A 72,089-nucleotide genomic window follows, 5' to 3' on the forward strand; every position below is an offset into this window, starting at 1 on the left:
TCTCTTTTTAATTTTGGCATAATTTCTATTTCACAATCATCCATGGGCCAAAGGGTTCGCCCATCTCCACAGAGCAAACTCCTCGATGATCGGAATAGGGGCTTGCTCCTTGCTACCAATAGAGTTTGGATCTAGGACAATGGAAGGGCAAAAGTCCTTTAGGTGACCATAATAACCACAGGAGAAGCAAACTGCTGGTAGAGATTCAAACTCAACCCTTTGGACCTTTCCATTGACAATGATTTGCAAGACAAACGACTTCTCCAAATCAACGAAAACAACCATCCTCGCAAACCGTCCCCTTATGCCACTGTCGATTTTAATGTGCAACCGGGCCACTTTACTTATCAAGCTACCAATCTCTTCCAAAACTTGTCGCTTGTAGAGGAAGCCTGTCATACCCAAAAAGCAAATCCATGCCAAAACCATACTTGGAAACAACTTCAACGGGTTAAAATCAACCGTCCCTGGTTGAACAGTAAGGTAATGACCACAAGTAACCCATGACCTTGAGCCAACACCATATCATAATCATCCTTGTTTTAGAACCTAACCAGATAATACCTGTTTTTGACATCCATAAGGTGAAATGGTTGAAAGGGTCTCCATGAATTGGAAATTCGGTTATGTAATACCCCATAACTCATGTTTCGTCCCAACAGCTTCACGACAATGTTGGTCTCCATGTCTTTAACAAGCCAATCCTTGATTTGGTCAGAAAAATTGATGGCTGGAATCCCATTTACAGTGGATCTCAAAATATCTCCCTCAACAAAGACCAAATCCTCTTCGTTGATGATACCAAAATTTAACGATGGCCCATCCGCTTTCCCTCTCAGGAGCTTATCCTTCTAAGAGACCCCAACCTTCGGGCTCAGATCTACCACCATGTTCTCAATAGTATCCTTGATTGTCTTTTTGAAACGAACTTTATTTGTGATACGATCTTAATTAGTGTCCCCTCCACTATCTCTTCGATTGCTGGACGAGATCAAATTTTTTGATGACATTTCCGATCAACAAGAACGAACTCTTTCGTTAATAAACTTATTTATTACATAAAGAAGTTATTTCTTTAACAGTGGTATAAGACCCCAACAACAATTCATATTTAAAAAATTAATTTAATGTTCCATTTTTTAAAAAACAGATTCAATATTTAACTAAAAGTTCAATTAATCATTGAATTAATACATAATACTATTAAAATCAATATAGAAATTTGGAACTAAAAAAAAACTATAATATTAAATTGAAATAATACAAAATAGGCATAATATTATATTACCTCATCATCATTTAAAACTTTGGAAAGAAATGGAGTGCAAGTTGTGATTGAAGGTTGATCTTCTCTAAAAATAATTAGAGTTTGAATCATTATTGCCCAAAAAGAACCCTCAGTTAGCAGCGGATTAGAGGTTTTCGCCCAATGGATGCTTCATTTAACTGCCGAGTAAGATTTTAGAAATAAAAGTATTTTTATTATTTTGAAATCGCCGTGTAGGGGAAATTTTTAGAAACAAATATTATAGATGTTGAAACCTCAATATAATGGGACTTTTTTATAAATGAAAAGTGAAAAAAACAAAGGTATAATTTCTTCAAGAAAGTATATCTAAATTTGAGATTGAGAAGATGGAATGCCACATTGAGATTTGATTGAGCTAATTAATTGAGAAGGCCCATGTCTTTATTTGGCCTTAAATAACACAACATCTCTGATGCTCCTTTTCTAAGCCAATTCAATCTATGAATTTTGATTCCTCATACAAATTATAATTTGATTCACTCCAAAATAAAAATAATTTTTTTGATTATTTTAACACATCGTAATTAAATATTAAATTTTAAGTTTTTAAATTTCGGAGTTTTTGACAAAAAGTAATTAACAAAGTACTGATTTTTGGGAATCATAGAGATGCTATAATCTTTCTTATGCCACTTCCGAATTCTTAGAAATCCTGACAAGAAATTAGAAAAGTGGAGGATGAAAATAAAAAGTTAAACAAAGTTGAATATTTCAACATAAAGGAAATATGCCCTAGGTAGCAATTTTATTAATCAAATACAAATGGCGGTCGGCTTTGGTATTTCAAAACCAACGAATTTCCAAGTCTTTACCTAATTAAACTACCTAAGGACGGATCGAATTTTAGTTATATGGGAATTTTGTGTTTGGTTCGAGTTGATGAAACTGTCTATTAATAGTGTATGCGTAATTAATGTTTTTTTAAAATAATTTTGAAATTGAAGATAATGTGCTTCAGCACACTCAAACCCATATCCTTCTATATTTGTAACAATGTTCATACCAATCAAACTAAAACTCAACCAGAGGTTATAAACAATTAGATAAATGTGTTAGAAATGAAACAAAAAAAGAAAAAAGAAAAGTGAACTTGGTGTATCATACACATTGCCATGCAGAAGCTGTTAGCAAGCACCTATCTTGCCACCCTAATGAAAGAGCCTTCCCTTCATCCCTTTGAAATACTCTAAACCCACCATTAGTATTCTCTCCTTCACATGGAAGGGGGCAGTAATTATGGGTCCTAACTTTCAACAAAAGTTTTGCTTGTATCAAACACTTTGAGCTCAGTTTCATCCCTCCAAATCCATGCCTTTCCATCATGTTTTTCCATGTTCCTTTATTTTCTTCATCTAAGTTCTCACTGTTAATCATGGCTTTGATCTCTTTCCCCAGATGGTTTCTCTCAATACTTAGCCTCTCAGTGCTCTCTTGTGGGAGGCAATCATCCAACGAATCAAACATGGCAGCAAAGTAATGCAAAGATTCCATGAATCTGGATAAGAAATTTCTTACTCTTGGATTACCTTCTTGCTCCACTAGGATAACAATGGAAGGTTTAAGTGAATGAACTGATTTTAATGTCTGGGACATTTCCATAAAGTTGCTCAAATGAAAAACTAAATTCACAGCAACTGTTTCATTCTTCTTTTCCCTTTGGTTGATGATCAGCTTGGATGATGATCTCAACAGGCCTTGGAATTCAAAGACCAGGTTGCAAAACCCTTTGGCGAAGCTCACTAATCGAGCCTCAGTTTCTTGCAGTTCTTCTAAGCTTCTGCCATAGCCTGTAAGTCGAAGGGATACCCTTTTGCCACTTTGTGAAAGGGATTGGATGAGAGAAGGCCATTGAAAGCCATAAGAGACGTTAAAATCAATAACATGCAAGGCTCTATTGTTGTTTGTCTCTTGGTCTTTCTCAAAAGCTTCGATGATGGCTTGGTTAGCAGTGAAATGAGCGAATTGGTAATAAGGGGAGACCCTATAAAGACTGGTGAAAGCTAGAAACTGTTGTTCAGTAGTAGGTTCCTTCATGACCATGTCGTAAAAAGGGGATTTTGGGGTTAAAATCCTAGCAAATAAACCATCAGCAAAGTGAGCAACAACTCGTTGAACCGAGTCTCCCATTAATGTCACGGTTGGATAGAGTTGGATGAGATTCTCCAAGGCTGAGTTCATATTGTTTTTATCAACTGAAGTAGCAATGATGAGCAAGGAATGGATTAAGTGAAGACCTTTCCCGTTTTCAGCCAAGCCTTTTGATCTCTTGTGGTCAAGCTTTAACATCTCTTCCCTCACTTGAAGAAGCTTAAATATCTTCCCTTCAAAATACCCTTCATGTGATGGGTTCAGAGGGTTGCAAATATTAAGTAACTTTCTCTTCCTTTTTCTACTGTTTTCCCCATTAGGATCTGTCACAATGGCCAGGCTGAGATTCAAATGCTCCTCCTCTTCATCTCTATCTTCCATCACCATTTCAAGGGAGAAATTGAGATTAAGAAACAAAGCTCAAAGAGATGAAGAATATAAGATTTTATGACATGAGGAAGCTAGGCTTTTATGGGGGCAAAGAATATGTATATTATGGGAATAGCTTATGAAAATTCCCTTCTGTCGTTACATGTGAAAGGAACAAAAGTGTAATATAACAAGAGAGAGAGATTTTTTCGGAGTTGGAAAATCGAGTTGAATTAGATTTTTAAAAGCATATTTTTTATCTGATTTTAAATAATGGTCAAATTTTTTAATTAAATTTATTTAGAATTGGATTGGAGATCCCATTGTATTTCTCAAGAACTAATGTGTTGAATCCAGAAAACATTTTGATTTTCTTAAGAAAAACAAAAAGAGAGAATATTTGAGATATTTATGCTTTAGAAAAACTATGACATGTTTCTTGCTTGGAGTCATTGGGTAGTTCGGAGGTGCTTGAAAGATGCCATGAAAGTTGACAAAAAACGAGGAAATAAAAAAGGGGAAATCTAAACCTACTACCCTCAACGGACTTTGTTCCCATCTTTTCTTTCTATATACGGTAAAATTATTATGGGGATACTTAATTATATTTTGTTTTTTTTTTTACTTAAAAAGTGGGTAAATTAATTTTTGTATTTTAGGTTAAAGAGTAAACCTATCCCTTCTGGTAAAACTTTTATCTATTTCTACGGTTAAAAACAGTCGTAACTGATGGAATAATCGGATAATTACATGTGGCCTACTACATATATATACCTCGTACTGATGTACAGAGATTAGTTTTTAACAATAGAAATTGATCAAATTTTTAACAGAATGACCCATTTATTCTTTGATTTTATGTACAGAAACTAAAATGTCCATTTTTAGTAGAAAAGTAAAATATAATTTGACTTTAGTCATTTTAACCTATATTATGTTCCCCAAGTAAATTTTGTAATTTTGAAAATATTGTGTTTCAAAACTCAAAGTTTAGCTTAATTAATTTATACAAATAATTTTATGAAGTGATGACGAATTTAAGAAATGCATTTTCATAGTTACGACTTTATTATTTGTTTTCGAGATTTTGTTTATACTAAAATAATTTTCAAAGAAAATATCTACAAATTGAAATGGATATTTCCCTGAGGTATCATAGATTCTAAGCAAATTATGAAACTAACAAGACATTTCGAATTAAATGTTTGTCTTTGTGCATGTTCCATTGGATTCACACAGTCTCCTTTGCCAGCAATGGTACACTATGACTATGTTGATCTCTTGTCTAAAAACTTAGGTTGAACTCATTATGTGGGAGTATATTCAGTTTTTCTAACTTATTTTAAACATTTGGCTCCAAGCACAGCTGTTTACGCATGTATATATATATAGAAAAAGCATGAAAGCAACATAGATCGCAGTTGCTCAATTGGACGGGGTGGGAATAGGTCAGCTTAGCACGTGAATTGCGAAGTCTAAGCTGCTGTATATAATTATATTGCTAGAAAGCGATTAGTTCCACCTAAATCTTGAGATAAAATTCTTGAACTGGCCAATTCTTTTTTTTATGAATTATCAGAGAGCTGCCATCCTTGATTAGGTTGGAGAAAGGGATGTATAATTATAAGTTATGATACTTGATTACATTACAACGAGAAAGAAAACAAAACGGCTTTTGTCAGTGGGATTTCACGAGGGATTGCCAAACCCAAAAAATAAAGTAAATTTAATTAATGTAGAATTCATTTATTATATCATTTGAAAAGAAAATAAATATGTTATTAACTTCATTGAAGTAGTTGTTATGTGTTAATGGACCACGACAACAGATTGTTATTGGTCATATTTGAAGTTGGCAATTTATTAAAACAAAATATTTGAGATATGTTGATATTATGGAATTATTCAAGCACATCAGTGAAGATCAATTTATTTGGAGGAATATATCTTAAGGATCAGATTAGATCGATCGTACCAAATCCCTTGGATCAAGGATGTTGGATCGGAACTAAACTTGAAGACTTATCTTTCAACAATCCACTCTACTTTGGTCGTTATGATTATATTGTTTTTAGCTGTTTTAGTTAATGTTTTATAAAGGATTGTAATTGATCTTTTGTATATGAACAAGTCTCGAAATCTTGTATGTATGTGAGAGACTTGTGCAGGTTTACATATTGGGTTTTGAGGGCACTTATTAGTTCATTAAGTTGGCGGTTTTACAAAGTAAGTTCTTAGGGGTAAGAGATATAGGTTTTTTAGTATAAAGATGAGATATTTAAATCCGCAATTGAAATTGTCATCTCTATCAATAACTTCATTTAAGTATTATAAAAATTCCATCAATGGAGAGTAGATAATTTATCTAAAATTATTGTAACCAAAAATAGTATTTTAATTCCCCCACTTGTTTCCAAGTAGTTTTTATACAATACACTTTGAAGGAATAAATTGATACACATTGTGAGTACCGTTTGCAATTTTGAATGTGTCTTGAGGAGCACACATTAAATGTTGGACCCAAAACAAATTCACACCAAACATCTGAATTCAACTTTGTTTCATGCTTAACAATTCTGGCTTAAATATTAATTTCTCCTTCCAACTTAACACTTCTCTTAAATTAGTGCTTGCGGTTTCTTTTTTATCTCAATTTGGTATATAATTTTTTTTCCAGTCTTGAGAGAATGTGCTAAGCTTGAAGGTCAAATACATATTTAAGCCGATAATATTTGATGTACCATGCACTGTAATAAATAAATACTAATTTTTTATTTAAATATTAATTATAATCTTTACAATTTTTATTGGGTTTGAGGTTTAGAGTTTATGATTTATGATTTAGGGTTTAAGATTTATATCAAGTTTAGGTTTCATATTCATCGAGGCAAATCTAAACCCTCCTCCCCCCGTCAATTGTAAAATTATCTTTTAATCCCCTTATAAATGATAGCATTAGAAGTTGATATATGTTAAAGCTGTACTTTGGCCCCCAAAATGGAAAATATTATTTAGTCCCTTCAAACATGATGAAATCATAAGTGAAGACAATATAAAATTACTCTTTGACTTCATAAAAAAATTATACTTCAATTTTTGTCCCCCTAAATAATTTTTTAGCTTTGACATGAGGGTTTCACATTTAAGGTTTAGGGTTTCAATTTTAGGTACAATGATAAATTTAGCCCTCATCATTTATATCTTTTGTCATTTTGGCCCATATTCTTTTTTTAAGCTAAATTTGGCCCTTGGACTTTTAAAAAGAATCAAATTTGGCTACCAATAACATTTCAAAAAGAGTTGAATTGCCAATTTTTTAACAAAAATCTTGACTAAAACGTTAAATTTTTAATCATAGCAGCTCACATGACAATCCACGTGTATAGGGGAGAATCAAAAAAAAAAAATTAGGGGGAAAAATTGAATTATAAATTTTTGAGAGGTCAAAATATAATTTTATCATGTATTAATTTATGATTTCATTATTTTCTGAAGGGACTTAAGAGAATTTTATTTTTATTTTTGGGGGCCAAGTCAATTTGATCATATATTAATTTATAATTTAAACACTTCTTAAGGGCCTTACATAACAATTTTCCATTTTGAGGGGGCCAAGGCCTTCATCTCTCACATATACTTCATGCTTTTTAAAAAAATTATGAACTTTTTTTGTGTTTTGATTTTTTAATTTTGAATATTTTATAATTTTAAATTATTTGTTGATATGGCATATAAGATTAATAGTGTCATGTTAGCATAGAGTACACATGGATTATTATCTTGGTTGCAACACCAAAATCATTAAAATTAAATGTTTTAGTCAACATTTTCGTTAAAAATCATTTAACTCATTTTGAAAGGTTAATGATCAAATTTAACTAAAACAATAAAAACAAAATTAACAAATAGATAAACGTTAAAAACTAAATTTATCATTTTGCCTATTTAACAGCTATTATTATTATTATTATTTATTTGTAGTCCTCAATTTATTACTTCACCAATGATGAACTGTCTTATTACTACTCACTAACAATGCATGAAGTTCATGCATTTATTATATAAATTATTATATAATTGTAAATATTCAATACTATTTCTAAAATTACTATATAATCCAAGAATTAAACCGATTTAATTTGGCTATTTTTATGAAGAACACAAAGCTACAATTTAATTACTAAAATTAATAAATGATGGCCAAATATATTATTAAAAAAATGGCTGTTAGAACAATGAAAAAAGCATTTGATGATGTAAGTTATACTGAGAGTTCAACATATGGCAACTTCACAGCAGGCCAAACATAATGGAATTGGTTTTTTTCTTTCTTTTTTCCTTTTAATAAATTAAGATAAAATTAAATATTTCATTCATATAAATTTTATATTTATTAATTAAAATTTATAAGATTTCAATAATTGATAAAGTAAAATAATTAATATAAATGTTTAGTTTTTGAATTAAGATAATTTATATTTTGATAAATATAAATTAAGAACCAAATAAGTTGAATGTTAAAATAAACTTCAACTATATTTATTAAAATGATTGAAATTTTAGAATTAAAAAAAATTTATGATGTTAATGTTTCATATATTCAATAGCTACTCTAAAATAGTTGATTCAAAGCATTGGTAATTACACATTTTGTATAATAAGACTAATATTTTTTATACACTTTATTTTCATAAAGTAGTCAATACTGAAACAGTTGTAATACGTATGGTAATAAGAATTGTTACTATGAGAAAGAAAATTGTTGTAATTTGTATGGTAATGGATTTTTTTATTTATTAAGAAAATGTAGTATAAGAATTAAATAGAATTTTGTGTAGTTGTTAATGTTATTAAAATTATCGTTTCCATAATTAAGAACATTTTTGGTACTTTCTATGTTTGTTTTACGGTCTATGTTTAGGGTTCATGACTATATCTTTCAACAAAGTTGTCTTTAAAGTTCGAGTTTCGTTCTCTCTTTAAGTGTGCAATGTGTATATGTATAAATATTATGAAATCAAATGTAAATATAAACAAGAATTATATAACATTAGTTACCATAAAGAACATAAATAAAACTGTTTAATATAATTAAATACAATATCAAAATAATTAATATAGCTAAAATAGTAATAATTTGACATTCAAACTTAAAATTTTATGTTTTATACTCCCTGATTATTTGGGTTCCATTAAATGTAAATACATGTAATTTTGACTAAACAAGAAAGCAATCAGCCTAAGTGGAAAGCAAATTTCCACAAATTCCATAAGAGAAATTATGACATTAAAATGTAAATAGCAAAAATATGATTAAAAAGTATTAATTTTAACAAAAATTCCTATTAGTCTCTGGCCAAAATTTAAAAGAATTGTAGTTGGCAATTTCTTTTTTCTTTTTAAATCTATATTAGTAAATTTTAAAATAAATTTACGACGATCCTAAAATTCCATATTAATAACTGGATAAAAAATATCAATTTACAATAAAAGCGGGTGCAAATAGTTAAAGAATAAAATATTTCTGCAATTATTAGACATTAAATTGACATTTACCCAATTAATGCATATTTATCTATTCAATGCATAAATAATTTAAATATTAAAACGTTATGCTGGTTGACATAATAATAGCTTAGGTATTTTGTACCAAAATAAAATGACTAAAGTTTTTTAGGGTAATAATAATTAAAGTATAATTGAAAAGAAAAGTTACACATTTGACTTTTACATCATTAACATTCACATTCATCCAACTATAAATACAATTTTCAAAGTGATTATTTATGCATCGAAGTTGTAGTAGTTTAGTTGGGATGTTTTTGAACTTCGCTACTAATTATGAAATGTGTTTCATTTTCATGGTTAAGGAATGAGGTGAGTAACTACTATACATCTTATAATTTTATTATTTATACATATTACAAAACTAGTAGGAAATGTGATTTAGGGAACCAAAATTAACTAAAAAAAATTGGATTATCATGTACAAATATGGGTAGCATAATAAAATCATAATATTTTGTGTTATTTTAAATAAAGTTTTCACACAATATTAATTGTCAATTTTTAAATAACATTTAATTCTGTTGATATAATGAATCAACAAAGAGGAGGCAAGGAAGAGAAGGTGGTAGTTACAAGGAGCCTGATTCACTTATGACAAGTGGAGAGACGAATGTGAGGGCTAAGGGAGGAAAGAGCTAAGGGAAAGAAGAGGAAGAGAAAGCTAGAGAACGTTAAGTCACTAAAGAGAGTGCTTAGGTGAAACACCCCTTACCCGATACCGTTGCCGGAGTCGAGCATGAGGTGTTACTTGACTTAACTTAAAAGTTCGGGGCATAAAAATTAACTTTTTTATGCCCCGAAATTTTAAGTTAAGTCAAGTAACACCTCATGCTCGACTCCGGCAACAGTCTCGGGTAAGGGGTGTTTGATTTTATTGGTATCAAAGCAGGTTTAGCCGGTTCTCGAAATATTTAGTATGAATAAGAGTCTAGCTATACATGCCATACTTGTATTTTGATAGTGTGACGACTCCTGACGATTTTAAAATGTTTTCTTTTATAGTTATGGATCCCGAACGAGCTGGTGCAGATGATGTAGAGAGTAATACGCCCGCTCTCACAGAAGGGACGGTGCCACAAGATGTTAGTGAAAGGCCCGCTACAGTTAGTCAGGGAGGAGGGGCTCGAGAAGCCTTCTTCCAAGCTATGAATGATTGGTTTACCGAGTTAGTTCGTACGAATTCGGCTATTAGACCTCCACCCCCTCATGATTCACAGATTCCCCATGTAGCTTCTCCAGCCGCATGTATAGTTATCAGAGAAAAGCCACTAGTTGATAAGATCAGAAAATAAGGGGCTGAAGAGTTTCGGGCTACTAAAGATGATGATGTAGAGAGAGCAGGACTTTGGATCGAGAATACTATTAGAGTCTTTGATGAGTTATCCTGTACACCTGAGGAATGCATGAAGTGTGTTGTTTCACTTCTCAGAGATTCAGCCTATCATTGGTGGAAGACTCTTGTATCAATTGTACCGAGTGAGAGAGTTACTTGGGATTTCTTTCAGGAGGAGTTCCGTAAAAAGTATATCAGTCAGAGGTTTATTGACCAAAAAAGAAAAGAATTCTTTGAGTTAAAGCAGGGTAAGATGATTGTTACTGAGTATGAAAGTGAATTTGCCAGACTCAGCAAGTATGCTCGAGAATGTGTATCTACAGAAGCTATTATGTGCAAAAGATTTGAGGATGGACTTAATGATGAAATTCGACTGTCAGTTGGTGTTCTAGAGATAAAAGAGTTTGTTGTTCTGGTTGAGAGAGCCTGTAAAGCAGAGGATGTGTTAAAAGAAAAAGAAAAGGGCAAAGTTGAAATTGAAGCGCAAGACACGGAGAAAATACAGATGAGCAGATCATTTCAATCTACTTCCAAGAGGCCTAGAGAGTTCCCTAGTGGATCAAATTTCTCAGCCAGATATTATAGTCGAAACAGAGGCAGAAGATTTGAGGGTTCTAGAGCTTAAAATACTACAATTGCAATTACAGGTAGTACTCGACCTACTAGGCCAGAATGCGCCCAATGCGGTAGACGTCATCCTAGAAAGTGTAGAGCAAATGAAAATGCTTGTTTCAGATGTGGTGCACCAGATCACTTTATTCGGGATTATCTCGAAACAACTAAAAGAGAAGTAATACTGAGTGCTATTCACGCAGATGAAAATGCTTGTTTCAGATGTGGTGCACCAGATGTTACAGCACCTGCAAGAACATATGCTATTCACGCTAGGGAAGAGGTATCCTCCCCTGATGTGATTACAGGTACATTTTCTCTCTATGATACTCGTGTTATTTCTTTGATTGATCCGGGTTCGACCTATTCTTATGTTTGCATGAAATTGATGCCTAGTATGAACATGCCCATAGAATCTACCGAATTTGTGATTAAAGTATCAAATCCATTAGGCCAGTATGTGTTAGTAGACAAAGTATGTAAAAATTGCCCTTTGATGATTAGAGGTCACTGTTTTTCGGCCGATCTCATGCTATTGCCATTTGATGAGTTTGATGTGATTCTTGGTATGGATTGGTTGAATGCCCATGATGTGATAGTGAATTGCGGAAAGAAATACATTGAGTTGAAATGTGAAAATGGTGATATTATCCGGGTTGATTCAGATGAGTCAGATGGTTCTCTCTCTATGATTTCTGTTATGTCTGCTCAGAAATGTTTGAGAAAAGGGTGTGAAGCTTATCTTACTTTTGTATTGAACACTAAAGATCCAGAATTGAAAATTGAATCAGTGCCAGTGGTACGTGAGTATTTAAATGTGTTTCTGAAAGAATTGCCAGGTTTGCCTCCTGTTAGAGAAGTTGAATTTGGTATTGAGTTGATTCCAGGTACAACTCCTATTTCTATTGCTCCTTATAGAATGACCCCGTTGGAATTGAAAGAATTGAAAGCTCAGTTGTAGGAATTAACTAATAAAGGTTTTGTAAGGCCTAGTTGTTCTCCGTGGGGTGCACCAGTGTTTTTTGTGAAAAAGAAAGACGGTTCGATGAGGTTGTGTATAGATTATCGGAAGCTTAACAAAGTAACAATAAAGAATAAATATCCACTGCTTAGAATTGATGATCTGTTTGACCAGTTGAAAGTTGCTACTTTGTTTTCCAAGATAGACTTGAGATCCGGTTATTATCAGTTGAGAGTTAAAGAGTCAAATGTTTCGAAGACTGCTTTCCGAACTAGGTATGGTCACTATGAGTTTCTTATGATGCCATTTGGATTGACTAATGCTCCTGCTGTTTTTATGGACTTAATGAATCGAATTTTCAGACCTTACTTAGATAAATTTGTAGTTGTGTTCATTGATGATATTCTGATTTATTCTCGTGATGAGATTGAACATGCCGATCATTTGAGAACCGTTTTACAGATTTTTAGAGATAATAAGCTTTATGCCAAGTTTAGTAAAAGTGAGTTCTGGCTTCGGGAAGTTGGATTCCTTGGACACATTGTCTCAGGCTATGGTATTAAAATTGATCCGAGTAAAATTTCAGTAATTGTTAATTGGAAGCCTCCTAGAAATGTATCAGAGGTTAAAAGCTTTCTTGGATTAGCCGGTTATTACCGATGATTTGTAAAGGGATTTTCCATGATAGCTACCCCTTTAACAAGGTTATTGCAGAAAGATGTCAAGTTTGAATGGATAGAAAAGTGTCAGCAGAGTTTTGACAAGTTAAAGGCATTGTTGACTGAAGCTCTTGTTTTAGTACAGCCAGGACCGGGTAAAGAATTTGTGATTTACAGTGATGCATCCTTGAACGGATTGGGTTGTGTACTTATGCAGGAAGATAAAGTAATCGCATATGCTTCTAGACAGTTAAAGCCACATGAGAAAAACTATCCGACGCACGACTTAGAGCTGGCCGCCATTGTATTTGTGTTGAAAATCTGGAGACATCATTTGTACGGTGAGAAGTGCCGAATATTTACTGACCATAAAAGTTTGAAGTACTTGATGACTCAGAAAGATTTGAACTTTAGGTAAAGAAGATGGTTAGAATTGATTAAAGATTATGAGTTAGTGATTGACTACTACCCGAGTAAGGCAAATGTTGTTGCTGATGCATTGAGTAGAAAATCTTTATTTGCATTGAGAGCTTTGAGTGCCAGTTTGGCTTTATCAAATGACGGTTCCATTTTAGCTGAGTTGAGGGCTAAACCGATATTTCTTAAAGAAATTTATGAAGTTCAAAAAATGACAGTGAGTTGCAAGCTAAAAGGCTCAATGCGAGCTGGGTGTAGAGTCAGATTTTCAGATTGGTTCTAACGGTTGTTTGATGTTTAGAGATAGAGTATGTGTGCCAAAGAATGATGAGCTTATTCTAAAGATATTACATGAAGCACATAGCAGTTCTCTGTCTACTCATCTAAGTAGTACAAAGATGTATAATGATTTAAAGAAAATGTACTGGTGGGCAAGAATGAAAAGAGATATTTCAGAATTTGTTTCTAGATGCTTAATTTGTCAGCAGGTAAAGGCTGAACATCAGGTACCTTCAGGTTTATTACAGCCTGTGTTAGTTCCTAAGTGGAAATGGGATTGAGTTACCATTGATTTTGTAGCAGGATTACGTTGACACCGAAAAAGAAAGATGCAATACGGGTTGTAATTGATAAGCTAACGAAGTCAGCTCATTTTATTTCGGTTCATATGGATTATTCACTTGACAAGTTGGCTGAATTGTATGTTTCAGTGATAGTTAGACTACATGGGGTACCGTTATCGATTATCTCAAACAGAGATCCGAGATTTACTTCGCGATTTTGGAGAAAATTATAGGAAGCTTTGGGTACAAAATTGAGTTTTAGCACGACTTTCCATCCTCAGACTGATGGTCAGTCGGAAAGAGTTATTCAGCTACTTGAAGATATGCTCAGATGTTGTGTTTTATAATTTCAAGGTAGTTGGGAGAAATATTTGTCGTTGGTAGAGTTTGCCTATAATAATAGTTATCAGTCGAGTTTGAAGATGGCACCTTATGAAGCTTTGTATGGACGTAAATGTTGTACACCTTTGTATTGGACAAAGCTTAAGGAAAATCAGATTTACGGGGTTGATTTAGTCAAAGAAACAGAAGAGAAAGTAAAAGTTATCAAAGATTGTTTAAAAATAGCTTCAGACAGACAAAAGTCTTATGCAGATTTAAAAAGAAAAGAGATCAAGTATCAAGTTGGTGACAAAGTGTTTTTGAAAGTATCCCCGTGGAAGAAAATTTTTAGATTTGGCAAGAAAGACAAACTAAGTCCACGTTTCATTGGACCGTTCGATGTGACTAAAAAAATTGGGCCCCTAGCATATCGGTTAGCTTTGCCAACTGAGTTAGAGAAGATTCATAATGTATTCCATGTGTCTATGTTACGTCGTTACCGTTCCGATCCGTCACATGTGATCTCACTGACAGAGGTTAAGATTCAGCCAGACATGACTTATGTTGAAGAACCGGTAAAGATTCTTGATCGAGAGATTAAGCAATTAAGGAATAAGAGTATTGCACTTGTGAAGGTGTTATGGAATAGACATGGGGTTGATGAGGCTACATGGGAGCCCGAAGAGGCTATGTGAAAATAGTACCCAAATCTCTTCACAGGTAAGATTTTTGGGGATGAAAATCCTTGAAGGGGGGAGAAATGTAACATCCTGATTTTGGGTCTAGTCGGAACTATGGTTTCGGGACCACAAATTTGATGAGGAAAAAATTTTATTTTATTATATTTTATGGTCTACGATTTCACAAAATTATTTCATGAAAATTTCGTTCAAAAATTTCAACGTTTGGGCACTCAATTTAGTCAAAAGGACTAAATTGTAAAAAGTGTAAAAGTTGAGTTCTACATGTTAGTGCTGTCCAATTGTTATGAAATTTTAAATTGGAGGTCCTTATATGGTAATTAGACCATTGGTTAATTTGGTAGACAAAAATGGACATGGTTAGACATGTTTCCAAAGTTTTTCATTAAGGGAATTTTGGTCATTTAGTTATTGAAATGAATTAAAAACAAAATTAAAAGCCAATTTTTGTCCATCTTCAACCCCATGGCCGAATTTCACAAGGGGAAACCATGGCTAGGGTTTTTCAAGCTTCCAAGCTCAATTGTAAGTCTGTTCTAACCCTGTTTTTAATGTTCTTTACGTTTTTAGAATTCTTGTAGCTTAATGTAGCTTATTCTAGCAATAATTTAACCTAGGGTTCATATTTGGAAAAATACCCATAGGTGAAATATGTTTATTTTGATGTTTTATGGTAGAATATGAAGCTAGAAATTATGTTAAACAACTTTTGCTAGTCTATTTTAAGTGAAAACGAGTATATTGACATAATCGGCAAAAATACCTAATGTTCATAAGTAAGTGTTAGAGTAAGAATTTGATGTTTTCATAGAAGGTAAAAATGTTCAGCATGTTATAAAACATAAGAATAAGAGATGAAATTTAATTTTTGAGTTTTGGGGCAAAAGTGTAATTATGTAAAAGTTTAGGGGCAAAATCGCAATTTTGTAAAAGTTAGAGTCGAGGACTGTTTTGATGAATGTGGGTATTAAATAAGCTAAATTTTCAATTATAGATCACGAAGAACGAAATCCGGAGCTAGACTGGGGAAAGAAAAAGATTGAAGACTAAAGTGTTAGATTTGATCACATTTTTGTACTAAGGTAAGTTTACGGTAAATAAATGCAATATTTTGATAATTATTATTAATGCTGTTATTTTTCAGCAATTATGTATTTATTTCATGAAAATATCTAATGTTAACTCAAGTTTGAGATGACAGAGAATCAGTGTTAAAAGTCCCCGTTGAAACATGAGGAATGTATCAGATACAAATGTCATGACATTAAGAGGATGAGATCCCATGTAAGACCATGTCTGTGACATGGCATTGGCATCATTGAGATTATGAGAGGTCCCACGTAAGACCATGTCTGGGACATGACGTTGGCACCGAGATGAGAGGTCCCATGTAAGACCATGTCTGGGACATGGCGTTGGCACCGAGATGAGAGGTCCCCCGTAAGACCATGTCTGGGACATGACATAGGCACCTATATGAGAACTCTGATGTAATACCATCTCTGGGATATGACATTGGCAGTACAAGAAACATCTCATGTAAGACTATGTCTGGGACATAGCTATGGCATGTTATATTCAGACAGGAGACCCGAGTATCCTTAGTATTCCAAGTGATTCAACAGGCTAGTAAATAGACGATGTTACATGAAAGTTCAGGTAAAAGCCTAATAGACAAGTTCAGGTGAGTTAATAAGATTAAGAGTATCTCAGTTATCAGTTGAGAAAAGAAATTTTAGCAACGAATGAGTAAGTTAAGCAAGCAAGTAAACGAGTAAGAGAGTAAGTAAAGAAGAAAGTAAAGATCTTAATGCTTAATGAAAATTTATGAATATAATTGTTTATGATAAATGTTGTTATTTATTTACTTGTAAATATACTAAGCTTTATGCTTACTTCTTTTATTTCTTTTTCTTTCATATAGTATTATCAAGCATAGTCGGGATCTTGAAGACGTCGGAGAGCGTTCACACTATCAACCACCACAACTCGATATTTTAAGATGATAAATGTTTTGAGCTATGACGTGTATAGGGACTTGGTCATTTTGATTGTATATTCTTAAGATATGACCAAAAGATGATATGTAAATATTTGATGATGAATAGTTATTAAAATGGCTAAGTATGAAGGTGTTTGTTGTTATAAATGTCTAGGTGCTAAATTATGCATAGAAATCATGAAAAAGTAAAAATTGGTAGTAAATCAATTTTGAGACAGCAGTAGTGACGTGATTTTGAAAAATCACCAAGGATAGTAGAAAATGAATTAGAGGGTGGATGAGATATAGAATTAAATATTATTGAGTCTATTTTCATAGAAAAATAACGGTGTATACAAAGGAATTATGTATTCTGAGATATTTTCATTTTAGTTAGACAAGGTCAAAGTGGTTTTCGGAATCCCCTATTCTGACTTTGTAAAATCACTAAAAATTTTACAAAAATAGTTATGAGTTGTAATTTATATGTATAGATTCCTTATTAAGTCTATTTTCTTTAGAAACAAGTGAGAACACTATATGAAGCCTGTACAATTAGATAATTGAATTTTAGTGACAAGAGGTCAGGACAGTCAATCAGTGAAACAGGGGAGATTTTAACTAATAAATTGTACTAATTGTCTCAACCAAAAATTCTGAAAAATTTATGGTAAAAAGATATATGAGTCTAGTTTCAGGAAAAATTTACGGATCTAAATTTCGAGTTCGTAGCTCGAGTTATAATTAATTTAGTAACTACTGCGCAAGTGGACAGCCTTATTATGAACAGTGAAATAACTTTTAAAAGTAAATTTTTATGCCCCGAACTTTTAAGTTAAGTCAAGTAACGCCTCATGCTCGACTCTGGCAACGGTATCGGGTAAGGGGTGTTTCATTAGGGTTGAATTAGGAATCTTTGGTTCTTTCCTTGTTTGGTAATGCCACACCACCAACAATATGGATGGTAAACTGCTTGTGTGGTCAATAATCTGTTTCATGTCAGACATTCTCATTGTACGAGGTTGTTATATCTTGGTGACCTCTTAATGGTCCTTCTAGAGGCCAAAAGCGGGTGGTCTATTAAGGAAAAAAGTTCTACCCATAACCTTTCTCTAAGTCGTAAATCGGAGAAAAAACGTGTTTAAATACATTCAAGCTCACATACCCTTAATTATTATAGTAACAACAATATCAATTAAATTAATTATGAATTATATGCATTGTCAAAGCTTTTTTGTGCTCTTGGATTAGATCCTAGTTTAAAGCAAGCAGTTGTTGCATCTTACAACTGAGAGTTTCCCTTCCTTATATAGAGAAGGAATTTTGGATAAGATGGAATTTGATTCATGACTCGTACAGACAATAATGCATAAGAGGACTATGACTCATCAAACTTTATCAAAAGTAAAGTTTAATAATTTACAAGAGGACGATGATTCACTCATACTTTAGTAAAGTAAAGCATAATAATTTATAAGAGGACAAAAGACTTTTTAATCAGCCTCTCTCAATCAGTGTCATAATCTGTGATGCAATTCAACAAAGAAGAAATAGAGTTCCTTGGCATGATTATCAGAGACGGCAAGTATCAGCCCAATGCAAGCATTGCTGAAGAATTGAAAAAATTTCCAGCTGAAAATCTTTCCAAAAAATAAGTTCAACAATTTTTGGGAATTGTAAATTATCTTAGAGATTTTGTTCTATATTTCTCTTCTTTTCTTCTTTAGCCCTGTAATATTTTAGTTCCAGCTGTTCAATTCTTTCTTCCAAGTAGAATCAGATTATCATTATAATAAAGTCAAATGCAATTAACAAGTCCAGGGTATGTAAATGAATCTATAATAATTGCTGAAATTTCAAAGGGATGACTACTAGGATTTGATGTTGTCTCGCACTCCCTATGGCTTGAATATTTTTTGTATCTCGAACCAAAAGAATATTATTTGTATCACAATATAAAAGTATTCAAAGATAAGAAAAGAAAAAGGGCCAATAAGTTTGACTTTCTTAGGTTTGATTCCTAGCAATGAAAAAGGTCACTTTCTTACCAAATTCATGTCCTTTCAAATATGAGTATTTTTCTTAAAATTTGAAATTTAATTTCTCTATTTTCTAATTATTTTTGTTAAGTTTATTGATTTGACATTTGAAATTTAAAAAAATTCACTTGATAATCATGTTATTAAGAAAGAACTTTAATTTAACAAAAGAAAATAACTTTAAAATTTAAAAATAAATGAAGTAAATTTTAAAATGAAAAGATAAGAGATTAAATCCTATTTTGGGTTGATGGGTTTGAAATTTGGTTTGATTATGTTGGATTTTGTGAATGATAAAGATTGGGAGAGTGAATAATAAGAATTTCATTATGTGAGTAAACGCAGTATCCATGTTGTTGCTTATGGATATTATGATATATGTGGACTTAAAATCTTTAAAAATGATAACTAATTACGATCAAATTAATAGAGAGATTATTAGTTCACAATTAGTACAAGCAAAAGCCCTGTTTTGAGGAATAATGACACATAAAACATGTAGAAAATACATCTTTTACCTACCTTCTATGAGAAGTTGCAGCCGAAAAATTTCTGAGCTTCTTCTTCCTGGAAAAAATGCGAAGAGCTGAACCTAGTATTGGCCAACTTGTAATTATGGCAATGTAAACTAGTAACCACACCGATTTTCCGTTTTTTCGGAATAGAAGATGATTCAACCATCTTTTTGATGCAGCAATCACATCAAAACACTTGATCCGTTGCAGGCTTGAACATTCACCTGATACTTCACCACCACTGCCTGCAACATCTGACTTTGCTTCCGTCTGCTGCTGTGTTTGTTCCGTTCCTAAAACAGTTTTATCTTGAATACTCCCCAACCCCGTAAAGTGTTCGACTGATTTATTTCCTGCATGCGCGCTACCAACTGCAGCCACCATTCCATCTTCTCCAACGTTTACATAAGGACCCTGATCAATCGATGATTCGATTGATGCCTTCTGCTCTGTAATCTCAGTCTGCAAATGCAGCAGCTACTTCATAACCCTAGCAATGCACATTTAAATGAAATGAATATAAAATAAAAGCAAACCTTCTTTTTGTGCATATGTGAACTAGAGTGTAGGACACCAAGAAATTCGTCAGTGGCCCTCACCCACCTGCATGATTAAAAGAAAGAAAGTATGTGTCAGAACAGGTCTGCCTTTCGATGTCTTAAAAGAATTACATATCAACATCCATGACACCTCAAAGAAACATTGAAGCCCATGGTTGGAGTTCCCTCTCAATTTCAGTTAAGGGGTTTCATAAATGACGGCAGTAATCAAATAATAACATTAAAAAAACAGCCACCAGGACTACTTGGATTGAACTAAATAAATTTCTTGAAATTCTTTTATCAAGGGAAGGCTGATTTATAGCATCAATAGATTTGACATATTATACTGGTTAGTTATGTACTAATGTGAAGCTATAAATTACCATAGTCTAGATCCAGTTATTCCCTCAAAAAATGCGAGATGTCCTCCATGTTTTATGGTGGCCAACACAATATTTTTATTTGCCCTGTTAAAGACAGAGTTGAAAGGTCAGTTGCCCAAAATAACACAAGAAACTCAAAGATAACATTCAGTAGCCTGGTTACAGGAGCTCCACCTGCATTCATCCCAAGGAATAGCTTCTCTCGTACAGACCGGATCATCTAGAGCACTGATACAGAGCAATGGCACTGACACATTTAACACATAAGGAGTGCTGGTAGAACGCCTATAGTATGTATCCACAGTCTGAGAAAACAGTATGATACTTTTGGTAACTCATAATATGCCGGCAAAGAAGAAACAATGGATAAAGTTCCAGATGGTACCTCAAATTTTCCAACCAAGCAAGTAGCGAAGTTGTCAAAATCTCGAATTGAACGTGACTATTGAAAGCCAAGAGGATAACCATTAAAGTGTAAGATTTAAGCAAGAGAAGCAGAACAAAGCAATTTGAATGAAAATTAATAACATCATGAACATGCTGTACTAGCAATAAACTTAATAGTGCGGGTTGTAAAAAGGAAAGCAAAGGTGATTCGAAGGCATCCAAACTTAATAGTCCAAACTTCCCTTGAGGTAAGAAACAAATCATTCAAGTATGCTTAATTCTACAAGTAATCATGCTCAATGTTTTCATGTGGAAACTATCCAGGACTGGCCTGGCAGAAGGAAGGATAAGAAACATAACATATATCAATCTCTAGATTAGATATTTTAGTGTTAATTTTTGCAAGATGAAAGCAAAATGAGGTAATTTTTATCTCCTTACAGCTGTATGAGAAACAACAGAACAGCATTTCATCTTCAGATCTATTATAACTATAGTAGTGACGCATCCCAAACAAAAGGTGGTCCTCATATAAAAAAAAAACTAACCTTTCTTATTCCTTCCCAATTAGCCAACAGAGAATAGCGAGGCTCATGCCTACAATAAACATGTGGGGTCATATCAACTCTAGGAAACTAAAATATAAAATCTATTACTACATCAATTGAGACATATCCAAGAACCCCATTCTCCCCACAAAGAAAACAGAAACAGGTATTATAGGTAATGTAAAGCTCCAAAGGGTAAAAGAATTGGAACAGAAACCAGTTAATAGGTACACTATTCCTGAGGCCTCACTCTGTATGCCTCCTCTGAAAAGAACAAAAAGGTTCCAACAGTTTTGAGTTTCAGACAGCAAAGACCTGCATTTAGGCCTAAAATCTGACGAGTTATTTGAGGAAAGCAAAACAGACATACAATTTTGCATAACCTTGAAGGCCAATTGTAAGGGCTCTATCATATAACTTCTGAAGTAGCCTGCGGCATATAAACCTATCACCAATCTGCAGAAGATGTAAAATTAAATGAAAGAAAATAACCAAATGATGAAGAAGAATTGCAGATTCATATGGATGATCACATATCCTGCTACGATGTCAAAGAACTAGTAACTTAATATGGCTAAAGCAGGTATACTATCATAACTAATTTAACTTCCAACACCAGCTCCTGAATAAGGAATACTTATCAACATAAATCTATATATTCACACCACAATAAGTCAAAAACTTCTAAGAATTAGCAAGTGAATGGAAAACGTAGGATGTCATGGAAGATGGGTAAGAGTTCATTTGAGAGCTAATGTATTAGTTGGAAGTTTTTGCTGCTAGAATTGAGCACGGAATTGATTGAAACAAATAGATTTAGGTTCTGTTAAGTTTCTTTGCCAAGGCTAGAAAGTTAGTTTTATCTTCGAGAGCTTAGCATGTGTCATTTCAACTCCAACTGAACCAAAATGAGTGTTTTTTTCTTCTTCTTTTTGTGGTTCCAAGTTAATTTCTTGCTGTATCTTAGCATCATTTGATAATTGGTTCTATTTATAACCTTGGGGGTCAAGAATTAATACTCAATCAATAGCATGTGCATAAAAGGGAGGTCCTAGTGAGGGAATCATTAACACTATTAACCAATCAAATTATTATCAATATAAACCAAAACAAAGAATGCATGAAAACGCATTTCACTTCATCTCAATTTCAACAAATTACAAAGACATAAGCCTAAAAGATTAAGAACAAAGATAATTAAAAATTAGCAGTTAAGGAATAATGGAGATATGAGAAATTTATTTATTGGAAGAGAAAAAATATGAAGAATAATATAATGGCATACTCTGAAGATTCAAACTAGCAACTAACAAAATAATGAAACTTTGAAAATTTTCTTCCATAAAACATAGGCCACTTGAAACCTGAAACTAATAGCTAGATTTTGGTATAGATAAAGCACTAACCAAAAGGTCCCATGGGGAGCAAATAGCCACTGCTCCAGCTACTGGTACTTTCTCTCTATCCTCTCCAAGATATTTCACCTGTTGGAAATGATTGATACTAAGATGTCAAAGGTAAATATGATGTTGGTATAAGTTATAATTCAAGGTAACAAAATGTAACATAAAATGGCATGGTTAAGCAAACTGCCTATTGGCTAATCAAAAGAAAAAAAAGAAGAAGTAAATACACGAGAGTGTATGCACACACAGAAACAGAAACATATATGTATATATCCAAATTGCCTAAAAAACACTACTTTTATGTGGACAGCGGAAGGCCTAGGACCATTTATAGGACCAATAACATGGACTTAAGCCAACTTATTCTAATCTAAATAAGCTGAAACGTGGAGATTTACAAGAATCCAAAATGCATCTATTTGATTCTTGTAAAAGGAGAAGGAAATATCCAATACATCACTGGTGAAGAACTGGCATCTAACATAGACAAGACCAGTTGGTAGATGCATGGGAGAGGTAGATAATGCAATAAATTTCGTAATAAAACTTTTGTACCAAACAAATAAGAAATACAATGTCAAAGAAATTCAGACCAAGTAACATACCAGAATGTTGGCACCAATGCTAGTTCCAATAGCAAATAAAGGAGCCTTCGGATACTGATGATGAAGATAATCAATGACGACTCGGGCATCCTCTGTCCAACCAGCATTATAAAAGCAATCAGACTGCAAAAGTGTTATTACAAAATACAACATTAAAAGAAATAGATCTATTTCACATTAACAATGTTAAATTTTATAAAAAATTATGAAGAAATTATTAATAAGAACAGAATGGTTAAGCGATGACTAATCTTTATTTAACTACAAGATAGCTCTTAACATCTGAAAATTGCCAGAGGAAGTACAAGAAGCCCTCAGCTTTTAACCAATACACTATAGTTTTCATCCATGCATACTTGTTCCTTGGAGCATGGCATACAGACAGCCAAATACATCTCACCAATAAACTACCAGTCAAAGATCTAGGTCACTGTATTAGTTCTTAATAGAGGAACTAAATGAATTTTTAAAAATAAAACAAAATAACTAAAAATAAATCACCACAATGAAATGTGCCACAAATAAAAAATGCAACTAGTTTTATTTTACTCGGACTCGGAGTTCAGTGTTATATACAGGTATGGTCAACTTTTTCTAATTATTTCCAAATATTTGGAAGGTTATACCTCCATACCTACATTTATTGAATATCATCAGATATAGGTATTTTAAGGAACATGAAAAGTCTGCACAACATAGGCCTAATTGATCTATCATTATCAGGTTAAATACCCAATGCTCTGTCCTTTTTAATTAAATTATTACTACCTTTATATCAACCTCCAGAAACTTAATTGTTTAAAAAGCTCATCAGTTAAACAAAAAAATCAAAGTATTTTTCGATGTCGATTGATTTCACAGACCAATAGAATATAATTATAGGAAGTTCAATGTCCATCATGCAAGATAGATTACTTAGGCAAAATTCTAACTCAAACAGACCAATAAAAAAAGAACACATAAAATACAATTTTAGTGAGCTAAATGTAGGAGGGAAATAAAAGAAAAAGAACAGCTCACAGTAATTGAAACACCACCCAGTCCTCGGTGGTTGCTAACTACAACATTCCATCCATGTTTTGCCAATCCAAATGCAAGGTGCTTAATGTACTGCAACAAGAATTATATCAAGAAAATTGTAATTTAGTAAACTATATTCCACAACAATCTCTTTCCCATATTTAACCTATGTGTCATTAATTAGTATATGCAATTCTTTAAGTGATTAGTAAGTGGAACAGGGAAGAATTAAATTGGCATCAATAGCAACAATTTTTTCTTAACCAGCCACTACATATAGGCAGTAAACTTGCAAAAGAAAGAAAAAAGAAGCAGCAGCACTAAATATACCTAACAACAAGAACCATGCGCAAAATCGATATATACAGTCATTAAAGCATATTCCATAAGCAGTAAGTAAGAAACCAGCAAAGCCTAAAACAAAATCGATTTTTTAGGCCTATCTATTACTAGGCAACTGAATTTGGAGACAGGATAGACATTTGCAAGTTCTAAATTGAGATCCTCATAAGCCCGTCAGCTATCTACTACCTATCCTTCACCTCTAACTACTCATTGTACTCTTGATGTTTCTATGCATAACTATCCAACTATCCTAGTTGGATTTTTCATTTGTCCAAGTTCAGCAAAAGTTGATACAAAGAGCATCTAGAAACAAGAAAAGAAGAGTAGTAAACATTTAACTTACTGAAGAAGTAGAATCACTTGTTAAGCCAGGAATGACAACCACCAAAGGTGTAGTGTCTTCCTTGGAGATAGTATGATTCACTTCAAAGGCACCTCTTGAAACTGTACAATTGTCAAACACATCAAAAGTAAGAGCTTTTTATAACCCAAAGTATGAATTTTTCTAGTAGTTATTATGTCTATCATAATATCATCAAAAGTTTTGCACTTACTATCAGAACTTGTAAGCCAATCTAGAGCTATGGTTCCACCATCAGAAGCATGAAAAAGTTGTCTGAGGAAACAGAGGTCTTTGTGAGATAAAAAGCACATGGGCCAACATATATATATTCTAAATCCAACATTATAAAGATAAGAAAAATTTTAGGACCTGCGGTAGCTGAAAGCAGGAGGGTTCCCGAAGAAATTGAGAAAAGTAGTCTGAAAATGAGGACTTGATAACCACGGTGTTGCTAAATACCTGCAATAATTTACCAAATCACCCGCCCCCCCCAAAAAAAAAAACTCATGATTGAAAGTGAAAGAAAACAAATTTGTGGGTAAACTAGAAAAAGGACGAAAAACGGTACCTGCCATGAAGGATCTTGCACTTGGAAACCACGCCATGGTAGATATGGGAAGTGGGGTGAAAGGTCAAAGCAACGGGAGCACCTCGGAATCCACTGAAAAAGTCTTGGAAGAAATGAAATTCCAGGAAATTGTAAAGGAAAACTACCCAAATCACCATAAACGCAATTACATAATGCAAAATAGGAATCAAACAAAGGGCACGGAATACTTCTTTATATGCATTGAGGTATGATTCATCCCATGAAATCGACCAATCCATTTGACTAAAATTTGGAGAAAACATGAATGGTTAAATCAAAAAGAAACTTGAAATTGGGGAAGAAGCAGTACATTCAGAAATTGGAAAAAAAAAAAAGTTGCCTTTCTTTTTTAATGGTTTTCCAGAATTAATGGAGAGAGGGAAAGTAGGAGAAAATTATGGTGAAAATTTCTTTGGGGGTTTGGTTTTCTGTTTGGGTGAAGAAAAAAAAATGATGACAGTTGAGAGTTTGGTGAGTGAATTTATGTCAAAAAAAAAAAAAAAACAACTATGGCTCTATCATCAATCATATCGCAACTAATGAACATCTGACAAATGTTTCACCTTTTGTATCAGAGAAACAAGGTAAAAATGGTTCAACACAATGCTTGGTATAAATAAAATATAATGAGTAGAACTATATCAACAATGCTGATATAGCAGCCAACCTCAAATTATAATAGAATAAGTTGCTTACCAGGTTCTGAGTGAGTTTTTCGTTCGGCTATAAGTAACAGCCGGGCCTTTCTACCATAGTTGCTTAGGGAGACCATCAAGATGTCCCCATGGAACTAACTTTGATGGTCATAGTTGGCAGCCATTTTTTTTTTTGTGAAAAACAAACAAACAAAGATTAAGTTAAATTGATCAAAATCACCACTAGTTTCATCTTGACTTAGAACTTTTAAGATATTATCGGGACTTCATCATAAACTTGTAGGCATGTCCTCTCATCTAAGCTCAATTTAGTCAAATAGTCGGCAACTCTATTATCTACTTTGGGAACATGTCAAATCAGCCAACGCCCTTCTATTCTTATGATTCATTAGACCCTCTTGAGTACTTTAATGCCCGATTCCCCTAAAAAATTATCCTATAAGGCTTGAGCTATCTTTAAACTGTCAGTATGAATCACAACTCTATTAAATCCATTACTAAGTGGAGTAAGCATGCCATCCAAAATACTCTAAAGTTCAGCCTCAAAGACCATGCATTTCTTGAGATATCAGTTATATCCCAAGATCAAATATTTATTCTAATCTTGCAACACTTCACCAACAGACGCTGCTCTAGACCCTCTATCCATCGCACCATTAATGAACAAGTGCAACCAATTCCCTGATATGGAAGTTCGAGTATTAAAGTCATGAACATTTAACTTTACCTCATTATGGTTCAACTCATACTGTTGTGCCCAAGTATAAGAAACTTTAACAATCTCAAGGGCATTGCAAGTTATGCCTTGAAAAATAAAAAGATTCCTATTCTTCCAGATGCACCAAGCAATTATCCCAAAAAGACAAGACCAAGTTGTCCCTCCTTTAGGCAGTCTCGTGGAATAACAAAGATTGGAAGTTAACCAATTTTGTAAGTCCTCAAAAAATAACCTATTATGTTGGTCAAGTGGGACGACTTGCATCCAAAACTCCTTTATTGTCGAGCAATCTCATAGCACATGAAAAATATCCTCTGTTCCATGACTGCAAAGTGAGTAAGAACTGTTATGCCCAACTCCCTGCCGAACACGCTCCATGTTAGTAACCAACCTTTGCTTGAAAACAATCCAAAGAAAAATTAATTCCGAAATAGTATTATGATTATGGCGTAAAGAAAAACAAAGCATGAGTGAGGCTGATACTGTTTGGAAACAAGAAATGATCTACTTCAAAAGGCAAGAATCAGAATTGTTATGTGCATGATTCGTGCATTATTTTTCATGCATTATGAAGCAACGGCAGCTACGACTCTCACTGTACTTACACGTTTTTTCCTTTCATATTTCAATTAATGATTTTTTTTTGGTTTGTTTTCTTCTATTACACATACGTACACACTCACACCTTTTCTTTTTGCCGCAAACATGTAAAAGTGTAAAACCCCCTTATGGCTCCCACGCAGGCGCGTATACTCTGCCTTACTTACACTTCCCTCTACCCTCTTTATTTTTCATTATGGTTCAGTTTTATTCTACGAACAAAAATTAATTTCCAAATAATATTATGATTATGGTGTAAAGAAAAACAAAACATGGGTGAGATTGATACTATTTGGAAACGATAAGAAATGATCTACTACAAAAGGCAAGAATAAGAACTATTATGTGCATGAACCGTGCATTATTTATGCATTATGTTTCGTGCATTATAAAGCAATGACAGTTACGACTCTCACTGTACTTACACGTTTTTTTCATTCCGTGTTTCAACTAATGGTTTTGTCGTTTATTTTCTTCTATTACACATACGTACACACGCGCAATTACATTTTTTTTGTACTGCAAATATGCAAAACTGTAAAAAATCGATAATGATAATGATCATGAAGCATCGGTAGCTACGACTCTCATTGTACTTACACTTACACGTTTTTTTGCCTTCCACATTTCAATTAATGATTTTTTTGTTTGTTTTCTTTTGTTACACAAATGTACACACTCGCACTTACTTTTTCTTTTAGTCACAAACATTTAAAGTGTAAAACCCTCTAATGGCTCCCACGTGTGCACGTATACTCTGCCTTACTTACCCTTCCCCCACCCTCTTTATTTTTTGTTATGGTCCAATTTTATTCTACAAACAAAAATTAATTCCCAAATAGTATTATGATAATGGTGTAAAGAAAAACAAAGCATTGGTGAGGCTGATACTATTTGGAAACGGCAAGAAATGATTTGATTCAAAAAGAAATAATTAGAACTGTTATGTGCATTATTCATGAATGATTCGTGTACTATTAAGTAACGACAACTACGACTCTCACTGTAATTACACGCTTTTCTTTCCTTCCGTATATTAATTAATGGTTTTGTCATTTTTTTCTTCTGTTACACATACGCACACACTTGCACTTACTTTTTCTTTTTGCTGCGAACATGTAAAAGTGTAAAATCCCCTTATGGCTCCCACGTACGCACATATATTCTGCCTTACTTGCACTTCCCCCTGTCCCCTTTATTTTTTGTTACGGTTCAGTTTTATTCTACGAACAAAAATTAATTTCCAAATAGTATTATGATTATGGTGTAAAGAAACCCAAAGCATGGGTGGGGTTGATATTATTTGGAAACAACAAGAAATAATCTACTTCAAAAGGCAAGAATCAGAATTGTTATGTGCATAATTCGTACATGATTCATGCATTTTGTTTCGTGCATTATGAAGCAATGACAGCTATGACTCTAACTGTAGTTACACTTACACGCTTTTTTTTCCTTTTGTATTTCAATGAATGATTTTGTCATTTGTTTTCTTTTGTTACACATACGTACACGCTCGCACGTATACTCTGCCTCACTTACCCTTCCCCTCACCCCCTTTATTTTTCCTTATGGTCCAGTTTTATTCTACGATAAAAAAATTAATTTCCAAATAGTTGTATGATTATGGCATAAAGAAAAAAAAGCATGGGTAAGGCTGACACTGTTTAGAAACAGCAAGAAATGATCTACTTCAAAATGCAAGAATCAAAATTTTTATGTATTTATAATCCCTAATCCGAAACCCGAATGTGGTACGGATCACCCACTCTCGACCCAGCCAGGCCCTACAAATGGTATTTGAACCTGACACTTATAGCCTCTCTCTTTCTCTTTCTCTTTCTCTCTCTCTCTTTGTGTGTGTGTGCGTGCATGATTTGTACATTATGTTTTGTGCCTTAATGATTCATGTTTTAATGATTTCTGCATTATGTTTCGTGCATTATGAAGCAGCGACAATTACAACTCTAACTGTACTTAAACTTACATTTTTTTCCTTCCCTATTTCAATTAATGGTTTTGTTGTTTGTTTTCTTTTGTTACACATACATACACACGTGCACTTACTTTTTCTTTTTGCCACAAACATGTAAAACTGTAAAAACTCAATGATTATGATGATGATGATGATGATCATGAAGCAGCGGCAACTACGACTCTCACTGTACTTACACGCTTTTTTTTCTTTCCTTATTTCAATTAATGGTTTTGTCATTTTTTCTGTTACACATATGTACATATTCGCATTTACTTTTTCATTTTGCCGTGAACATGTAAAAGTGTGGAAACTCGATGATGATGATTATGAAGCAGCAACAGCTACGACTTTCACTTTACTTACACTTACACACTTTTTTTCCTTTTGTATTTCAATTAATGGTATTGTCATTTGTTTTCTTCTGTTACACTTACATAAACACTCGCACTTACTTCTTTTTTCCGCAAACATGTCAAAGTATAAAAACCCCCTTATGGCTCCCATGTGCACGCGTATACTTTGCCTTACTTACCTTTCCCCCTACCCCATTTATTTTTCGTTATTATTCAGTTTTATTTTACAAACAAAAATTAATTTCCAAATAGTATTATGATTATGGAGTAAAGAAAAAAAAAGCATTGGTGAGGTTGATATTATTTGGAAGTGGCAGGAAATGATCTACTTCAAAAGGTAAGCATTATAACTATTATGTGCATGATTCATGAATGATTCATATATTATGAAGCATCAATAACTACGACTCTCACTTTAGTTACACTTACACACATTTTTTCCGTACGTATTTAAATTAGTGGTTTTTCGTTTGTTTTCTTCTGTTACACATACATATACACTTGCACTTACTTTTTCTTTTTACCGTGAACATGTAAAACTGTAAAACCCCCTTATGGCTCCCACCGACAACTACAATTTCTAACCCATCACTATCCCTCAAAGTAATTCTATCGTTTCAAAATCTACCTTTTCCTTATGTTCAGTTAACCAGTCCATACCAAGAATTACACTCGATTTACCATGACACTATGGCCGAAAGAGCTAATAACAGTCATACCCAAACCATTACTCTCTACAAGAATCTCTAACTTACAAGCCAATTCACTCAAAATCTATGAATGCGTAGAACCAAAATCAACCAAAATGAATAACGAAATAGACTGCAAAGTGAAAGTACCTGCGATAACGTTAGTCGAATCCTGATCATGCGGCTCCCTAACAGCATAAACCCAAGTTGGACCTCCAGACTCAACCAGAGTGGCAAAAATATGAGCAATGGCTCGTGGCCCAACTAGTTTCCCATTACCTCTACTGCGGCATCTAGCAGTGGAGATACATGTGCAAAACTATGGATCTGTGAAACCTCAACTCTGTTTGGACAATCTCTTAGTAAATGTTCCTTAGAGCCATACTTAAAACATCCACTCATCAGTTTACTGCCCTCTTCAGGATGCCTACACTCATAATGTGTACAAAGCAGCCATAAAAAACCACTCGTTGATCCACCAGTACTAACCACCACACTGCTCTACTGCTTAGACTGACTTGATCGAAACCTGCGTCTAGCACTTCTACTAGAACTCTGAGTGTCATGACCCCTCTTAGGTAGTCTCCTAGATGCACCATCAGAAACTCTCTTTCCCAATTTAGTCACTATAAAACGTGGTGGCTCAGCCAAAGTTTCCTCAACAGCTTTGGATTTCTCAACCAACTCATCAAAAAGCTCGAGACTCTAAGCCACTAGATAAACCAGAATCTTTCAATTAAGTCCAAATCGAAACCTCTTGCATCGGTCCTTCTCAGTAAGAACCATTTTAGGAGCATATTGACTAAGTCGTACAAACTCCGAATCATAATCAACCACAGACAAATCACCTTAAACCAGGTCTAAAAACTCTTATTTACGGGCTTCCATGTACTGTTCACCTAAAAACTTCCGTTTAAAAACCTCAAGAAAGTAATCCCAAGTCAATCGGTCTGTAATAGTACCTCTCTTTATCGTGTTCCACTAACAATGAGCTTCACCATTGAGTAGGGACACAGTACAACCCAATTTCTCCTTTTCAAAATAGGACATCTACTTGAGGATCCTTTCAACACCTTCAAGCCAGTATTTCACTACAGTTGGATTAGCTCCTTTCACTCTAGCAAACTCTTTACCACCCAAATCCTGCAGACATTCAAGTGACAACCCTCGATTAGCAGGTGCAAGAGTAGGGTTAGCACCAGCAATCCTCTGAAATGCCCTAATCATGGCTTCCATAAGATGGCCAATACCTTCTTTAGGTATATTCACTCTACACGACGACACAAGACGTGCAGAGGATGTACCATCCTCTTGAGTATTCACATTCACATTCATACATCTATAAGGCATTGCATATCTAATCTAACATACACAAACAAACCAAAGGTGTGAGTGACAGGAAAGTGATCCAAGGCTTGTTCCTGCAAGAAAACATTTAAATAAAGGCAATGTGTTCCCAGTCCTACCTCAACATCAAGTAAATTCATACAATTTTAAGTAGAGATAACTAAACTAGACAGTTCAAATATTAAGGAAAATTTACACACATGGGTTCCTAGATGCATGGGTTGCGTAACCTAGTCCGGATCTCTATAACCTAGGTTCGAGTATTATAAAACCTAGGCTTTGATACCACCAAATGTAACACCCTATACTTGGCCCGATCGTCGAGCCCGAGTAACAGTACGCTACATCAAACATCGCAACTGCTCACATTTCACACGGTCTCGTCTACATACAATCATTGTCACAATTATACATATTTAGAAGTTTAAGTCTAAAATACTCTAGGCAACATTAGCATTGATTAAACACTCAATGAACAATCTTGCAACAAGTTAAAAACATGCTTAGGGACCTCTTACGAAAATTTCCAAAGAAGTCACGTAGGTATCGATACACATTCACTGGTATCGATATTCTCAAAATAGGTATCAACATCGTAAAAAAATCAATACCTTTTTAGTATTCTATTTTTTTACAAAATTTAAAACTAAGCAGATTATCGATACAAAGCAAGAGTATCTATACTTTTACCCCGAGTATCAATACTCGTGAACTGGTATCGATACCAAATTGAGCTACTGTTTTCTTGCACATTCCTTTCAACTTAGAAGTATCGATACATATGGCTCGATTATCGATACCTCTATATAATTTAATAAAAATTACAGTAAAATAGGGTATTTCATAAACTCAGTCACATACCACTTCAACATGCATCCATAATTTCAATATTCAACATCAAAATGTCCATATTTTCAATTCATAGCAACATCAATAATTTCAACCAAGCAAACCAATAAACTACTAACAACGTCCATAAATCCTAAGAGTATTAAAATCAAAACAATCATTTAAAACATCATGATAATAATCAACCAACAATTCTACCACATTGCCTTAGTCCCTTAGTTAGAAAAATGATAGCAATAATATCACCTACTCAAACACTAAGCCTAACTTAGACCGCTTCTTTGGAATTCTGCACTGCCCACACCAGAAACACTAACTATCTGCAATGGTTTAGAAAACAGTGTGTGGGCTTAAACAAACTCAGTGAATGATCGAAAAAACTACCAATAAACATAATACCATACATTAAATGAGAACATCTAAGGCACAACTTCATACATATTTAACTAGAGTGACATACCAAAATATTCATGCATCAACTATCAACTCATCTAACTTTGTAATCACATAATCAGATATACATCACATTTCATAATATTTCATTTATTGATAAATTTGCACTTGAGGTTATGAAACATAAAAATGGGCTCTATCACCACATATTGGATATATGGATCTCCAACACACCATTGACTCGAAGAGTTGAACATATCCTAAAAGTGTAGCAACAAGCTAACACTTTCCAACACACCAATATATCCTGATGAATGGAGCTAAGCTCACATTCCCTTATCTCTCTACAACTGTCTCGAGCCTTAATGCCCTAAATCACAACACAAGAGTGAGTACTCACAAATCCTATGGTATGCCAACTATATCCAACGGTCTCAAAAGGTCACAAGGCCAAAATATCCACAATAAAACACATATATACTTACCATTTTCTGTACACTTTCACTTCACATTTACATCACTAGCACAACATCATCATTATCATTCAACATGTTTAACATGCCCACAATTAACACATTTCACAATAGCTATCACAAACATATATCTCATATCACATCATAATACTCAATCCACATCACATAATCACATATATCGCAAAATTAACAAGGGAAATAAGAAAGCTTACACACGGAACTTCATCTTCCGTGAATCACATTATTATTTACATCTTTTTTCACATAACTTTAGCTTGTTTAATAGTTAAATCAAAGTATGTTAGTATATATTTAGGTTTTTATGCTTAAAATAGTAATTTATGTTTTTTAGTAGATTTTATTACATTTATATATATCTAAATAAGATTACATAGTCTTGTAGGACAAATCAGGAGCTAAAGGTGCATATTCGGGCCGAAACTAATGCCTATATCGCGACACCAAGACAATGATGTCTCAGTATTGAAGAAAAAAAAGACAAAAATGAGTCCTAGATCGCAACTGCGTTCGATGTCGCGATACGCTTCCTACTGTGTCGTGACATACCCCTTGTGTTGCAACATCGCAGGCCTGTGTTACAAAAAAGCACCTGTGCAGCCCAAAAAAGTCCTGCAAGTGATAATGATGTTTTGGAAGGAAATTAGGTGTATGTGTCCTAGTCAAAATCTAAGGACTTCAAGGACAATTTAGCCACTTTAATATTTCGAGTTTAGCCTATATAAAGGCCATCATAATCAGTTTAAGGATACAATTTTAGGGAGACAAAATTATTCATAGGTTTTTATTTCATTCTTAGCTTTCACTTAGGGTATTTTATGTTTTTGTAATAGGAAGATCCTATTCCAAAGTGAGACTTTAGTGATTGGAGATTGTTCCAGAGCCACACTTTCATCGATAAATCCATGAATATCTCTTTCCTTTATTCTATTCTTTATATATCTTTCTTAACACTGTTAATTGAATGTTTGTGTAAAGATTAAAATCAGTTTATACTTTATCTATATTTTGCATGTTTCAATTGTATTAATCTTATTAATTGATTGAAAGGTAGAGTTTTCTTATCGGATCAACTATTTGGGAGAGGAAGAACTTAACCCTAGGCTTGACAACCCTAAAAAGTCATTTAGGTAGGAATTAAACCAAAATTGGTACGGCCTATCTGTGAACACCTTAGCCCCAAATCGGTCTGAACTGTGAGGTCGAGAGATAAGTAGTTATTGTCGACTCATTAGGTTAGTTAAACACCGAGAGATGTAACTTGGTTGATGACTAGTTGGTTGAATAGAGCCCTACATCAACAATTAGTTAGGTAAAACAATTGGATCTAAGCTAATGGAACTTACATAGTTAAAACAAGGGATAGGAGAAATTGATACCATATTAACACTACTAATTCATGACTCAAGTATATTAGTAATTATTTCTATTAATTAGCTTGATAGTAGCTTTCGCCAAATTGCAATCCCTTGGGCATGATCATCGGAGTACTTATCTATTTTGTTGTAACTATATTACAACCTGACCCGTATTCTTGCGGACAACGCCTCAATTCTATAAATTTTGTAAAAGTATTCACATTTTAGACGTTAGTACATCCAGAGGCGGTCAAGTTGTTGGCGCCGTTGCCTGGGATTGCAACAGTGATAATTTTTATTGAATCGATTACTTGTAAAAAAAATTAGTCTAAAGACGAACGAGCTAAATAGCGTACTAATTTTTATATTCATTAATTGTGTTGTTTTTATTCTCAATTCTTTTCCACTTTTTATTCTCAATTTTTTTCCACCTTGTTGACTAGAAGATTTAATTATGGAAATTTTTTATTATAAGTGGTTTAATGATGGAGTGACTTCTTGGGACGTCGAACGGAACTACATAACAGGTTGGTCGAACAGAGTTGTGACAAACCAATGGAGCGATGATAATGAGTGTAAAGACAATGAGTACTCGTACAAACCTCTTTATGAGTTAAACAACAAAGAAAATGATATGCCCAAACACTCAGATAAACACTCAGATGAGGCTCATTGTGATTTGCATAAGATGCCCTCATGTGAAACTATCGAGCCATCCAACACCGAAAGATTATCAAACATGTTAGACATGATGGAAAAAATGAGGAAAATGCTGCAAGAAATATCTGAGGCGCTACCTAAAAGGGAAGAGATCATGCATGATGTTCCCAACCTTGATCCTAAGGATCCCTGTATTATCATTGATCAGAGGGATAGATTGAATATGAATGAAGCGGTCTTCGATCCAATTGACAAAGAATTAGACATAACAGTAGATGTAGCCGATGAAGTAAAAGTAGAAGTAACCACTAGCATGAAGCTTAAACCAATTCTAATGGTAGGTGTAGAAAAGCCAACACACCTTCTGACCATAGCAGAAAAGGTATCAGCCGAAGAGATCGATGAGTTTGACTCATTCTCATCTGATAAAGGCAACAAAGCTCGAGTGACCAAACTTCACGTAACATGGAGAGAAGGAAGCTCGAGGTAATAATACCTTGAAAAATGATTTAGGGTTGGCTTGAATTTGGTACCAAATGGCTCGTAATGTGGATGTTGCGTTGGTCAAAAATAAGGCAACATCATTGGAAGCAACAAAAGGGGCTGGTTAATATATATCGACAGCGGAACAAATGTTGAATCAAAGTGTCAAGAACCAGCTGGAAGTTCTTCAATGGTGGCGAGACGAATCAACCTGGTTTTTAAAAGAACTTCTATTTCCTATTCTAAATTTTGTTTCATTTTTTTCTTTTCTATTTTCTTTTTATTAATTTTAGCTGTGTTTAGTTTTCCTACAATAGGTGTAAATACCATGGAGTGATAGAACATGAAAAAAAAATCAAAGAAGGTAGAAACTGGGCACGATGTCGCGACATCGTACCCTAATGTCGTGACATCCTAGACAAAATGCACCTTGCAACATTGGAGGCCCAAGTTCATCAAAATATTTTTAGATGTTCTGTCATCCATAATTGACACTTCTTCTTTTTAATTTTATTTTATTTACATTATATTTCATATTTCTTTTCGTAGAATTTTTTAGGTACTCTTTCATCCGCTTGGAGCACACAAATCCCAAGATTATCATAACAATAAAAACTTGACCCACTAAGAGAAGTTTTCTTGTTTGCACTTTAATTATATTATATTAAGGCAATGTATGTTCTAAAGTGTGGGAGGAATAACATAGGATTAGTTTGTGTGTTTTACTTTGTTTTAGTTAATTATTTATTTACTTTTCAAAAAGAAAAAATATTAGTGTTGCATGGTGCTTGGATTATATTAATACTATGAATAGCGATTGAAAATAATAAAAATGTAATGGCTCTTGTCAAGCATGAAATTTTTATTGATATAAGATAATTTGATAATTTTAAGGAGATTGATTATTTTACCTAGTTAAATTACATAATAGATTAGAATTACCTAAGTAAGAATGTTTGATGATGCCATATGAGATATAAGTTTTATAGATAGTCATAGAAACATTAATGCTTGGATTTATTATTATTCATTCAGTTTAATTTGAAGCATGAAAGAAATTGTGTATGATGGGATGCTTAGGGATGACCTAAGGCATTGTTTGAATAGCCAGTTCTCAAATGACCATACCTTAATGATATGAATCCCTAGTCTTCTTATTTGATCCCAATAACTCCTTTTTGATGAACCAAAAAAATTGAAACCCAAAGACTACACATAAAACTTGAACTCTTCCCTATCCTTGGTCCTTTAATACATTACGAAATAGATGTCAGTCCATAGATAATGAGGGTTTAAGTAGATACATCATGGTGGTTTTAAAAAATAGCGAAAAAGGAAAAAACAATGTGATATAGTGACTATAGTTGGGCAAAAATTGTGTGAAAAAGAAAATTACAGAAAAATTCAAAATTAAAAACAAAAAGAAAAAGTGTAGAATAGAAACAAAAGCATTATGACTAAGAAAAAAAATTAAAAAAGTTAAAGTGGAAAAACAAAAAGTCACAAAAGTGAAAGAAAACTCAGTCATCAATGCACCAAAACTCGTTAAGTCGACCATAGTTGCTAGTATTATATTGTATCTTCCTACATGGAGAGATAAGGTAGGTGAGAGATGGAGATAAAAGACGTTGCGTTTGGATGTGACATTTAGGGGGGAAGAGAGGGAACAATATCATGTGTCTAACTATTTCTAGTGTTTGATTCATTTTGAGCCATATCTTTCTTTAAATTCATACTGTCCTAACCCTTAGAACGTTACAAGCTTAGAAGACCAATGTGACTTAGTGTTCTCTGTACATAATCTTCAAAATTTGCTAACAATTACATTCAATGAATATTTTTGATTCACATGATTGTGTCTGTTACATATCTGTTTGATTCATATTAAGGGTGATATTATTAAATATTTGGTCATGGGAAATACTTCTAATTTGTTAGTAATGTAACTTTGTAAACTAATCCTAATTTACTTTAAAAAGTTTCAAAGTATCGAACTATCAAGATTAAGTTACATGTGCGATAAGAATTGTTATACTTTTAATATTTGACAACCATGTTCATAGTAGTAATAAAATCCAAGGGACGTCTTCTTATTGTATGCTATGTGTCTAGACTTGGTTTGCTTGAGGACAAGCAAAAAGTCAAGTGTCGGGGAATTTAGGTGTGAGGTTCTTATTTACATCCATCTTCACTAACTCTAGCTTATTTAAAGAAAGAAATTAAGTCATTTTCATGTTAAATTTTTTTATTTGCTCTTTTTCCAATATATGTGTTTTGGTTGCTTGAGGACAAGTAACAAGTTAAGTTTAGGGTAGTGATGTAACAGTCCGATTCTGGGCCTAGTCGGAACAGTGGTTTCGGGAACACAAATCCGACGAGGGAAAATATTATTGTCATTATATTTTTATTGTCTACAATTTCACGAAAGATTTTCGTGAAAATTTCGTTCGAAAATTTCGACGTTTGGGCACTCAATTTAGTCAAAAGGACTAAATTGTAAAAAGTGCAAAAGTTGAGTTCTACATGTTAGAAGTGTCTAATTGTTATGAAATTATAAATTGGGAGTCCTTATATGGCAATTAGACCATTAGTTAATTGATGGAAAAAAATAGACATAAGAAATGGGTGAAATAGATTTTTTTAATGGGGGCATTTTAGTCATTTAGTAATAAAAAGAATTAAAAAGGGGAAAAGATGGCAAAATGTGCTCATCTTCTTCATGGTGAACGAAATCAGGAAGGGGGAAGCCATAGTTAGGGTTTTTTAAGCTTCCAAGCTCAATAGTAAGTGATCCAAGCCCCGTTTTTAATGTTCTTTACGTTTTTGAGTCCCGATAGCTTAATTTAGCTTATTCTAGCAATAATTCATGTTAGGGTTCATATTTGGAAAAATATCCATAGGTGAAATGTGTTTATTTTGCTATTTTATGATAGACTATGAAGCTATAAATTATGTTAAACAACTTTTGCTAAGTGATTTTAAGCGAAAACGGGTAAATTGACATAATCGGTAAAAATAATTAATGTTCAAAAGTGTGTGTTAGAGTGAGAATTTGATATTGTCATAGAAGGAAAAAATTTTCAGAATGTCATAAAACATAAGAATAAGAGATGAAATTTAATTTCCGAGCTTGGGGACAAAAGTGTAAATATGCAAAAGTTTGGGGGAAATTGAAATTTTTCAAAAAGTTGGGGGAGGACTATTTTAATAAATGTTAACATTTAATGAGTTAAATTTGCTATTATTGATCAAGAAAGACGAGAAGATAATCTCAAACGGGGAAAAGAGAAGGTCGTGGAGTAAATTGCAAAATTATGATATTTTGCAGCGAGGTAAGTAAACATGTGAATTAATGCATTATTTTGATATTATTCAATATATGTTGAGACTTAATTGAATATAGAATAAATACTTGGTATAGATACTAAAAATGTGGTTAAGTTGGGAAAGGTGGTAAAGTGTTGAAAAACACGATTTTCGATTGAACACTCGGAATAGGCCGGAGTACATTGAATATAAAGGGGGTTGCTAAGTGCTGATTCCCCCAAGGGGGTCTAAGTGCTGATTCCCCGAATCATTGGTGGTTGCTAAGTGCTGATTCCAACGTATTTTAAATGTGAAGGGGTTGCTAAGTGCTGATTCCCCGAATCATTGGTGGTTGCTAAGTGCTGATTCCAACGTATTTTAAATGTGAAGGGGGTTGCTAAGTGCTGATTCCCCGAATCATTGGTGGTTGCTAAGTGCTGATTCTACCGTATTTTAAATGTGAAGGGGGTTGTTAAGTGCTGATTTCCTAACTCATTGGTGGTTGCTAAGTGCTGATCCCACCGTATCTTAAATGTGAAAGGGGTTGCTAAGTGCTGATTCCCCGAATCACTGGTGGTTGCTAAGTGTTGAATCCACCGATAACGGACAACATTCCGAGTGTTCAACAGGGGAAAATCAGAAAGGTGAATATATATAAGGTGGACGAGAATATGTGAGGGATATTGGGTTTGATACTTAATCAACCCGTCTGTGAGGTGGAAGGAAACATCAAACCTACAAAAGAGCAAATTTAAATACAAAACTGTTGTGAACAACAACAGTTGGGAAACTTTGAAAAATCACTATAAATGGTGGAAAGTGAATTAAAAATTGAGTAATATATGAAATATAATCTGAATGAGTCTATTTTCATATGAAAGAAAAAGGAGAAGCAAAAGATTTTTATATTTGGGGATATTTGAATTTTATTGAGATAGGGTTGAACTGATTTCGAAATCCCCTGTTCCAACTTTGGAAAATCACGAAAAATTTTAAAAAAATAATTATGGATTGGAATTAATATGCTTGGATTTCTTAATGATTATATTTTTAATAAAAATAAACAAGAACATTTTTTGAATTTTTTACATGGAGATAAGTAAATTTTAGTAAGGAGAGGGCAGAATTGTCAGACAGTGAAATAGGGGAAGGTTTAAAGAATAAAATGTACTAATTGGATAAACAAAAAATTATGAAAATTTTGTGGTTAAAAGGTATATGAGTCTAGTTTTGGGTAAAATTTATAGAACTTAATTTGGAGCCCTGTTGCTCCAGATAAAAATAAATTGACGACTATGACGCAGAAAAATAGCTTTCTTGAAATTGAGCAAACAATGAAATTTATGTGTGATAAAAATTATGTCACTATGTAATCTTGTGAAAAATTTATTTACTTGTCATATGTTTACTTACTAAGCTATATGCTTACTCGTTTGTATTTCCCCTGATTATAGTGACATCAGCCAGTTCAGAACTTGGCCGAAGTCAGGAAATCATCCACACTATCATCAACTTTTTGGGTATTTTGGCAATCAACACTTTTGAAACATGCCATGTATAGATGACTTTATGTAATGTGGTATAAATATTTATATATAGTATTGTTCGGTTCAATAGGTTGGTGTTTATTAATGGATAAATTGTGTATACACATATATATCTGCAATTGGTTGAAATGTTGAAATCGTTTGAAATTGTGTTTTGAAAACTTGCAGGGGGTTTTATGTAAAAATAAGTAGAAATGCTGCCGAAATTTTTGTATAAAAAAATAAAAATTTAGTAATACCTCATACTCTATTCCGTTGAGGAATACAGGTAAGGGGTGTTACAAGTGATTTTTCATGAATTACACTATTATTTACATCCTTTTTACACATAACTTTAGCTTGTTTAATAGCTAAACCAAAGCATCTTAGTATATATTTAGGTCTTCATGCTTAAAATAGTAATTTATGCTTTTTAGTAGTTTTTATTGCATTCTACATATCTAAATAAGATTACATGGTCTTGTAGGATAAATCGAGAGCTAAAGATGCATATTCGAGCTGAAATTGATGCCTATGTCACGACACCACGACATTGATGTTTTAACATCGAAGAAAGAAGCCCAAAACGAGTCCTAGAGTGAAACTACCTTCGATGTCGCGACATGCTCCCTACTATTTCGCGACAGACCCCTGTTTTGTAACATAGCCCCTGTATAGCCCAAAAAAGTCATGTATATTATAATGATGTTTTGGAGGGAAATTAGGTGTATTTGTCCTAGTCGAACTCTAAGGACTTCAAGGATAATTTAGGCACTTTAATATTTCAAGTTTAGCCTATATAAAGGCCATTGTAATTAGTTTAAGCACACAATTTTAAGGAGACAAAAATTATTCTTAGGTTTTCTATTTCCTTCTTAGTTTTCACTTAGGGTATTTTATGTTTTTGTAATTGGAAGATCCTATTCCAAAGTGAGACTTTTACGAGTGGAGATTGTTTCGTAGTCACGCTTTCATAGATAAATCCATGAGTATCTCTTTCCTTTATCCTATTCTTTATATCTCTTTCTTAACATTGTCAATTGAATGTTTGTGTAAAGATTAAAATCAGTTTATAAATTATCTACATTTCGCATGTTTCAATTGTTTTAATCTTATTAATTGATTGAAAGGTAGAGTTTTCTTAGCGGATCAGCTGTTTAGGAGAGGAATAACTTAAACCTTAGGCTTGACAACCCTAAAAAGTCATTTAGGTAGGAATTAACGCAAAATTGGTATGGCCTATCCATGAACACCTTAGACCCAAACCGGTTTGGACTTTGAGGTCCAGAGATAAGTAGTTCTTGTCGACTTATTAGATTAGTTAAACACCGAGAGGCGTAACTAGGTTGATGACTAGTTGGTTGAATAGAGCCCTACATCAATAATTAATTAGGTAAAGCAATTGGATTTAGGCTAATGGAACTCGCGTAGTCAAAAAATGGGATAGGAGAAACCAATACACGAACTTAGGAGTAGATTTAGGTTTAATTCAGTTTATCTGGTTTATTAATATTATCATCATCTTGCTTCCATATTAACACTACTAATTCGTAACTCAAGTAGATTAGTAATTATTTCAAGTAATTGGCTGGATAGTAGTTTTCCCTAAACTACAATCCCTTGGGTACAATCCTCGGAGTACTTATCTATTTCGTTGTAACTATATTAAACCTGATCAGTATACTTGCAGACACCGCCTGAATTCTATATATTTTGTAGCAGTATTCACGCTTTAGATGTTAGTACGTCCGAAGGTGGTCAGAACTTAGGATAGGGGTTTAGACTACTCCTAAATTCTTATTTAACACTATGAATCGTGTCTACAAGTAGTGATTCCAAAGACTCACCGTTTGCGCTTTCGCTTAGTCGTCGAAAGCTTAAACTAGGTTTTCATTTCCTTTTTCCTTGCTTGTTAAAGGCTCCAACAGTCTTGAATCTTCACCCAAAATAGTTCACACAAAAAACACAATTAATATTCAGCCATAGACTCACCTAAATCAACCAAAAATGCAAGCCTAAGCTAGTTCCTCTTGGAACTGAAATTTTCAACTAGCTTAGCCAAAACGCAAAAAATCTCAATTCCTACTCGTTCCCTATACTTAAAATTGATTCCAATCATCTAATTATTTACCTAAGAATGATTCTCAACCTTCAAATCACACTAAACTACTAAAAATCATGGTTCTGAAATTTCAATGTGCAATGGCCATTTATTATGAAAACTTAACAAAACCTTAAAAACTTTTAAAGACATCAAAACGAGTTGAAAAACACTTTGAAACATTAATTTAATTCAAAATCCCGAATTTCACCATTAACACCCTAAATTTCAACATTTACACAAAACCTTTGATTCAATAGATAAAAACTCGATTTCGATAGCTAGACTTCATCAAAAGCTATTAGGAAAACAAAACATTACCTTGGTTGAAGGAAAAACGAAAGTTTAATAATAAATCCAAAAAAACCCACAAGTTGAAGGATTTCAAAAATTAATAGCGTTCTTGGTGCTCTTTTCGGCTTCGCACTATTCACTGTTTTTCAGAATTTAAGGCACACACCTGATCGTTTCTGAATAGTGATGCAACAACATCATTCCAGACCCTAAAAAAGCATCCAGAATGAACTAATTAACAATGGTACAGAAAATTCAAAAACTAATTCAACCATAAGTGAAGAAAAATGCAATCGACCTTTACACAACACAAATCAGCCCCTACAGGGCATTTAGTCACTTACCACGATTGAAGAAGTAGATACTCAAGCTCACTATTCACCGAAGGAGTAAATGACATACAACCTTCACCTACAATATATCCTACAACCGATTACAACCGAAGTTATAGACTTAAATAAAACCATCCATCCTTCGGATGAAATAACAGTTCATAACAAACAATGAGGAAGGAAAAGAGCATACGATACCCAACACCAAAGATGACACAACAGCACCGACAACACCATACAAAAATAAAGTGTCAATAACCGTAGCAAGGCGAAAACAATGATGAATCAAAGTAAGGAAAAAAAAATTCACTAGAGTTCTCCAATGGGGAAAATAATGGTAATGTGCGCAAAAGAGAAAGAAAAATGAAAGGAATGGTGTCAGAGAAGAAAAACTCAATAAACAGGTAAATTGGAAACAAAATTGGGAAAAGAGAAAAAGTGGGAGAATGAAAGACGTGAGAGTGGGAAGATGGACGACAGTAGTGGGAAATTTTGAGGAGAGATTTTTGGGATAATTTCAAAAAGAATTTTAAATCAAAACTACCTACAACCCCCCACTAAAACCGATTAGTTATCCTATCAGATTTTTCTCAGAGTTCAAATTCAACTCAACTCCAACCTCCTGTACAGTACAGACTAGGGAAACAAAAAAATATTTTCGCTATGCGCATGCAGGATTCAAACACAAGACCTTTGGGTAAGTTGAATCCTTACCTCTGAACCAACAAGCTCATTCTTACCAACAATTACCCGGAATTTAAAGATATGTCAGATGTTCTAAGTTAAGGGTTGGAAAGGGAAGACATTTAAACATAGGACCTTAGGCACACATAACTAACACTTAGCCACTACAACATATTAATTACTTGACATGATTCTTACAACTTTAATTCAAAAACAGGATGTGACCACTCTTGGTTTACTAACTCAATTTCTATTAACCTGGTTTTTGAGATGTGACACGTCATAAAGTTGGACCACATGATGTTGTGACTTCACAAACTGACGGTTGACGTTGCAACGAGGGATATTCCACGTCATGACGAGAACCCTATTTATGGTAAATTTTGGTCATTTGGTACATATTTCGTGTCAAGCCAAACCAATAGCTCATTTGGTGCATAAATGCTCACTTAAACTTGCACAAAACCAATCCGAAACATATACCAAGGCATCCATTTAACCATTCACAAGATCATCCAAGCCATAGCGCATCAATTAGACATTTTGCTAAAGCATAACAACCTATGAAACCATTAACTATTCAAGCATTTAATACCCCTCAATTGTATCATTTAACCAAACTATTTCATTCTCACTTCGGTTATTCATATATTTCAAAATATAGCTAAACATGTTACCAATATGCATATTTATATACATAACCTATAACCACTCACTTTCAAACATTGTTTAAGTTCCAAAATGAAGCATATTCAATATTCAAACTCAAGAACATTCAAAATTAGCATATACACAACACAACTCTTATATACATGCCATATAACTGAGTCCAGATCATTTAAAAGTCTACAAAATCAAAAGTTGGATAGTGTGAGCCCCGAGGCAATCTGATCGACACATTCTGCAAAATGACCACTATAGAAACAGAAAACGAGACAGAGTAAGCATATCAAATGCTTAGTAAGTTCATAATAAATTAACTTAACTTTATCTTGTCATTATAACAATTTAAGTAATTGAAACACCAAGGCACAACATGACATATCTTTGGCATCCTTATTTATATATAATCATTTCAACAGAACAACTAATAAGTTAGTTTGCTTCACATCAGACACTTATAATGCAAATCACATATATCTGTTCAACAATTAATATAGCATAATATATGACATCTAAAATCATATCCAATTCTTAAACATATATAGTCATATTCTTATTCACATCATATTCCAATCGTGTTCGATTTGCAACGTAAGAATTCAATTCATATTTGATCTTTCAACCTTGTTCGATACTACAACACATCAATGGAATTCACATTCAATTATTTTGTTACCATTTAATTTTAATTTTTTGTCTGAAGAACTATAACAATTTAAATTTGGAAACACGGGACTAATTTATTTCCACAAACTGTAGAGTTGGTTTACTTATACAAGCTTTATTTCATGCTACTCACTCAACCTGTCGATAATCTGCAACATGTGCTAAATCTTGGCCCTCAATAAAGAATAATTTGATTTTCTTACACAAGCTTTGATGTTTGAATTCACTCACACAAGCTGTTAAGCTGTCGAGAATCTGCAACACACGCTGGATCTCAACCACCGATAAAGAAATCCTTGACCAACACCCAATTTCTTTTTGAACCTTAATGGCGTGTCATTCGTAACAAAATCGTTTACTAAGTTCAACTGGTATCATTATCAGTTCTATATCATTACAAACTCTGAAACCGTATAATCACTTTTCACACTTCAAATATCAATCCATATACATTTTTAACCCTGTAACATCATCATATACATCCTACTCAATCATATGCCAATTTCACATTTAATCATTATCATGTATCTATTCATATTAGTTATTTATTTCATGTTTACAATTTAGTCCCTTTGATGCCAAAAGACATTATTTACCTAACAATTCGAACTAAAAAGTAAAACAATATAATACAAACATAACATGAATTAATAAAGTAAGTCTCATATGAACTAACCCGATAGAAAAAAATGAAACGTTAAGGACTAATCTACAATTTTACCTTTTCTTCAATTATCTTCCTGTTGATTCAAATCTCTATCTATAATAATTCATTAAAACTTATCAATTATAAACATCTTTTAATAGTTTAGTGTAATCATAAGTCAGTTCAATTTCATTTTTGAAAGTTTCCTACATTTTACATTTTATTCAATTTAGTTCTTAAAACCAAATAGTTATATATTTCACATTTAAGCTTCATTTTCCAATTAGATTTCAATGTCATCCTTCTATAACCCTCTATTATCTATAATTATAGAAATTTAATATAAATTTTAAAATTCTTGCAATTTAATCCCTATGTCCAAAATCTAGCTATTAAACTTTACAAACCAATCCTTTTTCATTTCTAAGCTAAATAAAAATAAAATTTAACATTAAAACTCCAAGAATTCACCAATGACATCATTTATAAAATTTAACAATTTCAAAAATGAAATATGAATTAATTAAATCAACCTTACACAATCTCAAATATATAAAATTTACGAAAAACAGAGTTTAAAATTCTTACCATGCAAAGGGCCGAATTCTTTGAAGCTAAAACGATGGCTTCCTTCATTTTCTTTTGTTGTAAACGGTGGTGAAGAAAGAAATAAAAAGATGACCATGCTTTTACTTTATATTTTATACATATAATAATAGTTTAATTAAAATTTATAAAATTATTCTATAATTCTTCTACTACACTGTCCACTAATATTCCAAAGTGGATTAATTTTCACTTAATCATTGTTGAATATTTTAACAAATAAAATCTATAGAGATTAATTTTTACTATTTTACAATTTAGTCCTTGCATCATAATTAGTCACTAATTCAGAAAAATTATTTCTCTAAAATTCAAATCACCTATATAATAACTCCGTAAATATTTTTATACATTTATGGGCTTAGTTTACGGAAACGAGGTCCTAATACCTTATTTTTCAACACCACTGACTTTAGGGTCAATACACTTATACCTTAATTAACTATCGATTTAACAAAATCGTCAAACCAAAATTCAATATAATAATAAAATTAACTCGTAAATATTAATTAATAATATTTATAGAATTGATCATTGGAGAACGAAATTTCAAAACCACTATTTTTGGCACCAATGAAAAACAAAGCTATTCCAATATGTATATGAATTGATTATTATTAGCACATTATGTAATACTATAATAGTAATACATAATAAATTTATTATCATTAGTATTATTATTATTATTATTATTATTATTATTATTATTATTATTATTATTATTATTATTATTATTATTATAATATTGATTGAAATATGCTCCAAGTCCTTATATTCTTTGTATATTTGAAAGTTAGCCCTCCTAGTATATTATATAATACTATATCATATCATATAATACATAATATAAAAGTTTGTATATATATATATGTATGTACTAATGATTAAATATTATAATATTATGTAATACTATATATTTTATTATAATCTATAATATTAGTTATATATATGCATTAACAATTTTAGTAATATTTATATACTATATTATTATATTATGTAATAGTATATCATCCATTATAGAATAAAACCCTAAACCCCAAATCAAGCCAATTCAAGCAAACCGGTCAATATATTCAAATTTGATTTTGGACCAATTAATAATTATATATATATATATATATATATTAATAGTTTTAAAATATATTATTACATTATACAATACTATATCACATATTGTAATAGTAATACCTAATATAGTATTGTTTATTATTATATTGGTTGAAATATGTTTTAAGTCACTATACTCTTCATACACTTGAAAGTTAGTCCTCCTACTATATTATATAATGTTATATCATATCTGTAACACCCCTAACCCGTCTTGATCGTTGGAACCGAGCTACAAAATGCTACAGTACAAAACAGAGCAGTTACAGATTTTTAACGGATAAATCAAGTCAAAAATCATTATCTGTCATTATAAAAGTCATTCAAAACAAATTTAAACCTTTTTCGAGCTTAATACGAGCTTATGTGAGCTTTAAAGTTCACCCAAAATCAAACAATGACCAAATTAAAAAATTTGAAAATTATAGAGCCGATGTCGCGACAAGATTTTCTCTATGTCATGACGTCGGCAAACAGTATGTCACGTCATGACATCGAGACGTCACAAATTGTTGGCCAACGTTGCGACAAGGGAAGATCGACGTCGGAACGAGAAACCTGTTTTTGGTGAAATTTAGCCATTTAGTACTTGCTTCAAACCAATCATCCAAATAGGTCAAAGAATGAATTTGATATCATTTGAACATGTTCAAAACATATCAATTTCATGCCAAAACATAACATATAATCATCTAACCGATCCACAAATATGCCACATTTGGCACTAACTCACAACAAGGATACATGAATCATTCCAAACCATTCCACCTATTTATACCATTTCTTATCACTTATCCATTCAAAACAAGAAGTTGATTTAAGCATACCAAACTCATTATAATTACCCATCCCTATCTGTATATCAATATACCAAAACTATGAACATGAGCAAATTAGTATCACCATATGTGTTCAAAATCAACTATTTCTTAAACATGTTTAACATTACAAACAACTTGACACTTGTAACATCCCGGAATCTAGGGTTAGAATTTTTTGAGGTTTATGGTTAGGGCCAGTGAGTGGGTTGAATGTTTGGGTTCAGTTTCGCATTTTAATGTTAGAATGAGCCTGCTAGTTCAGTGGTTGCGAGCATGTTAACTTATCTCTGGGTCTCGTGTTTGAATCCTTGTGAGTGTTTTTGATATTTATGTTTTTTATGCTATTTTATTTTATTTTAAAAGGGGAAGTTATTTTTTAAAATAAAAAAAACAGCAAAGTTTCACGTTCTTCTTCAATTTTCTTTTTCTTCCCTATTGTTCCTCTTTTTTTTTTTGTTCTTTCCAAATTTCAATTTCATTTTTTTCTTACTTCTTCTATTTTACGCACTTGTTATCTATTGTTTCGTCAAAGGTGATTACTCTTGTGTGTTTCGTGTAATCGGATGTGAGTCAGAATAGTCTTGTGGAGGCAAAGCAGTTAATCCTTGTTGTTTGCAATTCTGATTTAAGGTATGTCTCCGAAATTGTTAATTTAAAGTGTTGAGTTATTGATGGATTGCATGATATTTTTCATATTTCGATATATTTATGGGTTACGAAAGGATGGTGTAACACCCCTAACCCCTATCCGTCGCCGAAATAGATTAGGTACAAATATTTCATAACATTTAACATTTATACCAGAAATGGATCACAATCATATTGTCCCTTAAATTAGCCCTCGAGGCCCAAAATATGCATCAAAAACAAGTCAGGACTAAATCGGGGTACTCAGAGAATTTTTTGCAAAATTTTAAAATTTTTCCAAGTTGCAGGGGACATACGTCGGTATGGTCAGACCGTGTGGGCATTCAAAATGGGGCACACGGCCGTGCCTTAGCCCGTGCCTGTACCCGTGTAACTCTCTAACTTGGGTCACACGGCCAAGTCAGACGCCCGTGTGCTAGGCTGGGTGAACATAATGACTTGCATTAAATAGGTGCAAGGGTCACACGGCCAAGCCACATGCCCATGTACCAGGCCGTGTGATCAATTCTGAGCATTCTGTTTTGAAATTTTAAAGATATAGGGGACACACTGCCAAAACACACGCCCTTGTGCTAGGCCGTGTGTCACACACGGCTGAGACACACGCTCGTGCCTCTGCCCATGTGGACAAAATAAGGTCATTTCCAAGCTTATTTCTCACCCAATTTGTCTTCCACCTATATTCACACTTTAACACATTCACAAGCCAATTTAATACATTCAAATCAAACGAATACCAAGTATCATGCATTACATATCAATACATGTGACCAAGTCTTTATTTTTCTCAAATTAACCTAATACTTATAAAACATCTTTAAACTAACTATACCATTTTAACCATTCATCAATATATATCTATATGATTTCACTCACTTATTCATTTCAAACACATATATATTTAGACTTTTATATACTCACCAAAACATATCAAACAGAAGCCATTCCAATGGCTAGTTACAACCAAAACACATATATGCCATCAATGACCCAATTCAACCTATACATGCTATTATAGCAAAAGTTTAGTTCGTTATATATACTGAATTGAGCTGAAGGATAATGTGATGTAGCTCTAACCAGCTTCCAACCTTTACGAGCTTCCAAATACTATAAAACAGAAGAAATAAATGGAGTAAACTTTAAAGCTTAGTAAGTTTGTATAACGGGAAATTAACTTACCATTCATTTACATTTAAGGAAAGTAAATAAACATGCTCAAACCAATTTGGCAAATTGTCCTAACATATATCCTCATCAAGTATGTTAGTCATGTAATTCATATAAATATCAAGAAACATATATGAGCTCATCCATATTCAATTTCCATATATATATTTACTTTTCACATCAAGTGTCCATGAAACATGTATACATCATATTCTTGTATTGTAAGTTTATATACATGTAACAATTCGTCTCAATTTCATAATATCTCATGTCAGAACTTTGCCTGTTGAATCATTCAAAATATCGATGGATACACAGGTAGTACACACAAAGTATACAAATCTGTAATCCGTCAATTCATATTCGGGAATGCTCATACGAGCACATAAATAGGAAGTTCTCTCTTAAGACATATAACGGGAAGCTCATTTGAACCATGTAACGAGAAGCTTATTCGAGCTATATAAAGAGAAGCTCATAAGAGCCATAATCGGGAAGTTCAAACGAGCCAATATCGGGAAGCTCCGAAAAGCCATATATCAGGAAGCTCATGAAAGAGCCTTTAATTGAGAAGCTCTGAAGATTCATATATCGAGACGCTCATAAGAGTTGTAGTGTGTCTGTAATCCGTCAATTCATATTCGGGAATGCTCATACGAGCACATAAATAGGAAGTTCTCTCTTAAGACATATAACGGGAAGCTCATTTGAACCATGTAACGAGAAGCTTATTCGAGCTGTATAAAGAGAAGCTCATAAGAGCCATAATCGGGAAGTTCAAACGAGCCAATATCGGGAAGCTCCGAAAAGCCATATATCAGGAAGCTCATGAAAGAGCCTTTATTGAGAAGCTCTGAAGATTCATATATCGGGACGCTCATAAGAGTTGTAGTGTGTCTACAACACATGCAGAATCACAACCAATCGGGATGCTCTAAAGAGCTATTAACGGGAAGCTCGCAAGAACCATATAACGAGAAGCTTAAGAGGGCCATATATTGGGATGCTCATGAGAGCTAATAACAGGACACTTTCTCGAGCTGTGGTGTGCCCACAACATATGCAGGACCACAACCAATTTGGGAACCTTGTATCCGTCAAATTTCATTTATTCAAACGGGATTTAATACTTATCGGCCATTATCAGATATGTGACCGATTTTCATACATGTAAATTATACAATACACATACATAACATTCAATTCAAACATATAATTTTACATTTTAGTTACACGAACTTACCTCGACAATTATTCGTGTATGAAAATTTTACTAATCCGATACTTTTTTTTCTACGATCTAACTCCGTATTTGGTCTATCCGGATCTATACGAGTAAATTTAACTCAATTTAATACAATTCAAAATCAATTCAATTCGCATCCTAGGCAAAATTACCATTTTACCCCTATACTTTTGATTAATTATAATTTCGTCTTTAGGCTCGAAAAATGAAATTCATGCAATTTAATCCTTATTTCAAGCCTAATTGATTTTTACATATAACAATAGCAACCCATGTATTTCATAAAATTTAGAATTTTTCCATGAATTTTACATCTTTTCAATTTAGTCCCTAAATCATAATTTCATCAAAATTCCCTTAACAAAAGTTGTTTTTCTATCAACAACCTTTCATTTTCTACCATAAAGCTTCATAATTCATACATTCTCATCCATTGAAAACCTTAACACTTTGATAACTTTACAAATTAATCTCCTAGATAACTAGATTAAGTTATTACGATCTCAAAAATATAATAATTACTAAAATGGGACAAGAAAACATATCTAACCCAAATTCCATTTTGATCCGGAAAGATGATGAAATAAGATTATATTAGATTTTTATCATCTTTAATTATTTCTTTTTCCAATTTAGTCATTTTTATTAAATTTCCAATGATGAATCATCACACTTATCTACTAACTCCACTAATTGGTCTATTTACCATATAAAGACCTCAAATTTTGAATTCCATAGCTATTTGATACCTATAGCTACTAGAATCCAACTTTTGTACTTTATGCAATTTGGTCCTTTATATTAAATTAAACATGTAATCAGAAAAATTTCTTTACGAATTTTTCATACGATATTTCTATTATAATGCAGATCATGAAATAATATTAAAATAATTTTCCTTCCGAACTAGGATTTCTGGTCTCGAAACCACAGTTCTGATTTAATTGAAAACGAGTTGTTACATATGGAGATCATTTCGGTGTCAAAAACACAAATTTTAGTCTATTTTGGTGTGGTTTCATCACCACACGAGTGACCACACGGGCGTCTTCCGTACATGGGCAGTCGACACAGCCATGTGCAATTGTGAAATTAGGGTTTTCGATGGTTTTTGGTTCCACAAGGCCTAGCAACATGGGCATGTGAGATCTCCACACGGCCTGGCCACACGAGCATGTGAGATCTCCACACAACCGTGTCTCCACTGCTCTTTATTTTTGGCACTTTTGGACAATGAGTTACACGGGCTACTCACACGACCTAGTAACTTGGCCACATGGGCGTATGTCTCCTCCACACGGCCTAGACGCTCCCACATGGCCGCAGCACACGGCCATGTGGCCCTATTTTGTAAAATTTTTGTTTTGAGTCATAAACTGTCTGTTTTATGTTTCTGTGTAATCCGACCCTCGGTCAAGCCTCGGTAAGTGTGTTTGGGACTGGATTTAGTTTGGTTCGTGTATATATGTGCATTTATGGGCTTTAATTTTATTGCTCGTTTATGTGATGAATAAGTATGAGTTTATTTGATAACACTCTAGAATAACACATTTTTCTTTATTAATTATGTATTTATTTTGAGTATGATCTAGCTAATTTTAGCTATTTATGATCTTTTATTTCATAGGGACTAAATTTAAGATAAAAGAAAAATTAAAGGCCAAAAGCGTGAATTTAGAGATAAAATAGGCCAATGTGCGTCACAAGGAAAAGTTGGTGTCAAAAGTGCAAGCATGGAGAGAACAAGGGTTGAAGTGCAAAAAGAAGAGATTTTATTCTATCAGACTCTATTTTAATTATATTAGGATAATTAATATTAAGATAATTATTAAGGATTATTTAATTTTAGGATTTTATTTTATTTATCTTTATTTATCTTCAATTAAATGTTTTTATCTTTTGGGAGTTTAAGTAGGATTAGACTATCTCCCCTAGCACTATAAATAGGGGGTGAAGTGACTTAAAAGGCATCCATCTTTTTCTGTAAACACTCTCTCCCCAAAAGTCTAGGCTTTTGTTCTCATATTTCCTTTTAATAAAATCTCCATTTTTATTTTCTTTATTTTCTATTCCACCACAACCATGACCCACTAAACCCATCTACCCGGAGGTTGTCGATATTCCTTAAAAAGAGTTCTTGAGGATTAGAGTCCGTACTTAGCCTCCTCGCCGAGTATTCATCATTTCTCTGCACTACGTAGCTGACGCTTTCGTCTATGTCCCTTAAGAAGTAAGCTTTTCAACGTATGCAAAGGCGACCGCTTTGTATGTTTTGGGAAGGTCACACGATTGGTTCGTTAGCTTACTGCGTCAGAGGTTGGCGAGCTCAAGAGACAAAATGGGGTGGGATTCACCATTGAGAAGTGTTGATCTAGCATAAGACGATCCCACAGAAGCGATTGTTGGCTAGAGTCAGGTTTCACTAAATCGTAAGTCTAAATCATTGGAGTTGGTGGTCATAGGCGTCCTCTTCCACTATAACTGGCTTATTCGGTTTGGGAAGGATCATCTAAAGTCGAGGATTGAACCTAAGATGGAACGAGACAACTGGAGGCTGGAACCTCCCATAAGAATTTTCTTTCTCTCAACTCTATTTTTAATTTCTCAAATTTTCGATTCAATATTCTTAATTCTGTTATTTTTAGCATAAGATGATCCCACAGAAGCGATTGTTGGCTAGAGTCAGGTTCCACTAAATCGTAAGTCTAAATCCTTGAAGCTGGTGGTCGTAGGCGTCCTCTTCGACTATAACTGGCTTATTCGATTTGGGAAGGATCATCTAAAGGCGAGGATTGAACCCAAGGCACAACGAGACAACTGGAGGCTGGAACCTCCCAAAAGAATTTCCTTTCTTTCAACTCTATTTTTAATTTCTCGAATTTTTGATTCAATATTCTTAATTCTATTTTTATTTTATTTTTCATTTTCAGATCCAAACCTTTAATTCTGTTATTTTCTTATTTTTTTTCTAGGAACGCAGGTTTTCTTGGGTAAGATTTTGCCTAGGATTTCACGGAACAAGATATTGTACAAATCCAGTCCTCGAGGGTTTGACCTTACTTCCCTTTTACTATTCTTTTTCGTTATTTATTAGGGATAGGATATTTTTGGTACTTTCAATGACCGCATCAAATTTTGGTGCCGTTACCGGGGACTAGCAACATACTAATCTTATTTTTTGTTTCTTATGACCAGATCTGCTCCCGATTCAGAAATTGAGAAGATTGCTAGAGCCAATCGCAGGGAGACAAAGTTACGAAAAAAGTAGTCAGCGGTGGTTGGAACTTAAAGTAACCCACCTCCAGAAATCGAAGTCGATGACGAAGCTGAGTCCAGGGTTAACGAAAACCCTACTAGAACACTTGAAAGTGAAAAAGTAGAAGTTGACTCACCAGAAGAAGTGCTTAATGCTAGGGTTAACGAAAACCGAATCTAGCACACCAACCAATGGCTCAAACGATTCGGCAACTGGCCGAAGCTCTGACAGCACAACTGCCATTATGCATCGCGTATCCTACTATGGATACTGATTTTGAGTTGAAGTCAGGTCTAATCCAGTTACTGCCAACTTTTCGTGGGTTGCAAAATGAAATTCCCCACAAGCATATGAAAGAGTTTCATATGGTTTGTCTTAGCATGAAATCTCAGGGGGTAACTGAGGATCATATTAAATTGCGTGCTTTCCCTTTCTCTCTAGCAAATTCCGCTAAGGAATGGTTATTTTATTTACCCCTTGGATCTATTACAATATGGGCTAATCTATCTCGTTTGTCTCTGAATAGGTTTTTTCCAGCATCTCGAGCAGTTGAGCTAAGAAGAGAGATCGTTGGAATAAGAAAAAAAGAAGCTGAGTCCTTTTGCGATTATTGGGAGCGGTTTAAGAAGTTGTGTGCAAGCTGCCCACAACATGGTATAACGGAGCAATCTCTCCTCCAATACTTTTACGAAGGTTTGAAGCCCATAGAGATGCATATGGTAGACGCCGCTAGTGGAGGAGCATTGGTCAACATGACACTCCAACAGGCGAGAGACTTGATTTCCACGATGGCTGCAAATTCTCAGCAGTTTCGAGCCAATACTGAACCCCCTAGAAGGGTTCACCAGCTAAGTAATTCAATCTTAGAGGATAAAGTTGATATACTTACTAATATGATGAACTCTCTTATTGCAGAAAAAGCGAGGACAACCCTGTTATGCGGAATATGTGTTACACCTGATTATGCAACTAATGCATGTCCCAGTTTGTATGATGATACCATGACCCATCTGGAAGTTGTGGGAAATTTTCCTAGGCCGCTACAAAGGCGATACAACCCCTACAGTAATACCTACAACCTAGGGTGGATGGACCATCCTAACTTATGTTATGGAGCCAACCCACGAAATAAGCAGACATACCAAAATCGATTTCCGCAACAGCCGCAAGGTTCAGGAAATTCTCTAGAAACCATGGTCAATAAGTTAACAACTAATGTTCTTGATTTTCAACAGCAAACTCTTAATTTCCAAAACGAGACGAAGGATTTCCAATAGAAAATCTAGGCATCCATCAGAGAGTTAACCATATTGATCGAGAAATTGACCTCTCAAGGGAAGCTGCCATCACAAACAGAACCAAACCCTAGACAAAATGTGAATGCAGTGATGTTGCGAGGCAGAAAGGTACTGAACCGATTCCTGACAGGAATCTTGGCCAAGAAATCACCCAGGAAAAACCCAAGAAAGATGAACAAGTTCGACTGAAGCCTCCATTGCCTAAAATTCAACCTCCATTTCTAGAATGATTCAACTAGCGTTGAAGTGGTAAAGAGGACAAGAAAATCCTCGAAAAATTTAGAAATGTCGAGGTCAACATTCCGCTGTTGGATGCCATCAAGTAAATACCGTGGTATGCTAAATTTCTTAAAGAGCTTTGCACCAACAAGCGAAAATTAACAGGTAATGAAAGGGTGAATGTTGGTGAGAATGTATCCGCAGTGTTACAGCGTAAAATGCCAGCAAAATGCAAGGATAGGGGATTGTTTGTAATACCATGCCAAATAGGCCATTTGGAAATTAAGAAGGCTATGTGTGATCTAGGGGCTTTTATAAATGTAATGCCATATTCTATTTATGAATCACTTAACGCGGGTTTTTTGACAAAAAAAGGTGTTATCATTCAATTGGCGGACAAGTCTGTTGTGCATCCAGAAAGAGTCCTTGAGGATGTTCTGGTAAAAGTTAACGAGCTTATTTTCCCTGCAGATTTTTATGTGATCAAAATGGAGGAGGATAAGACTCTTGGATCTTCAGATCTCCTACTGGGTCGACCGTTCTTTAGTACAACTAGTACTAAAATCGACGTTCGAAGTGGAACTCTCACGATGGAGTTTGATGGAGAGATCGTAAAGTTTAATGTCTACAATGCCATTAGCCATCCACGCGAAATCTTGAGCGTAAATCGTATCGACATAATTGACTCTTTAGTGGAAGAGAATTTTAAGTCAATTTATGGAGATAATTATGAACTTGATAAATTTGAATTTGTTAATGAGTTATTATCTCCAAATACTAAACTGTTACCTTCTGTTATATAGGCACCAAATTTAGAGTTAGAACCCATAGGAAAGGCAAGAAAATTAGACATCCAAGAGTTAGAAGAAATTCGCAATAATGCCTACGAGAATGCTCGCATTTATAAAGACAAGACAAAGTTGTTTCACGATAAGAGAATAGCTCAGAAGTTTTTTTTGGTAGGACAAAAAGTTTTACTTTATAATTCCATGTTAAAGTTATTCCCAAGTAAACTTTGTTGACGATGGCAAAGACCTTATATTGTTACTGAAGTGTTCACACATGCAGCGATTGAAATAGAGAGTGAAGAATCTGGAAAGCGATTCGTAGTCAACGGCTAGCGGTTGAAGCCATTTTATGAGAATTTTCAAGCCCACACGGTTGAGAAAATCCATTTGGAACCACCATAGAACCAATAACGGCATTGAGCTAACGACGTTAAACAAGCGTTTGTTGGGAGGCAACCCAATTTTTATTTTTTACTTTTTTATTTATTTATTTATTTATTATTTTATTTTCTTTACTTTATTTATTTATTATTTTATTTATTATTTATTACTTATTTGGATATTAATAAATTTCTCTTTTTTTGCTTAGATAAAACAAAGTGAAAATGCAAAGAAAAAGGAAAAATCTAGAAAAATATAACCAAACAGCCCTTTCCATGGTACCATACAGCCTCTATTCTAGATACTATTCCAGCCCAGAATGTTTGAAGCCAAAATACCCTATTCCTGCAGCCAACCACTCTTATCCCTGCACCTAAGCACCACCCCTCAGCACAAATTAACCCTCCAACCTAAGCATGACGGCGTCGTTTCTCTGCACCCCAGCCATCATATGTGATCGACAGTAACAATACGGGGAGTTTTTCTAAACTTTTCTACCTATTTATTTCTTTTCGTCCACATTAAGGACAATGTGCTTTTAGTAGGGGGTACTCTTCGTTATTCCTGTAATTTTCTGCTGTGATTTTGGTTGTTATTGTTGTTGCTGTGATTATTTTTGGCTGGTGTTGCTGCTTGAGGCTCCATTTTGTCCATATTTTTTTTAGAATCTCCTGAATCTTTTCATGCCCAAGATTTTTACCAAGAATTGCCTACTGTTTGACCTACAAGCATGATTCTTGTTTTCTGAGGAAATTACGGATTTTCCATAATTGATGCCATCTCCACTGTTTTATTCTTATTAGGCTAAAAATAATTGTGATTCATAGAGTTAACTTTATCTTGCTTTTCGTAAAATTAATGAAGTTTAATACAAAGTGGACACTTAATATGTTTGCATGATAAAATATGTTCATGACTATTAAGGTAATTACTGAAACTTATTTTTAACACTTGATTGTTTTTTTCTCTAAAGTCCTCATAAAAAAGTTATTATTAAAATGTCACTTAATGTTTCCGTGGCTATGAGTGCAACTTGAAAACGTGGCTGACTGAGTAACCAGTGCTTGGATTGTCATCCTATTTCGCTTCAAAAGGTTGTGTGACGTGTTAGGTAAAACTCCGCTAACCAGAATTAATTTTTAAGAACATGTTGGGCTGAATAACTAGGGTGAGGTGCTTGGCTGTTATCTCTCTTCGCATCAAAAGGTTCAATGTGTTCTTAATAAAATAATAATAATAAATTAGGAGTCTGCTGAGCTGTGTAACCGGGGTGGGTGCTTGGCTGTCATCTCTCTTTGCGTCAAAAGGTTCAGTATATTCCTAAAGCATAAAAAATATAAATAATAAATAAATAAAAATCAAAATAAATAAAAAAGAAAAAAATAATTTGAGGACTAAAGGAGGAAACAAATAGGGTGTCTTAGTAGGTTTGGTAATTTACCTAATTTTCATTAAATAATTCAAGTCGATTCTAATTTTTGTGTGTATTAATTGGAAAACTTTTTCTGTTTTACTTAAAGCAAGCTTAGGGTTCTCGTTATTTTTCATATGCATTTTTCACTGATTTTTATAAAACTTTGGAGTGGTATTTCTTTTATGGCAGAATCTAACTTTCACATAAGATAGGAACCATACTTGAGGGCAAGCATGGGCTAAGTAGGGGGAATTTGATAACACTCTAGAATAACGTATTTTTACGTATTAATTATGTATTTATTCTGAGTATGATCCTGCTAATTTGAGCTATTTATGATCTTTTATCTCATAGGGACTAAATTTGAGGCAAAAGTAAAATTAAGGGCCAAAAGCGTGAATTTAGAGATAAAATGGGCCAATGTGTGACACAAGGAAAAGTTGGTGCCAAAAGTGCAAGCATGGAGTAAATAAGGGTTGAAATGCGAAATGAATATATTTTATTCTATCAGACTCTATTTTAATTATATTAGGATAATTAATATTAAGATAATTATTAAGGATTATTTAATTTTAGGATTTTATTTTATTTATCTTTAATTAAATGTATTTATCTTTTGGGAGTTTAAGTAGGATTAGACTATCTCCCCTAGCACTATAAATAGGGGGTGAAGTGCCTCAAAAGGCATCCATCTTTTTCTGTAAACACTCTCTCCCCAAAAGTCTAGGCTTTTGTTCTTCTCATATTTCCTTTCAATAAAATCTCCATTTTTATTTTATTTATTTTCTTTTTCACCACAACCATGAGCCACTAAACCCATCTAGCCGAAGGTTGTCGATATTCCTCAAAAAGGGTTCTTGAGACTTAAAGTCCGTACTTAGCCTCCTCACTGAGTATTCATCATTTCTCTACACTACGGGGCTGACGCTTCCGTCTATGTCCCTTAAGAAGTAAGCTTTTCAACGTATGCAAAGGCAGTCGCTTTGTATGTTTTGGGAAGGTCGCACAGTCAGTTTATTAGCTTATTGCGTCAGAGGTTGGCAATCCCAAGAGACAAAATGGCACGGGATTCGCTATTAAGAAACGTTGATCTAGCATAAGACGATCCCACAGAAGCGATTGCTGGCTAGAGTCAGGTTCCACTAAATCGTAAGTCTAAATCCTTGGAGCTGGTGGTCGTAGGCGTCCTCTTCTACTATAACTGGCTTATTCGGTTTGAGAAGGATCATCTAAAGCTGAGGATTGAACCCAAGGTGGAACGAGACAACTAGAGGCTGGAACCTCCCATAAGAATTTCCTTTCTCTCAACTCTATTTTTAATTTCTCTAATTTTCGATTCAATATTCTTAATTCTGTTTTTTATTTTATTTTATTTTTCGTTTCCAGATCCAAACCTTTAATTTTGCTATTTTCTTATTTTTTTCCAGGAACGCAGGTTTTCTTGGGCAAAATTCTGGCTGGGATTTCACGGAACAAGATATTGTGCAAATCCAATCCCTGAGGATTTGACATTACTTCCTTTTTACTATTCTTTTTCATTATTTATTAAGGATAGGATATTTTTGGTGCTTTCAATGACCGCATCATTATTATTTTTGTCGTAATTGAATACTAGAATACAAGTGTAATCAAATCTGAATCTGTTCAACTGGAAATGTTAATGTCTGCTTTTGTATGTTGTTTGCATAATGTGTGCATTGTTGCATAGTATGAAAATTTTGGGTTCTGGTTATAAAGAGAAGGAAGACAGGCTTAGCAGTTTTAACTGTGACACTTTTCTATAACGGTTTACCCCACTATCCTATACGTATATCAGCTCAACTGTATACAGTTACTCAAGTGGCATAGTTCCACGTTGTGGTGTATAGGGTAGATGAACCTATTATGGTTCTATGTGGTGTGCATGGTGGACGGACCTACCATAGCCCTTATGTGGTGTGCTGGATGGACGAAGTGGTGTTTGATTGGTAGGGTGGGATTTTGACTTGTGCATCCATTCACGTCTGAATATATGTCTGTTTGTCAAAACATTTTGTTTGTTTATGTGAACTTTTGGTTATTGACGATATAGTTAATGTCATGTAATATGTTCTGATTATTTAGTGTGATTGGAACATCATTTCTATGGTTTGATATTGTATTTGACATATCGATTGAGACTTTCGTAAGTGATACTTTTATACATATGCTTGTCTAAAGTATTTATTGTGTCACACTGTCTTTTGCCATCAGTTCATGTTTTGGACTCACACTGAGCTCGCGTAGCTCATCTCTATAGTGTTTTTCCTTTCAGGTACATTCTATGTTTTAGAGTTGGACTCGGCATTCTGGAGGTCTCAGAAAGATATGGTTTGATTTGGTTTAAGTAAAATCTCAGAAGTTTTATACGGTTAATTTTAAGTCGGTTTGTAAAACGATTATATAAACTGTGGTACAAGTTTTTATGCTGAACTTTTGTAAGATGTTATTTGGACTGAACTTTAGAAACTGTGGATTTTATTTCTGAATGTTTTACGCCGGTTTAATATCGTTTCAAACATAATAAAAAAAAGCTTTTCTTGGTTTGGATTAAAGTTTTTGTTTCTACCACTTTTGGTGGCCAATATAACCTCTGGGATTCGGTCTAAATTTCTAGGTCGAGTTTTGAGGTGTTACAACACTCCTAAGTACATGCCACATATAATTGAGTTTCAAACGATCAAAAGCCTATCGAATCAGGAGACAGATAGTGTGAGCTCTTCGAGGATTTGATCAATACGTTCAACAAATCAAAATCTACAGAAGAGGAAAAGGAACGAGGTAAGCATTACGGAATGCTAAGTAAGTTCATACGAAATTTCACTTAACTTACCTAAATTTTATATCAATTTAATCAATAGAAATAAAAATATGCATAACATGACATTTCTTTGATGTCCTTAAGCATTCTTGTACTAGTTCACAAAACAATCACAAGTTAGTACATTGGCATAAGAAGATCAAAGTACTCAAATCAAAAACATGTACCACCATACTAATTATTTTCATGTATTTCCCCTATATACAATTTATAAACATATCAACTAAATTCATAATCACTCTTTCCAACCGTTCGTACATTTAGTGCATTTGTACACTTCCAAACCTACATAAAACATGTTCAAACACATTCCAAACAATGTATTTTAAACTTATCAATTCAATTCAACATTTAGCCACTTTAAAATATAAAATTCATATCATGCACAATTATCCTATTACCCCAGTTATCCGAGCTAAATGAATATATGAACTTATGCCAAGTTACCTTTTTGAGCTAAACCTTTTAAACGACATTAGATCACTCGTCCGAGCTAACTCTGTGTCCCAAGTATATTTGATATATCAATTGCTCATCTGTGCTAAATTTATAATTGTGTCAGATTACCAATCCGGGCTAAACCTTTATCGACACATCAAATAGCTTGGCCAAAGCTGTAATGTACAGGTCATGTTACCCGTCCGGGCTGAACCTTTAAATGACCTCAGGTTGCTCGGCCAAGTTGAACATATAATTGTGCCAAGTTACCCATCCGGGATAAAACTTTATTGACACATCAAATAGCTTCGCTAAAGCTGTATATAAATGTAAGGTTACCCATCTAGGCTAAACCTATAAAACGACATCAAGTTACTCGTTTGAGCTAAACCTATGTCACATGTATCTTTGAGTCTGTAACAAATGTTGGATCTCGGAATCATCAAAAATCAACCTATAACCATGTGTATGATACATTTATGAATTTTTATCGGAGTAATTCCAACTTGTAAGTTCATGTTATTCCATTTCAATTTAATTCATTCTCACCCTTTTGTACTAAATTGTAAACAATCCAAAGTTCACTAGAATTTATATACACTCTTACAATATAAAATAAATAAAAATCACAGTATTATTATACAATCTGAACTTACCTGACAAAAAAAAACAATCGATAAGGTGTCAGGGACTAAGTCACAATTTTCCCTTTTCCGCAAATATCCTCCGATTAGTCTAAATCTCAATCTAAATCATAATTTAATTCAATTATCAATTCTAAACATCATTTAACAGTAGATTATATATATTAGTTCAATTTCATTTATCAGATATTTTCTTAAGTTTTGCATTGTATTCAATTTAGTCCATAAAACTGAATTTGCCATAACTTTCAAATTTGAGCTTAGATTTGAAACCAATCTCAATTTCATCTATCTACAACCCTCTAATAACTATAATTACAGTGATTTCATGCTAATTTTGAATTATTCACAGTTTAATTCCTATGTTCAAAATTAACAATTTTCACTTTACAAAGTAGTCATTTTTCATATCTAAGCTCAAAATCTATCAATTTAGTACCAAAAGCTTCAAGATTTAACAATGGCAACTTTTATGAACTTTAATAATTTTGAAAAATAATCCTCATGCTAGCTAAATTAAGCTCTTGAGATCTCAAAAATATAAAAATTATAAGAAAAGGACTAAATTAAGCTTACCAATCAAGGACTTAAAGTTTAAAGCCCTAGGACCGGTTCTCCCCTCTTCAAAAATGTTGGTTTCATGGTTGAGGAAGAAGATGAGAAAGTGTTTCCCTTTCTTTCCACCATTTTATAATTTGTCATTTAAACCTTGTTTTAATTACTAAATAAGCCCTTTAACAATTAAAAATCTATAGCGATTAACGTTTACCACTTTTACAATTTAGTCATTGTACCATAATTAGTCACTAATTAAACAAAATTACTTATCCAAAATTCAATTCACCTATTATGGGCTCGATTTACAGAAACGAGGTCCCAATACATTATTTTCTAACACCACTGACTTTAGGGTCACTACACTTGTACATTAATTAACTATCCAATTAATAAAATTAAAGAACCAAATTCTAATTAAACTTCATACTAACTTCGTAAATATTAAATAACAATATTTACGGACTTAATCATCAGAAATGGGATTCCAAAACCATTGTTTTCGACGCCACTAAAAACAAACTGTTACAATATCAAATAATATATAATATATTAATACTTTATATATATGTATTAATGATTAGATATTATATATTATGTAATATTATATATTATATTATAATCTATAATATAATAATAGTTATATGTGTAATACTAGTTTTAATAATAGTTATATAATAGATTATTATATTATGTCGTAGTATATCATCTATTATAGTTAGCGATCAAAATCAATTTAAACAACCAAATCAAATTGATTCAAGTAAATTATTCGATTTTGATTTTGGACCAATTAATAGTTATATATGTATTAATAGTTTTAAAATATATTATTACATTATGTAATACTATATCACATAATGTAACAAGAACACATAATATATTGTTGTTTATTATTTTATTGGTTGAAATATACTCTAAGTCCCTATACCCTTCATACATTTAAAAGTTAGCCCTCCTATTATATTATACAATGTTATATCATATCATATAAATATAATATATTAAGGGAAAGATCCACTTACACCGGTTACACCTTCCATATCTATTTGTACAATTAATATTTTAACAATCCAACTGTCATATTTTATATTTCATTCATATAGATCGTGCAAACACATTACCTATAAAAAAAACCTTAATTATTTCTAAAATTACTTCTATATCCTTTTTAATATAAAAGTTGTTCTCAAGTGACATTCTTGCAAAAGGAAATTATATTTTTGGAATTACTATTGATAGAAATGTTTGTAATAAAAAATGAAAAACAACCATCTACGTAATGTATAAGGTGAAATAAGATAATAATAAAAAAAATACTTGCAATGTCTACTACTCCAACCTTTAAATCATACCTCTCCATTGACATCATGATCCTATCGTTGGCGACAGTAATAGCGATTACCAAAGGCAGCACCAAGGGAGTTGGGAGGGCCAGGCCCCTAAAATGAAAAAAGTATCACATTGTCTCTTTTTATATTTTATAAAACTATAAATTAGTAAATGTTCATATTACATTTTGGCTTCCAAAAAATGATAAAATTTTAATTTAATCTTTTAAAAATTATAAAAATATAAATTAATACAGTGATAAAATTACATTTTAATTCTAAAAATATATATAACTCAATTCCAACTCTTTCGGAAAAAAATATTTCTAACTTTGTGGTTACAATAGTGAAGGAAGATCCCTTCACCAAGCAAGTCCAAGAGGAAGAGACCAAAGCGTGAGGTAGTGTCAGCTTTCAAGAGCTTGAAGAAATCAAAGTGGATCCTATGGATAGCTTGGTCTCCACTCTTGTTGTTTGACACTGACTGGATGGGGTGCTCCATCATCTCGGGGTTGACTTCGCTTGCATTGGAGCCTGCGGGGTCAATAAATTGTGTTGCCTGCTCGGCATGGACGGTGTTGATTGCAAAGATAGCTGAGGCTTGGAGACAAACACCATGGGCCCATCCTCCACTCAACGTCAAAGCCTCTACCTTGGCTGCATTCAGAATCTTGCGCTTACTTCCATTATCTTTCGTTTCTTCCTTTGGTTTCTACGTCACACACTTTCATTGAATTATGCCATACAGCATGTGAACAATTTTAATTATTATTATTTTTTAAATATTTTTAACAAGGTGTAAACGTATTAATTTGTTGTTAACATGTATGTCGGTAACTAATGTGGTTTAAATACAAAAGATTTGACCCTTGAGGCTTAAAAATTGACCCCTAAAGAATTTTGATAACACAAGCTTCTGCCAATCTACGTTCGTGACATATATGCTTCTGTTTTGATAAGACAAACTTGGGTTCCTGTTGCTCTCAATTTCAATTTCCTCCATCTCCAACTTGCATAATATTCTTTCGTTTAAAAACATAAGCTCGAATTCAAACTATCCACAATGATCTAGTAACATCCATATATTTCTTAGGATGCAAGTTTGAAGAGAAGAAATTGAATTAATCAAAAAACTTCGGAAGTACAATCGAAGTTTGTTATCAATACCTCATTAGAGTAGGTCTCGTCACCTTTACTTCGCCCAATCACAACTTTCCTGGTTAGGGCTTTGCCTATGGGTAATACTTCTCTAACTATGGACCTCACGGACATGTGCATGTATTGCATGTGGGGCTCCCTTGATCCACTTTGCTAGGACATATGTTAGAATTTTCTTTGCTTGGATCACATGTGGGATGTTACTTGTTCCATATCAATCATATTAATACTTATCTAAAAAAATATTTGGTCCTTAAGTGATCAACCATAAAAAGATAAATATCACATGGCAAAATTTAAGACTATCACCTTCACTTATAAGTATCTATAATTGGCCTTAGCAACCTTCCACTTTTCATCTTTCATGTACTTTTTTTTTTCTCTTAGTGGTTCTCAATACTTTACATCATGTTAACGGCCATGTTTCGCTTCCTCTTTGTTCCCAATAAAGTTCTCTCTCTCAAGAAACAGAAGGTAGCAATTATGACAAATGCCAAAGCAAACAAATCCCCAATCACCTGTTCATACTAGCAACAAATACACTTTGGTAATTGGTTGCAGCATATATGATATTTGGAAAACATCTTGTCAACTATAAATTTTTGTGATGTACTTGCAGATAGTAAAGCAAATGGGTTTGAAAACCATACATACTACCAAGGTTTGGAACATTTGGTACCATGGCAATAATTAAAGAACTAAAATAGGGTAATACCTGTCGAACTACAACACCAGCTGATTTGCTTTTGTTTAGTTGTTATTGAGTCAAATAATTGTTAAGATATTTTGCTGATTTTTAGTCTTTGAATTGTTCACCTTAAAGTCAATAGTATACCTAATTTTTAGCACTTAGTTGAGTCCTTGTTAGCTACAATAACTGCTAAAAATATGGCAACATTGTTACTTGTGTTTTGATATAAAAACGTATTTGGTTCAGCAATAAATAACAAGTTCTTCCATTTTTTTTGTATTTCTTTTCTTAAAAATATTGCTATGAAATATGAATTATGACATTCATTTCCTATTCTAGTCTATATTTTGGTATCAAAATTGGTTTGATTAAAAGGCATGCATATTAATTTTCTAAGAATTGTCCTTGTTATTGGTAAAATAGTTGATCTACAAGTCATCAGTGGAATCAAAAAGCTGAGCAATCAAAATTATAATTCATGGTCTACATGCATGATGTCGTATCTGCAAGGGCAAGATTTATGAGAGGTAGTTAATGAGAATGAAAGTACACAACCAAAAGAGGACGAAAATGGTGTTCTAAGGAAATGGGATATTAAGGCAGGTAAAACCATGTTTACCTTGAAGACAACAGTAGAAGAAGATGTGTTTGAACACATTCAGAATGCAAAGACCCCAAAAGAAGCTTGGGATACATTTGTTGATCAGTATTCGAAGAAAAATGAGACAAGACTTCAAATTTTAGAGAGTGAATTAATCTCAACAATGCAGTGTAGAATGACGATTGCTCAGTATTTTCTTAAGGTGAAATACTTATGTCAAGAGATTTTTGAGTTGGATCCACAAGCACCAATTGGTGAAACCAGAATGAAGAAGGTAATTATTCATGGTTTGAAAGTAGGATATTGAGGCTTCATCACAACAGTACAAGGATGGCAGAATTAACCATTATTTGTTGAGTTCAAGAATCTATTGGCTGGTCAAGAAGCATTGGCTAAGCAAAGGGCAGGAATTTTATCGAAAAGTGAAGAATAATCTCTTTATGCTGGTAGGAGTAAACGAAATTTCAAGCAACATGTTGCTTGGGGGTCAAAAAGAAATTAAGAGGAAAAGGGTAATCGTGAAAGTGCACCAAAGCATTATGGTAACACTAAGAAATTTGAAGGAAAGTGTTACAATTGCAGAAAGAAGGGTCACATGGTAAATGATTACTTGTCAAAGAAAAAGACTGTTAAGAGCAATGTTGTTATGTCCGAAAGCGAAGAAAAATGGGATGTCGAGGCTCTTGTTGCAATAGAAGAAAATGAATCAGCTCTAACTGAAACAACAAAACAAATTAATTACAAGGAGGACTGGATCATTGACTCGAGCTGCTCAAATTATATAACGGTTGATAAAGAAAAGCTCTAAAATTTATCGAAGTACAAGGGAAGTCGTGTGGTGGTGATAGCAAGCGAACCAAAGCTACCAATAGCCCATATTGGTAACACTATAATTTCTTCGAAGCATAAGGATGATGATGTATTACTTCAAAATGTCTACCATGTTTTAGGTATAAAGAAGGATTTGCTTTCGGTAGCACAATTAACATCTATTGGTCACTTTGTCTTATTTGGCTTACAAGATGTGAAGGTATATCGAGATCTTAATATTTCAAAAATGCCAATAATGGAGGGGCAGAGATCAAAATCGATTTATGTGATGTCAACAAAGGCTGCATATATAGATAAAATTAGGAAAAACGAGATAGTGGATTTGTGGCACATGCGATTAGGTCATGTAAGCTATTCAAAGCTTGATGTGATGATGAAGAAATTAATGTTGAGGGGTCTTCCACAAGTTGAAGTTAGAACTGATTCGATTTGCACTGGCTGTAAATATGGAAAAGCTCATCAAATTACCATATGCAGACTCTAAGTTTCAAGAAAAAGAACCATTAGAGTTGGTGCATTCTGATGTGTTTAGATCTGTCAAACAAGCATCAAATGGTGGAATGAAGTATATGGTGACTTTAATTGATGACTTTTCAAGGTATGTGTGGGTTTATTTTGTAAAGAAAAAATCTGACACATTTTTAAAATTTAAGGAGTTCAAGGAGGCAGCTGAAGTAGAGGTTGGAAAAAGAATATATTGCTTATGAATGGATAATGATGGAAAATATAACTCAAATGAATTTTCTCAATATCTTCGAGATTGTCGAATACATCATCATCTAACATGTACCAATATGCCACAGCAAAATGACGTGGCTGAGAGTAAGAACAAACATTTGGCTAAAATTTGTCGAAGTATGCTTTACACAAATAGTGTACATGACAGATATTGTGCAGAAGAAATGAGGACAACTACATTTGTTATCAAATTGTCTGTCACACCCCTAACCCGTATCCGACGCCGAAACAGGGTTACGGAGGATTATCAGACTTATAAATCAAACAATCATACATTTCACGTTCATTTCACGATCAAATCAAAAACCATTCAAATTCATTCATATAGTCCCTAATACGAGCCCTAGATGCCCAAAATGGACATTAAAAATAGTTCAGGACTAAAACGAGTACTCAAGAAATTTTTCAAAAAATATGGAAAATTTTCAAAGGTACAAGGGACACATGCCCGTGTGGCCAGGCCGTGTGTCTCACTTGGCCAAGAGACACGCCCGTATTTCAGGCTATGTGGGCATTCAAAATGGGGCCATACGCCCGTATCCTAGCCCGTGTCCAAACTGGTGAGCATATTAACTTAGGTCACACGGCCAGACCGCGCCTGTGTGTCAGGCTGTGTACCCTTCAAAATGGCATCACACGCCCGTGTGCTAGGCTGTGTGAAAACTAGAGGGTATACTGAATTGTGCCACATGACCAAGCCACATGCCCGTTTGTTAGGTCGTGTGAAGCTACTGACTTGTTTTCCAAAGAAGATACAGGGGACACACGACCGTGTCACTTGGCTGTGTGAAAAAAAAATAGGTCATTTTCCAAGCCATATTTCTCACCCAAAATGGTACCAAACACATCAATTTGTAGATATTCATGGCAAAAATAGGCATTCAAATCCAACCAATATCAAGTCTATAACATGTAATATCAACACATACAAGTATGATACTAATAGACACCTCAATAAACCATTTTAGAACTTGTAACTTATGCCTCCAAAATCTACCTAAATGGTCAACACATATATGCATCAATGTGCCTAAACTTATCATGCATGCCACTTATCCATTTCAACCAGTTGGTACCTAAAATACCGATTAACAAACAAAGCATTCACATGGCAACCATACACCACATATACAAAGGCTATTTACATATTTACATAACAAAAATATGTTCACAAAACAAGCCAACACAAATGGCTAAAGCACAGCAAAACGTATAGGCTACCATTAGCCAAAATGGCCTATACATGCCATTTAACCCAAAATATAAAGTTCGAAGTACCAAAATAATGTTTGATAGTGTGATAAGATCCTTGACGACTTCCAATCCGAACAAGCTTCCGAATCACTATAAAACACGAAAAAATAAACAGAGTAAGCAATTAAGCTTAGTAAGTTCGTATAACACAGGATTAAACTTACCATTTAACCATAATTTAGTTAAGTAACTCAAAGCATAACACAATTCAATTTGGCCACAGCCTATCACATAACCAATAACCAAGTTAGCCATGTATTCGTATAGAAAACCAAGAATCATGTATGAATTCAACAATTATTAAATTCCATGTACATATGACATCTATACCGTGTATCCATATATCATATATAGATCATTTCCACATAAATATCTGTACTATTTCGTATCAAACTTATATAATTTTGTAATAACACTATGCCCGTTGAACCACTTAGAATATCGTTAGATACGCAGGTAGTACACGCGAGGTGTACTGAACTATAAATTCGTCAATTCTTGTACATGTATGCTCGTATGAGCGATAAACGGTAAACTTCTCCGAGATGAATAATGGTAAGCTCTTATGAGCTGAGTATAGGTAAGCTCATAAGAGCTGGAATCGGTAACCCTAATGATATGTCATTTGTATCCTACGAATTTCTAAGGTTCAAACGGGGCTCGGTATTCTTCCTACTTTGTCAGTTATGCGCTCGATAATTATAAATAATAATTAAACCACTCACATACATATATTTCAATTAAAGTATATAAATGCGCAATTTAACTACACGAACTTACCTCAAACTCATAGGGAGAAAAACGATCGTTTAATCGATAACTTTGTCCTTTCCCCGATCTAATTTCGTATGTTGCTTTTCTTGATCTATATAATCAAATTTAACCAATTTAAACCTCACTCTATTCAATTCAATCCAAAATTCATGTTATTAAAAAATTACCATTTTGCCCCTATACTTTTGACTTCTTTTCAATTTAGTCCCTAGGCTTGTAAAAATGAAATTCATGCAATTTCATCAAACCCAAGACTAGCCGAAAATCATGTGTTCTCATAGCAACCCATACACTTCATAATTTCACACATTTAACACATAATTTTCACGTTTCTCAATTTAATCCCTATTTGACAATTTCATTCAAAATCACTTAACAAAAGTTGTTTAATTAACAACAAAGATTCATTTTGTTCCATTAAAATTCAATAAAAATTAAAATGCTTTCATGGAAAAACCCTAGACTTTGAACCATGTTGTAAATTAGTCACCTATTTAGCTAGCTTAAGCTACAACGATTTGGAAACGTAAAAATCATCAAAAACAAGACAAAATAACACTTACATGCAAGGACTTCTCTTGGCTGAATTTTTAAGCTTCAAAAACCTCTATTTTCCTTGTTTTTTTCGGTGGATAAGATGATGCAAATAGGTTGGTATTTTGTTTTATTTAAATTTACTCATTTATTACTTATTTACCATTTTAACCTTACCTAACTTTAAAATTTTCATAATTGTCAAGCCATGCACATCCACTAACTCAATTAATGGCATAATTACCATATAAGGACTTCCATTTTAAATTTCTATAGCTATTTAACACCTTCAGCTAATAGAACACAACTTTCGCATTTTACGCGATTTAGTCCTTTTTATCAAATTGAGC

General features: G+C 33.5%; 3 protein-coding genes and 1 non-coding gene across 5 annotated transcripts; 1 reads left to right on the top strand and 3 right to left on the bottom strand.

Moving 5' to 3' along the window:
* Positions 1-2,321: 2,321 nt before the first annotated feature.
* Positions 2,322-3,894, bottom strand: LOC105796997 (GRAS family protein RAM1). The gene has a single exon (XM_012626892.2). The coding sequence runs from the start codon at positions 3,782-3,784 to the stop codon at positions 2,408-2,410; it is 1,377 nt and encodes a 458-aa protein (XP_012482346.1). The 5' UTR covers positions 3,785-3,894; the 3' UTR covers positions 2,322-2,407.
* A 15,421-nt stretch (positions 3,895-19,315) lies between these two features.
* Positions 19,316-26,391, bottom strand: LOC105796998 (embryogenesis-associated protein EMB8). 2 transcript variants are annotated; one of them, XM_012626894.2, is made up of 15 exons: positions 26,301-26,391; positions 25,584-25,686; positions 25,385-25,474; positions 25,227-25,288; positions 25,016-25,116; positions 24,328-24,417; positions 23,308-23,430; positions 22,703-22,780; positions 21,667-21,752; positions 21,297-21,345; positions 20,747-20,803; positions 20,536-20,666; positions 20,362-20,445; positions 19,973-20,039; positions 19,316-19,898 (listed from the first exon to the last, which is right to left on the bottom strand). In XM_012626894.2, exons 1-15 carry the CDS (start codon positions 26,374-26,376, stop codon positions 19,440-19,442), a joined length of 1,656 nt encoding a protein of 551 aa, XP_012482348.1. In that variant the 5' UTR covers positions 26,377-26,391; the 3' UTR covers positions 19,316-19,439. The 2 variants fall into 2 exon arrangements, with proteins under 2 accessions (XP_012482348.1, XP_012482347.1); XM_012626893.2 differs by lacking the exon at positions 26,301-26,391 and having other exon boundaries at positions 25,584-26,127.
* A 29,051-nt stretch (positions 26,392-55,442) lies between these two features.
* LOC105795659 (uncharacterized) lies at positions 55,443-56,528 on the top strand. Its single transcript, XM_012625339.1, has one exon. It carries the CDS (start codon positions 55,443-55,445, stop codon positions 56,526-56,528), a length of 1,086 nt encoding a protein of 361 aa, XP_012480793.1.
* LOC128040273 (small nucleolar RNA R71) lies at positions 55,803-55,909 on the bottom strand. The gene has a single exon (XR_008194929.1). It is a non-coding gene; the product is annotated as a small nucleolar RNA R71 (small nucleolar RNA).
* Positions 56,529-72,089: the final 15,561 nt, after the last annotated feature.

The sequence above is a fragment of the Gossypium raimondii genome, chromosome 3 (assembly GCF_025698545.1).
Source record: "Gossypium raimondii isolate GPD5lz chromosome 3, ASM2569854v1, whole genome shotgun sequence".
Taxonomy (NCBI): Eukaryota; Viridiplantae; Streptophyta; class Magnoliopsida; order Malvales; family Malvaceae; genus Gossypium; species Gossypium raimondii.

Coding starts and splice junctions, on each gene's coding strand:
- LOC105796997 (XM_012626892.2), bottom strand. CDS start 3,784: ATGGTGATGGAAGATAGAGATGAAGAGGAGGAGCATTTGAATCTCAGC.
- LOC105795659 (XM_012625339.1), top strand. CDS start 55,443: ATGGCTCAAACGATTCGGCAACTGGCCGAAGCTCTGACAGCACAACTG.
- LOC105796998 (XM_012626893.2), bottom strand. CDS start 25,867: ATGTTTTCTCCAAATTTTAGTCAAATGGATTGGTCGATTTCATGGGAT. Junction 23,431..24,327: donor TGGGTGGTGTTTCAATTACT/GTGAGCTGTTCT, acceptor ACACTTTTGCAG/TCTGATTGCTTTTATAATGC. Junction 20,667..20,746: donor GCTTGGTTGGAAAATTTGAG/GTACCATCTGGA, acceptor CTGTTTTCTCAG/ACTGTGGATACATACTATAG.